General features: G+C 35.7%; 4 protein-coding genes across 4 annotated transcripts in view; 2 read left to right on the top strand and 2 right to left on the bottom strand.

The window, feature by feature from the left end:
* The window catches only part of LOC116124902 (SUPPRESSOR OF GAMMA RESPONSE 1-like), a 5,886-nt gene extending 944 nt beyond the window's left edge, over window positions 1-4,942 (bottom strand). Inside the window, exons 1-4 of the mRNA XM_031410661.1 lie at window positions 4,751-4,942; window positions 3,563-3,704; window positions 775-961; window positions 186-691 (exon numbers count right to left, since the gene is read on the bottom strand). Coding sequence (XP_031266521.1) covers window positions 186-691; window positions 775-961; window positions 3,563-3,704; window positions 4,751-4,758 — 843 coding nt within the window. The 5' untranslated portion in view covers window positions 4,759-4,942. The remainder of the gene's footprint in view (window positions 1-185; window positions 692-774; window positions 962-3,562; window positions 3,705-4,750) is intronic.
* Window positions 4,943-7,825: 2,883 nt separating this feature from the next.
* Window positions 7,826-9,115, top strand: LOC116124896. Its single transcript, XM_031410654.1, has 2 exons — window positions 7,826-8,815; window positions 8,975-9,115. The coding sequence occupies exons 1-2, from the start codon at window positions 7,826-7,828 to the stop codon at window positions 9,113-9,115; spliced, it is 1,131 nt and encodes a 376-aa protein (XP_031266514.1).
* A 32,036-nt stretch (window positions 9,116-41,151) lies between these two features.
* On the top strand, window positions 41,152-44,236 carry LOC116124900 (leucoanthocyanidin reductase-like). The gene is made up of 5 exons (XM_031410658.1): window positions 41,152-41,507; window positions 41,598-41,738; window positions 41,823-42,060; window positions 43,466-43,669; window positions 43,752-44,236. The coding sequence occupies exons 1-5, from the start codon at window positions 41,304-41,306 to the stop codon at window positions 43,994-43,996; spliced, it is 1,032 nt and encodes a 343-aa protein (XP_031266518.1). The 5' UTR covers window positions 41,152-41,303; the 3' UTR covers window positions 43,997-44,236.
* Window positions 44,237-56,670: 12,434 nt separating this feature from the next.
* On the bottom strand, window positions 56,671-66,502 carry LOC116124897. The gene is made up of 14 exons (XM_031410655.1): window positions 66,268-66,502; window positions 65,183-65,273; window positions 64,964-65,048; window positions 64,579-64,648; window positions 64,055-64,124; window positions 62,789-62,858; window positions 61,682-61,727; window positions 61,333-61,585; window positions 59,650-59,855; window positions 59,454-59,528; window positions 57,536-57,596; window positions 57,257-57,337; window positions 57,056-57,135; window positions 56,671-56,835 (listed from the first exon to the last, which is right to left on the bottom strand). The coding sequence occupies exons 1-14, from the start codon at window positions 66,402-66,404 to the stop codon at window positions 56,757-56,759; spliced, it is 1,404 nt and encodes a 467-aa protein (XP_031266515.1). The 5' UTR covers window positions 66,405-66,502; the 3' UTR covers window positions 56,671-56,756.
* Window positions 66,503-72,089: the final 5,587 nt, after the last annotated feature.

Here is a 72,089-nt window from a genome sequence, read left to right as displayed (position 1 = left end):
AGAAATTCCCTGCACCTTCATTTTATCTTTCTAATTTGATCAATTTAAATTGTTTGATTAACAGGCAAAGCACAAGCACATCAATATTATTGCTTTCAGTTTTGAACCCTTCAACCCGAATTAAATAAAGACAAAATAACAGAAAGCAGGTTTCTGCACCACTATTTGGACGAAAGAATCCTTACTTGAGTTAATGGATCTGTGGAAGTACCAGTATTAGTAGACTCTTGTCCCATGTCCAAATCAAAATACTGTCTTTCAGAACGTGGTGGGTCAGGAGTCACTGACTTTGGAGTGACAGGATCTACTTTTGCGATAATGGCATCAGTGCTTTCAGGAAATTCTTGTTCAGTTTTATCACTCTGTTTCGCCTGTTGTTGCTGATAAAGTATTTTAGATACAACATATTCTCCATCATTCTCATCTTCCCCTGTTCCTAGGTGATATTGGTGCATCACCCAATTTGTTTTCTCAGCTTTCCCTCCTCTTACCATGCTCATATAAAGAACCATAATCTTCTTACACCCTCTCTGAACTCCATCCAATGTCACTGGTTTAGTTCTGCCAGTCTTGTGCCAGCGGACATCACCAAAATCATCGCCGTTTATCTTTCGGCGTTTTCGAGTTCCAGTACTGTAAGCCTTGATTGCTCTATGAAAGAAATGGGACACACTTCCATCTTGCTTAACACCTAAAAGTTTTATATTTTTGGAACTAAAATTAACAAATAAACAGGATCAAAAGGAAAAACCAGCTCAAACTCTCATTACCAACCTGGCAAATTCTGAGGATGTGTGTAGCAGATTCCATCATCTTGCTCAAGAGTCGGAATGAACTCATCAATAAATGGATGGGTTTTGAAGCCCTCAACACCAACTTTTGCAAGTAAATGCCATATAATTTCCTGATCAGATGGATCAAATTTCACCCCTCTTGGCAATCCTGGCCACTCTTGAGTAACCTGAAAAATATTGGTTATAGATGCCATTAAGAGAATGAACCATAAGGTGGTAGTACTCTTTAAAGTTCAGGCTGGGTAGAGTTGACATCAAACTTCATCTGCACTAGAAGTGGTGAAATGCAAGTCTCAACCTAAAAAGGAAAACCCAAACTTCTAAGGCTTCGTTTGGTTCACATATTGGGAAAACTTTTCTAGTTTTCCCAAAAAAGTTAACTTTGGTTAACCTATTTTCAAAATATAATTCTAAATTATTTAATCTCCTTTAAACCCCCTAAATTTGTTAATTTAACTAAACAACCCCCAATTTTTTTTTTTTTTAAATTGACAAAAACACCCCAGCAACCCAAATTTACCAGATTCCGGCCACCACTGCCAAAAGTTAGCCGGAATCTGGTGTAATGGCGCACTACCAGCTGAATCTGGCCGGCAGTGCGCCGATCTAGCCTTTTCCGAAAAAGGTCAGATTTATGGCCAAAGATCTAGCCGTGATCTTTGGCCGTAGACAGTCGTCAACGACAGCCAAGATATGGTCGTTGTAGACCATCAACGACGGCCGTATCTTTGGCCGTCAAATGCGGCCAGATCTGGCCGTCAATGGCCAGATCTAGCTGCAGATCTGGCCTTTTCCGGCCAGATCCACGGTGGATTTGGCCGGAAAAGGCCATAGCGGCGCACAACTGGCAAGATCGAGCCGGTCATACGCCGATACAGTAACTCCAGCCACCCTCCAATGGTGGTGGCCATCTGTCCGTATTTATGAGTAGATTGGGAATGTTTTTGTTAATTTTGAATATTTTATTATAGGGGTGTTTAGTAGATAAATAAACATAAAGGGGTATTTATGTTAATTTTCAAAATTCTACATCGTAATACCCACCCAATTTAACTTTTTTTAAAAGATTATTCTAAAAACTACCCAATAATGAACCAAACGGAGCCTAAATCAACACATACACGAACAAAAAAGAATTCAGGTCAAGATTCTTCATGGAGCATAGAAATTTCCTTTCCAAGAAAAATGAAAAAAGATAATCCATTGATCAATACTATACCTCTGATCTTAGCATACTTTATTCTAAATCACAAGTGTAATGAAAAAATATCACCCAGTCCACAAACAGATAAAAGCACTATATCATGAATATTAGAGAATACTCTGCAAGGCTATCATAAGACATCAGAAGATGGAACAAGAAGCATAAGAAAAATAGCATGTAGTAACAAAGATGGGGAAATTAGAAGCATTTAACAATTCTAATTTATACAGAAAATTACATATAAGGGAATGCAGTGAAAATAGAAATTCAATCTAGTTATATTTGATTTTTTGTTAGTTCATGGTGAAGAAAAGAAAACTTGATAAGTAGAATACCACTATATTGCAAATCGTACAGGGAAAGAGAACCACAAATATATGGAATGAACACAAAACTTAAATTTTTGTTGTCCCCACAACTGAAGACCAGTACCAGGGAAGCAGTTTCCTAACCAATATAGGATCTACAGGACACCAAGTATCATTGACAGCACCGCCAGAGCTAAATGGGTAAGCAAAAAAAAACATACATATAAACACAAAAGATGAATAAATAAAAGTGTAATTGTGGTACATCTTTAAAACTGGATTTCTTTCCAGCAGATATTCTTAATTCTATCAGTTATAAACATATTTCCAAATTACTCAATACTTTCATAAGCTGTTGAGCACCATTTTTTCTTCTTTTCTAATTTAATGGCTAGGGCAAAAGTCAAGGAATAGCCCTCCCCCACCCTTAAACCACAAGGCAGGTTTTGAACCAGACTGAAACTACCTCCCTTCATTTGAAAAGCCTAAGTCATTTGACCTCAAGGCCATTGAAATGACACAGCTTGACTCCTGTTTCTTCAAGTGCTTAAAACCTATTTCATCATAGAGTTACGAAAAAACACTCATGAACAACCACTCAGTGGGATTATGGAAATTATGGACACCACTTGTCAGAACACTCATATTTCAATAGAGTTTAGTGAATATTATTTCACTTTTCATTACACACTAGATCAATAAATCATAGACGAACTTGAAGCAGGATATTGGTATGTCACTAAAGGACAAACATAAGAGTACTGTGTCCTTTCTAAAGGTATAATGCAATAATATTGTTTACTAGTTAACTGCACACAACAATATTTCAATTCACTTGAGAAAGATTTTCACTCTAGTACACAAATAATACTGATAGAGATAGAGGACATTTTTTAACACCTTCCTTTTAAAATCACAATATCTAGCCTGCATAACTTTGACCTATGAAAATATCCTAACACTTTAAACATGGAATAGAAAAATCAAAAACTAAAATGATTTGTTGTTGATAGCAATAACACATTTACAAGCTTGAGAAGTAATGCCAAGTCTCTAGATAAACTAATGTTTATAAGTAAAATCAGTTCATAAGACATGAGTACATCAGCTGTGTAAAACAATCAATCAAAATCCCGAAAACTATGCATCATAGGCATTGTACATTACATCAAAATCACTAATAAATTCAAGGAATCATGATTCCGTTTGAGAATAAAACTGATTAAATAGGAGGCAGAAGAAAGTAAGAAACTTACATCAGTGTTATCAATAACAAAATGGCAATTCGGACAAGCTTTACTTGGATTGCTTTTCCATTTAACTCTTTCGGGATCGGATGTCCCAGATGCACTCTTGATTTTTGTTGCAAATCTGTTACCGTCCACCAACCATGATGGTCTGCACAAAGTACAAATTTTTGCACTCAAAACCATATTACATAACACAGGGCATATTTGCATTTTTCTTTTCGAAAACCACACCTCAATTAGTGTATGAGTCACCTCAACTCATGATTAGAAGTTGCAAGAATTTGTAAAATCTTGTCAAAGAAAGAATTTTGTAAACTCCTTTCAACTCTTCGCCCCATGAGCTGAGGTATAAACTTTAAAGCAAGTGTGGACATCCAAACTTATGAACTTTAATGCACAGCATAATCAAACATTAAAGTTACCCACAGTTTTTCTTAATAAAACCCATAAATACCAAATCAAATAAGTCAAGCAGGGAAAGAAAATGATAGCTCCACTCTCAATTAAAAGTGAAATATTCAAAAGCTTTTTTCATTGATAGTTCAGCTCTCAACCCAAAGTACCATGGTCCACAGCTTGACGAATATCCTTCAACCTTGAAAACAAGCAAGTGACAACTAGTTTGTACATATCTATCTGTAGTTATCTCATTATCCACTAACATTCTAAAGAAAATGGTGTGAACTCATAACCGGAACATGATTACATAGCCATTATAACCATGAACAGTGTCACATGATTCAGTGAAAAAACATATTTTTGAAAGTTTGTATCTTATTAGGGTTCTCGAAAATTTAAAAAATAATAAAAAATAAACCTAACTTTCAGTTTAAAGCGAGCAGAGAATCAAAAAGTCTAAAACTTTCTGAAAACAAATTCACAAGCATGTACGATAATGTAATCACTTCCAACTGCATTACAAGTTTTCACTTCCGATTATCAAAACCTATTCACAGAAATCAATGAAATCACCCACTTGATATTCGCTTTAAAAACATCTTAAATAACCCAAATATCAATTTCCATAAATAAACCCATATTAGGTAAAATAAAGCCATGCAAAAACAAGTGATTTATGAGCTTAAGACAAGACAAAGCTCAACCTAACCGTCTTCTATTCTCTATCCTTTTTATCATATCAAACACAGATTAAAGACAGAAATGCTACTTATTGTCTGTGATCAGAATGCTTACCCGGCCATCAAGATTTCTCTGCTTGGCTTATTCGAGTCTGTTTACTGTCAATTCGATGATGAAACAAAAAGGGCATATTTAGAGATAGCAAGTAGGAAAGTTTCTTTTTATATTATTTTATGAAATTAATTTAATATTTTTTTTGTTTTAAAATTTGAAACCGTATTGTCACTGCAGTTCTTTTTAATGGAGAAATGACTTGGAAAGGGCTCATTTTCTGTACTAATATCGACTTGAAAAATAATGACGCTAGTTCTGGCGGGCGGTGAAAGGATTCAGTGTGGTTGACGCAGTTATCCCTCACTTTTACAGGAAGCGGACCATATAATCTTCTCTGATCAACGGCTGCTGATTGTGCTTTTGGTTGGTGACTTGATGTTGACTTGTTAACTCCACTGATATATTGGTTTATACGAGAATATAGCCAGAAATAGAGCGCACGTCGTGTTTCAAAATAGCAAGCTCCCACCACTAGTTTCATAAATTTTAAATTCTCATATTTAAATTTGTTATGCCCGGAAAATCAAGAGCCGACATGGAAAATCACGTAATGGAGTGTGACCTGCTCCCGTCAGAACGGTAAGTGCGCGCCAAACCTGCCAGACGCTGTGGAGATCCCACGTGTCCATTCCCTGCTCCAAATCGCGTGAAATCAGTATGGAAGGTGGGCAATGTGACATAAAGCCGAATTTTGTCCTGACATTCACACTAACCCACGGATTTAATGATGATTACTTGCACTCATCTCACTATAAAAAGGAGAAGACCCTTTCATTGAGGGGATTCGGCCATTTTACACTCTGAATTAGTTGTCTCTCTCTTGTACCTTTGCATTTACTTTTCGCTAATCATTTCTAAGTTAGTCCGCTGTTGCGACCTGACCCACAATATCAATACAACTAGCAATGGACGTAGGACTTGCTACCTTAGCATCCGAACCACTTTAAAAAGCTCTCACTACTACATTTACTACACTTTATCCATATTCATGTGTGTCTCTTGGCCAACCAACGTTGCGCACGTGTCGATTAGTTTGTGTCAAAATCACGCATCAACAGTTTGGCGCTAGAAGGAGGGCCGATTTAGTGTTCATTCTTCATCAGGAGAATCTCTAACCTACTGGTCCTACAGCAACAAATGGCCCGCCAATCTGAACCTGAGCAAGCCAACCAGCACGCTGAGGGAGTTCCCCTAACCCAGGGGGATACCTCTTCCAAGACACTTCCAGTTCCACAAAATGCTGCGGTGGATATCCCAGCAACTTCGCAACTTGACCCCGCCATCAGAAGCTACATGGAGAGGTTCGACAATACTATCCAGACAGTCAACCAAAGGTTAGACCGTCTAGTCCAAGGCGTGCCATCTAGAACAGCTGGGGCGGTGCAACCGCAAAAAACGCCTACAGGTCGCACGAAAGCGCGGCAAAGGGAAATAGCCCATACCGCGAGCACTGCAGCGTATAGACGTAAGGGTAAGCAAGTGGCAAAAATCAAGCCTACGGGCTCCAAAGGGCCAGCAAACACAAACCGTGCCCCAAGCAGGGTGCCGACAAAGCTGAGACTCGGCGAAAAGTAAATCCCGAGCTGTCCCACGCCACGTCGCAGGTGAACCCAAGCAAAAGTGCTGGGGGGCGATTCTTATCACCGCCAGTAGAACGATCCTGATCGCTATCATGCGGGTGGTCTCCACACCTCTCGGGGCGGTTCGTACCACCATGAGGGTCGTGAAAATACTCCACACCATCCATCGCCTTCACACGCATCTAGCCAGCATGTGTCGAGAGCGGCCGGAAGTGCCGGCCAAGGGGAAGAGGAGTCCGACCTCCGGACTTTCCTGAACCGTAATCGCGAGGGCCGGACTCGCATGAGTGAAAGCAATCCCCAATTGGCTTCGTTACCACAAATTGAGGAGCTGTAGTGAGCTCTGGATAGACTGAGAGAGCAGCAAAACGAGCAAGGCCAGGTCACCTCTGCATCCCCCTTCTCTCCCGAAGTGTTAGCTGCTCCACTCCCACCGGGGTTCAGGATGCCCGACATGCGGCTGTTTAATGGGAACCATGACCCACAAGATCATTTGTATGAGTTAAACGACCTGATGGAGCTTCACCAGGTTTCGGATCTTGCAAAATGTCGTTGTTTGGCCATGACTTTAACTTCTCATGCCAAACGGTGGTTAAGGTCACTCCCAGCGGGATCGATCAGTTCGTGGCCTCAGATGAGCAAGACGTTCCTACGGCATTTCCAAGCAAATCGAAAGTTTTCGATGCCTTTGAGCTATCTCAGTAACATAAGGCAAGAAAGGGATGAATCCTTACAATCCTACATTGACCGTTTCCATAGAGAACTCAACAAGGTGGCTCATGCTCCCAAAGAGTCCATCCGAACACTCATAATAGTTGGAGTTCGCCCGCAAACCGACCTGTGGAAAGAATTACAGGCTAAGGACAATGTTTCCCCCACCAGATTCTATAACCTTGCGGAGAAATATCTCCAGATAGAAAACTCGCCAGTGGCACTCCGCCGTCGCGACTCTGGCGCTGCTGGCAGTATGTCTAGTAGGGGGGAAAGCCGAAGGGCTGATCATGGAGGGGCAGCCGACGATCAGCGAAAATGGAAGAAACCTCGCTACGAGCCCAGAAAGTCCTATGCACCCGTTCCTCGTCGCGATCGCGACAGGCACCAATATACTCCACTGAACGCCTCTGTATCTGCCATTCTTGATAAATTCGAAGAAGCCAGTCTGCTCGGATAGCCCGAGCCCATAAAAACCCCTGCGACAGCCAAAAATAATAAAAAGTATTGTCACTATCATCGGGACAATGGGCACCATACTGACGAGTGCCGAGCTCTGAAACAAGCAATCGAAGAGCTTATCAAGAAGGGGCATTTCAAGGAGTACATCGATGACTCTGCTCCCTCGAAAGAGAAAGATCGGGGGGAGCCGAGTAAGAAGTGCCGCGATTAGAAGGGGGTGCTTAGTCTCAATTTGATTGTCGGGGGACCGTACTTCGCTGGAAATTCGCGAGGTGCCCAAGAAAGGTACGCTCGCGAAGCACATCATGACCCCGTTAGAGTGATGAGTGCAGAACATCGACCACAAAAGGTTCACAGGGAGGTGGAAATCTCCTTCTTCGAACAGGATGCGGCTAGGTTGCATCATCCCCACGAAGACGCCCTTGTAATCACTCCCCTGATAGGACGCTATAACACCCAAAGAATGTTAGTGGATAACGGAAATGCTGTGAACATCTTGTTCGCATCCACTTTTGAAAGGATGAATCTGGACGAGACCGACCTGAAGCCTGCCTCGTTCCCGCTATACGGATTCACGAGAGACCATCTACTCCCCAAGGGAACAATCTCACTCCCAGTCACACTGGGCGATTTTGACGAAGTGACCAAGGTAATGGAGTTCTTAGTGGTAGACTGTCCGTCAGCTTTCAATGGGATCCTTGGGCGACCTCTGCTAAGACAGTTCAAGGCGGTCACTTCAATTTACCATCTAAAGATTAAGTTCCCCACCCCGACAGGGATCGGGGAAGTCAGCAGGTCTCAGCGTGCCTCGCGCGACTGCTATGTAAAAGCGGTCCAAATGGCGTACAAAGGAAATGGCATCGCGCGCGGTAATCACGGCCAAGCCATGGCGATCAGCAGGATCGATCCACGACCTGATCCGACCGAGGACAACCTAGACCCTCGCATTCAAGACTGCCCTTCTAGTGGGCCAGTTGAGGACCTGACTGAAGTGCTGGTCGACCAGAAAGAGCCGAGCAGGGTGTTAAGAGTCGGTAAAAACCTCGATCCCCAGCTCGCTACCGAACTAATAGGCTTCCTCAGGGAAAGCATCGATGTGTTCACATGGTCGCATGCAGATATGGTCGGGATCAGCCCGGATGTCATTTGCCACACATTAAATATCGATAGTGAAGCCAAACCAGTTCGCCAGAAGCGAAGGGTGATGGATCCATATCGTTACTCTGCCCTAAAGCTAGAGGTGGACAACCTCCTCAATAACGGATCCATCCGGGAGACACTATACCCGATCTGGGTCGCCAACCCAGTTCTGGTAAAGAAGCCCAATGGCAAGTGGCGAACCTGCGTTGACTTCAACGACCTCAACAAAGCTTGCCCTAAAGATAGCTTCCCCCTACTAAGAATTGACCAGCTCGTGGATGTCACCTTGGGGCTGCTAAGTTTCATGGACGCATACTCGGGGTACAATCAGATTCTGATATATGCGCCGGATGAAGAGCACACATCTTTCATTACAGATCGGGGACTGTATTGCTATAAGGTCATGCCTTTCGACCTCAAAAACACTGGCGTGACCTACCAGCGGCTGGTTAACCGAATGTTCTCTGACTAGATCGGCAAGTCAATGGAGGTCTACGTAGATGACATGCTGGTCAAATCCCATGTCGCTTCAGATCACGTAGCGCATCTCGCAGAGATCTTTGATATCCTCCGACTGTACAAAATGAAAATGAACCCGCTCAAGTGTTCGTTCTGGGTATCCTCGGGTAAGTTCCTAAGTTACATGGTTAACCAGCAGGGAATAGAAATCAACCCCGAAAAAATTCAAGCTCTCCTCGATATGGAAAGCCCGACTAGCAAAAAACAGGTCATGAGTCTTAACGAGCGAATAGCGGCACTCAGTCATTTCATATCGAGGTTAACAGATCGCTGCTTGCCGTTTTTCAATGTTCTGAAGGCCAATAAGAAATTCGAATGGACTCCCAAATGCGAACAGGCGTTCCAAAGTATAAAAGAACACCTCGGGAAGCCACCTCTCCTCTCCAAGCCTCTTCCACAAGAGATCTTGCCCTTGTACCTGTCCGTTTCTCAGTTCGCGGTCAGTGCAGCCCTAGTTCGAGAAGTGGAAAAAGTTCAATGGCCTGTTTACTACGCGAGCAAGAGCCTGTCGGATGCTGAGATGCGGTATCCGGAAATGGAACGATTGGCCTATACCCTGCTGATCGCTTCCAAAAAGCCGCGACCTTACTTTCACGCCCATACGATCCACGTAATAACTAATTATCCCCTCATGCAGGTCCTCCAGAAGCTAGAATCCAGAAGCCTCGAGTAAACTGCTCAAATGGGCTATGGAATTAAGCCAGTTCGACCTGAAGTACAAGCCCAGGTCGACCATTAAAGGGCAAGCTGTTGCTGACTTTATTTCAGAATTCTCTTATCTCCCGAACGAGTCAGAGCAATAGCCCAGTGAAGCCATCCAAGAGAACATTCAGAACCTATCGACCTGGAGCCTTTATGTCGACGGGTCATCGACCAGGAAAAGGGGAGGAGCAGGCCTCCTTCTCTTGAGTCCCGAAGGGGCTCACATTCACAGCATCCTGTGGTTCGAATTCAAGGCGACCAACAATGAAGCTGAGTACGAAGCTCTACTCGCTGGATTACGGTTGGCTAGAGAAATGGGTGCAACCGCGATCAGCGTCCACAGCGACTCTATACTGGTCATCAACCAAATCCTAGGAGAATACCAAGCCAAGAAAGAAAACATGATCCGTTATCTGAAAGAAGCTAAGGTCGCGCTTAAGCCGTTCAAGCACTTCGTGATCACTCAAATCCCTAGAGATAGCAATTCTGTGGCGGATGCCATGGCAAAGATAGCCTCATCGTTGGACTCAGAGGCACCTGATAGCATTCCCGTTCGGTTCATCGAGGCTCCAAGCATCAGCCCGATCGAACAGGCCCTGAATGTAACGCAATCAGATTCCTGGATGACGTCCATTTACAGATATCTCAAGGATGGGATCTCAGACAAGGTCGAGGCGCGGGTCCTGCGAACAAGATTTGCCCGTTACTCTCTCGTTGGAGACCAGCTGTACAGGCGAGCATTCAGTGCCCCTCTCCTCCGATGTGTGACTAGTGAAGAGGCAGATTACATCATAAGGGAAATTCATGAAGGGATCTGCGGTAATCACACTGCCGCACGATCTCTCACGAACAAGGTTGTTCGTCAAGGGTATTATTGGCCCTGGATCCAAGAAGATACCCGTAATTTTGTCAAGAGGTGTGACAAGTGTCAGCGGTTCGCGAACATTCTGCGAGCCCCCTCTCATGAGCTGACAACGATGACTAGCCCCTGGCCATTTTCCATGTGGGGGATTGACCTTATCGGTCCCATGCCAGTCGGAAAAGGGGGAGTTAAGTATGCCGTGGTCACGGTAGACTATTTCACAAAATGGGTGGAAGCTGAACCGCTGGCCGCGATCACGACCAGAAAGTTGAAAGACTTCGTTTTCAAGAATATAGTGTGCCGCTACGGAATTTCTCACACCCTCATATCGGATAATGGAAAGCAATTCGACAACGAGGAGTTCAAGCAGTTCTGCAACGAGCTGGGCATCCATAAAAAATTTGCCTCAGTCGCAAGACCGCAAGCAAATGGCCAAGTTGAAGCTGTCAATAAGACCATCAAGCACACTCTAAAGGCCAAGCTTGGGGTGGCCAAGGGAAATTGGGCCGACGATCTCCCTGAAGTCCTATGGGCGTACAGGACAACTCCGAGAACTTCCACCTTAGAAACGCCCTTTTCGCTAGCCTATGGCTGCGAAGCAATGATTCCTATGGAGGTAGGAACTGGTTCTCTTCCGAGGGACTTATACGATGAGGCTGAAAACGAAACACTTATGAGAGCGAGTCTGGATCTTGTTGAAGAACACCGTAGAAAGGCTTCTCTAAGGATAGCAGCCTACCAGTAGCGTGCAAAGAGGTTCTTCGATTCAAAGGTCAAGCGAAGAGACTTCCAGGTCGGTGACCTTGTACTAAAAGAAATTCTCCTCGGAACCAGGGAGCCAAGTGCAGGGGTACTAGGACCGAACTGGGAAGGTCTGTACCGGGTCGACAAGGTGATCAGACCTGGGACTTACCATCTCAAAAGGCTGAACGGTTCCAAAGTACCCCGAGCTTGGAATGCTGAGCACCTCCGGCCATACTACCAGTAATCCCGAACTCAACTCTCATTGTAAATTAGTTTTTGATTTTGTTAAGGTTTCCTTTTTCCTTGTAAAATATTATTCTGTTCGCTTGTAACAGTTCGCATGTAATATTTCCTATGTAAATAAACTGAATTGTAAATTGCACTCATGTATGATTAAGTGAATAGCAATTGAAAGAAAAATGTATCATTTATGTACAATAAAAATTGACCTTATTGACTCCTATTGGGTCGGCCTTATCACACTAGGCCTGGTCGGTGGGGGGCTTCTTCGAAGCAGAACCCGAACCCCCTGCCTGGTCGGGTCCTCGGGCTGCTGCTGCTTTATCATCTTCCATCGCCAAGGTCTGCAAGGCTTCCTATCAGTCCCCCGGGAGGTCGGACATATCCAGATTTGGATTCTTTGGTCGCAGGGCATAGATGGACCCGATCACCCAGTCGATGACCTTATCCTCGACCTCCTCCGACCAGCTCCACATTTCTTCAGTCAGGGAAGCAACCTTCCCCCGACTCTCTTGGAGCTCGGCCTCAAGAGTTAGCCTTCTCCTTTCGGAGGCCTCCATTTCTTGTTCTGCTCGCTGAGCCCGCATTAAGGTCGTCTGGAGCTCCTGGTCCTTCTCTCTGACCTCCTTGGAGAGTATAGCAGTTGTCCTCTAGAGCTCTTTTACTTCCTCCGCGTGTCGCTCAAGCTCAGTCTTTTGGAAGTCCACTGTACGCATAGCAGCCGTCTTTTGGTTCAAGTATCTGTTCGCTGCCTCTGCGGACAGCGTTCTTTCCGCTTCGACGCCCTCCAGGCTCTGTTTGAGCTTCGCGGTCTCCTCTTTCAGATCGTTTTCCCCCTTCGCGGCTCCCAGCCGAGCCTTCTCCAGGGACATTCTCATGGCGAGCAAAGCCTGCGAACAAGAAATGAGTTAGAATAAAAATGGCGAGCAAACCCTTCAAGAACAATCCATTCACCTTGCTTAGATGCTACACCGACGTGGTCATCAGGTCAACATCGCCTGTATCGGCGAACTCATCTTATGACTCCGATAGTCCACACTTGAGTAGGCAGTAGACTATCGGCTGCAGGTATTCGTGTAGGTTCCCCAGCGCATCCAGCACCGGAGTGCCCTTAGCCCTGTCGGCAGCAACCGTCTTGTCCACGGATTCCTTGCCTGACCTCCTGCCAACTCCCGCCACGACCTCATGGGTTGGTCACCCTCAGATTCGGTCTCTGACTCGTCGACCTGAATATGCTTCCTCTTCTTCGACTGTTGAGCCATTATCTTCCGCCTCGGGCGGGCAGGCGATGGCTGAGCGACCTATTCTAACCTGGTCGTTTCTTCCTCAGGACGGGGCTATGAAGGCTCGACATTTCGCACCGGTTCTACCGTTATGGGGCGAGCAGCTTCGGCCGCCCTGGCCCTCCTCGATCGAGAGAAGTTAAATGGCGCTCGCTGGGGCTGCTCAGACTCTTTCTGAGGTATGGTCGCTGCGTGCAAGTACGTTAGTATCTAAACAAAAAATTATTCTACGACCAGAAAGGAATCAGTCTGCCCAACTTACACTCTAGGGACTCTAAAGACGTGTTACTGCTGAAAAAACCGTACTTCCACAAGTTTGCGGTCGTCACGAGCTTCCTCGCGTCCCGACTTTCTTCGGGGAGAACCCCAAAAGACACAATCCTGTCCAGGTCAGTGAGCAGGTCCAGGCTGGTTGACTTGTTAACTGCAAAGGAATGCAGGTCGTTAGGAAAAAAGAAATGCACAGTTAATGAATCTAGCGAAGAAGAATCTACTTGGATCCTGAAAGAGGCAGTAGCCGTCATAACAGAAGAAGAAAAACTTCGTCTCGTAGGCCCCCGTGTTGCTGGGATAGCTATGTATCCCTCCAGCAATGGTAGGTCGCTGGGACAAGTTATAGGAGTCATTGTCCTTACTCCTTTTGAGGAAATACGCGCAGCCGAGCTCCACCGCTGTTAGCTCGCCCAAGCCGCTCTCGCGGCACGCGATGTACATCGCAACGGCGATGATATACGCGTTTGGCATTAACTGCATTGGTGCGATCCCGAAGTGATCCAGGACCGACCTAATAAAGGGATGAAGAGGAATCATCCCCCCACCCTTGAAGATCTCTTCGGAGATAGCAGCTAAGCCATCAGAGGGATGCCTCGACGATCGAGTGTCGTCGAGGAACACCTTTGCGCGGACGTCAAACTGTCTCTTTACCCTTTCGAGCTCCTCTCGGGTGAGAACCGAGAAGACTCAAGGGATGCGTCCACGAGAACATCCCGCGAAGACAAGCCGGCTCCTTCCTCGGATCTGGATGCTGAGGGTTCCATTCCGCAGTCTGCAACACTGACAGACAGAAGATCATTTTAGCCATCGTACGTTGCCCCATATGGCGGCATGGAACAAATTCCCTAAACCCTAACGGCGACTCGAGCCGCCATTCATGGCCCGAACCCGACTCCGGCATCACGTCTCTAATGAAACATCAGAAAACCCAACGCCATTGCATCACCAAAAAAAAAAACGGAAGAGCAAAAAAAAAGAAGAGAGGCCTTACCTTTTGAGGCACACGATTGTGGACGGTTCTTGCTTTGGGTATCGGAGAGATGCCAATCGGAAAAGAAAAGCTTTCGGTCTGCAAAGAATTTTCGCTCGAGGCAAAAGAGATTCTGGTGGCATCATGTGAAAAATTTGGGCTTTTATATGGTCTATGAACCAATGTTTTCCACCCCTCGGAATCGAAACGAAGCCTTTCTCTCTCTCCGCATTAAGTGCGCCCCACGCCGCATTTCATGCTGTGATAAGAGTTATCGTTTCGAGCGTGTCATGCAATTAATGCTCTGTCAAAGCAATAATGCGTCAGCGCACAACGCATTTAATGCGCCTGGCAGACGCTTAACACGCACAAAGCACCTATCAACGCAGAAACTACTTCATTAAATCTCCATCCCTAAGGTACGACAAGGAACACCTGATGAAGTCAGGTCGCTTGGGCGATGGCTGTCAGGTCGCTTAGGCGAAGGCCATCAGGTCGCTTGAGCGCTGGCTGTCAGGTCGGTTGGACGAGATTCGTGCGAGGTCATGTTAGCAAAAGGTCCTATCCTGAGTTTCTTTCATTCAGGTCGGAATTGTCAGAACCCCCAGAAAACCTCCAATCGCGGCATGGCTTAGTTTCCAAGGTTCGATCCTCAAACCTTAAAAACTAGGGGACTTCTGTTATGCCTGGGAAACCAAGGGCTGACGTGGGAAATCACGTGATGGAGTGTGACCTGCTCCCGTCAGAATGGTAAGCGCGCGCCAGACCTGCCAGACGCTGTAGAGATCCCACGTGTCCATTCCCTGCTCCAAATCGCGTGAAATCAGTATGGAAGGTGGGCAATGTGACATAAAGCCAGATTTTGTCCTGACATTCACACCAACCCATGGATTTAATGATGATTACTTGCACTCATCTCACTATAAAAAGGAGAAGACCCATTGAGGGGATTCGGCCATTTTACACTCTGAATTAGTTCTCTCTCTCTTGTACCTTTGCATTTACTTTTCGCTAATCATTTGTAAGTCAGTCCGTTGTTGCGACCTGATCCACAATATCAATACAACTAGCAGTGGACGTAGGACTTGCTACCTTAGCATCCGAACCACTTTAAAAAGCTCTCACTACTGCATTTACTACACTTTATCCATATTCACGTGTGTCTCTTGGCCAACCAATGTTACGCACGTGTCAATTAGTTGGTGTGAAAATCACGCATCAAAAAAATTAATAAAAACGAAAAATTGTTTAATGTAATGATCAAAAAGTAAGGTGGTGGCATTAAATCTAAAATGAAAATAAAAATTAAAAAAAAAAACCTTCACATCTCAAATTTTTCTTATAGCTATAGCCTCCTATTTCTCCCAACTCACTAGCACTGTCAACGTCGACACCGACCATTGTCCATGGATCCTTGCTAAATTTCTCACCCAAATCAACAAGATTCATCATCTTGGCCCCAAATTAAACACTTTCCTAGCCTAATTGCCTATTTTTGGTTGGAATCCCACCATCCTCACATTCCCACCCGTGCGATTGTTGCTTTTAGGCCAACCGGCCTGATTCTGACATCGTTGGCCTCCCCCAACACCACCACCACCACCACCACCACCAGCATCCTCCTCCCTACACCAAAACCCCTATGATTTCACCTGATTACTCCCACCAATTGTCGGTCGCCGCTGGGTTTAGGGTTTTACCTTTTCAAGCCGGATTTTGGCCTATTCGGACTGCCAAAATCGCACTTGTCACCACCCCTAGCATCATTGGCCCCCTTTCATCAAAACCCTCATCTCATCTAATGGTGGTTGCTTACCCCTGCACCTTACCACCTCCACCGAAAAATGCCACCTCAATCAATAACTGGAGTTAAGTATGTTTGGAGTTGTATTTTGAATTTGGGTTTGCTTTGAAATTGAAGTTCGATGAATCTAGTGACTATTTTTGGAGTTTGTTTTCGTGGATTGGATTTTTGTGCGTGTGTGTGGTGAACTTTTGTGGTTGATTTTTTATGTTGATGTTGACAGCAGTTTGTTGGCTGATGACGGTGATGGATTTTGTTGATTTTTGTTTTTTTCGTTTATTTTAATTTTTTTATAAATAAATTAGGGTAGATTTTTTTTTTTTTTTAAAGTTTGGATGGTGATAGTAGTTGGGTGGCAGTGGTGGTGGCGACACTGGCTAGGTGGTGGTGGTAGTGGCAATGGTTGGGTGGTTAAGATGGGAATGATGTGAAGGTTGAGGAAGAGGGTGTTATTGAAATAAATTTGAAAGTAAAATGGTTATTTCTAATTCTACTAATTTGAGGGTTAAAATGTAATTTAATGATTTATTATGATAATAGCACTCTCTACATCTGTGTCATAATCTAAAAATCGCTAACGGTGTTACTTTAAGGTTGGGAATATGAATTTTATGAAACCAAGAATGGGAACTTGTTATCGGTAAAAGTGGTGGAAAAATGACTCGACCGACCCGACCCGACCCGTGGCGGGGTTATAGGGGTTGGCGGGTAGGGCCTAACCAGGCCCGCCAACAACCCAACCCGCCTCTTGGCCAGAAAGGCTGGCCCAGCCTGGCCCGCCAAACCTAACCCGGCGGGTTATGATGCGGGCTGAGCTGGGTTAGCCCACAATTTTTTTTTTAATTTTTTTCTTTTATGTAATTGTTTTTAGTTAACTTTTCAAATATCAATAATTCAATTCAATTATTTTTTTTTTTTGTTAACATTTCAAATATTAATTCAATTTTAATACAATAAAATTGTAATATAAGAATTAAGAAAAATTAGATTTATTCATTTATCAAAAAATAAAATAAGAAGTTAAAATAATTATTGCCTCGTTAAAAACCTTACCAAGAAAAACCCAATGGGCCAGAAACTTGGTAAGGAAAAAAGAGTGCAATAATTGATAATTAATTTACAAGTTACAATTTACAAAACAACTAATTTGGGGGTTGACTAGGACTTCCCTCGTCCGTATCATCTATATTACAAAATTAAAATGATTCTATTAAAATATCGTCGACAACCTTGTATTGATCCTGATGGCATGACCGTTCCCAATCTCGAAGGCATGTGAGGACTTCAATCATTTTTTTGTGAAAGTTTAGTCTTCCTTTCATTTAAAATTCTTCCACTTGCACTAAATGTTTGTTCGGATGAGACGGTTGAGATAGGAACAGCCAAAACATCCAAGGCAAGTCTTAATAATACCGAAAAAATACATTTTCTGGTTTTCCAATATTCTAAGACATCAAAGTTGGCTCTTTGTTGTGGATCTACTGGTAACACTTCGGGAGTTCCCAAATATTGTTGAAGCTCATTACTTTGTGACTGCATGGAGGACAATATATTCGTTGTTGGTGCTTCTGAAGAGGAGGATGTGCTTCGGGTTCGGGTCCTCTTCAGCCTATTAAGTGCACTCTAGGAGTCGAAGTCTTCATTTGTTTCTTCTTATGCAACTTCCCCGGGTATTTCGCCTCTTTGTTGGTTCCCATACTTGTTTTCATATTGCAAATATACATCTGCAAGACACTCTCTTACCTCTCCTAGTTGATTGGCATATGTTTCGTTTTGTAAGTTTTCAGTTAATGTGTCTAAACCATTTTCTAAACTTGCTACTTTAATTCTAGGATCAAATATAACACCTAAACAATAAAGAAAATGAATGGGTTTCCAATATTTAAAAAAAAAAAAAAATTCATTGTCTTTATTGGTTCCCCTAAAATTTTATTGTTTCTGTTTTTTCTAAATAAATCTGAAATTTTTATAATTGTATGTATTATCAATAGATTAGTAGGATAATACACACTAGAAAGTTATAAAGTAGATTACACACTAGAAAGTTGTAAAGTAGATTGGTAAACAAATTTAAGAAAAGAATGAATTTTTTTAGCTATATGCCAATTATTTTCTACCAAATAATGACGACCTCTATTATTTGCTACAAAATAACTAATTAAATTTGCATAAGGTAAACATGAATCAAACATTAAATAAGTACTATTCCATCTAACAGACATGTCTAATGCAAAAGTTCTAGGAGACATATTTGATTTTATACAAGCATCTTGAAATTGAGCATTTATTTTATTATTACCAGTAATCCAAGCTAAAGAATCCCTAATTTTATAAATATTATCTCTAATTGTTTTCATACCAGTTTTCACAATTAAATTAATAATGTGACATGCACAGCATTGGTGAAAAAACATCAAATTATCATAAAAATGATAATTACTTTTAAAAAAACTTTATAGTTGTACTATTAGAACTTGCATTATCTAAAGTTAAATTTATCACTTTATTAATAACATTGTAATATTTTAAAACTTCAACAATTTTATTATAAATTTGTTAACCACTATGATCCACATTCATTAATCTAAATCCTAATAAAAATTTATTTAATTTACATTCGTTATCAAAATAATGACTAGTCACACAAATATAATATTGTTTAGCTCTACCACTCCAAATATAGACGGTTAGAGCCACACTAACATGACAACTATGTATTTTATTTTTTAATTCTAATTTCATTTTCCTAAACAATTTTATTAAATTATTTCTAGTTGTAGTTTTAGAATAACTGTTAAATCCTGGAAAAAATAATTTTTTAATAAATCTTTCAAAATATTTATCTTCAGCCATATTAATAGGTTGATCAGTTGCAGAAATATATAAAGCTAATTGTTCCCTATATACATCATAATTATAACGCCAAGTATTACCCATATTAGTTATTTGAGTTTGATTGGTTTCTCTATTTCCATATTGAGTAATATGTTTATTAGCATGCCTTTTTAAAGTACTAGTACCATTACCTAAATCAGTTTTATAAATATTTCTAAAATACTTGCATCTTGCTTTCTTCACCTGAACTTCATTTTCTATCTTGTAAAACTTATTGAAATGCACCCAAACGTCTAATGTGTGCCTGTCGTTGGTTTCGACAGCAGTTGATGAACCCGCTTCTACTTGAGATGAAGTTGGACGAGGACGACGATTACGAGAACGACTTCTTGAACCACTAGGAGCTGTAGCAGCATAGGAAGGAATCGAGGGCATATTTTGCGGTGTACCGGATTCTAAGACTGGGAAAGCGGGATTATTTGAATCTACTGCATTTATGTTAGTAAATTCAGGGGGACTAGGATAGTAGTTTCCTTCATCATCGAAATTGATGGGATGAAAATATCTATCCATTATAGTTAAAAAAAAAAATTGATATAGAAGAAATAAAAAATTAAAGAAGGAGAATTGGAATTTGGAAATATGAATTGAAAATTGCAAAAACTAATAAAAATTAAAATGAGAGCAAATTGACAACAAAGAGAATAATTGAGAGATTTCAATAGAGATTAGAAAGAATGAGAGAATTTGGGATGTGAGAATATATGAGAGTTTATGGCCTATTTATAGAAAAAAATAGGAAAAGAAAATGACGAAAATGACTCCTCCAACCATTATAAAACTGCTATATTTCAAGGATAAAATGAGTATTTGCAAAAAAAAAAAATTATTATTTATTTTTTTAATTTTTTTTGGCCGTATAAAAACCCGGCCCTCCCGATGAGGTGCATGCTGGTCGGGTTCAACCCGGCCCGCCTCATATGTGGTCTGGGTTGAGCCCTCCTTAATGCAAGTCGGGTTAGGGTTGACCCGCCTAATTCGGCCCATTTGTTCCAACTCTAGGTAAACCTTGGGTGCGAACATGTGGTTTGCTCCCAAAAATATGGCATTTGTAATCACCTAGGCCCGAACCTGGAAATGGCATGCATATGTATATAAAATACTGATTTCATTCATTGAAAAATTATCATTATTTATTTAAAATTGTTAAATATTCAAATAATTTATGTTTTAAAATTTAGAATTTGTATTTAAAATATTAATTATACACTTAGGTGGTGTTTATTTTTTATCTAAAAACTGAATGAACCTAATTGTTGAATATGTCAAAATATACAAGTTCAATTGATATGTTTGTTTCTCCTTTTTCATTGTATGATTATAAATATTGGATTGTTTGTTTTTATTGATGTTTTGACACATATGTCCTTATGAAGTTAATTTCATATTTTTACATGCATGATAATTATGTTATTACAAATTATGAAAATAAAATAAAATAAAAATTAATGATAACCATTTCATTATATTGTGTTTATATAATAAGTAAAACTTTATTATAACCAAAACAAAACAAAAAACAAAAACAAAAACAGAAAAAAACAAAAACAAAAACAAAAACAAAAAAAACAAAAACAAAAACAAAAAAAAAAAACAATTAAATTAATTAGATCTTTGAAAGAGTTAATTTTCAATTTGGTCTCACAATTGTTGTTTGAACATTTGATCAATTCTTCCAAGCAAGTTGATTGCATTGGATAGTTGATTTCTATTTATGTGGCTAATGATAAATAAAGAAGAAAAAATATATATAATGTAAGAGTTTTGATTAAAATATTATTATATAAAATTGATAGGAATATAATTAACAAATAAAAATGTTATTAATTCAGATGCTCTAGTATTAAGATAAAATGTTTTTCGGCCTTTTGATTTTATTTTATTATCAAATAAAAATTAAAAAATAAACAAACCTAAAATGTGTAACAAACAGCCCTAAAGTTATATAATACACATAATAATATTAAATTCAATTCAATCCAATTCTTTCCTACTCACGAACCACTTCAATCAAGTGAAAGAAAAATTACTGCAATCCAGTGGATTACGCAGCACTCAAAAGTTCCAACGTGAATTTTCTTTTCAAGGCCGAACGACTTACGCATACCCAAGGTTTGTCGAAACGATAAGTTGATATCTAAAAGGTTTTAAAACAACAAATAGGAACCTTCCGTCATGTTATGTTAGTGATTTTCGTTTGATAATAGTGAAAAGACTAAAATGCCCTTGAAAGTTTGATATTTTAGTTTTTTATAAATTTAAAAATTTCTAAAAAACCCCATAGGTTTGCTAATTTAACTAAATACCCAAATATATAAAATTTTTATAAAATAACAAAAACACCCCCGCCACCCGCAGTGCCAGATTCCAACCACCACCGGGATCTGGCCGGAAAATTGCTTTACGACATAGATCCCGTCGGATTTGTGTCATAACACGTCGATCTGGCATTTTCTGATCAGATCCGCGGCGGATTTGGCCGGAAAAGGCCAGATGGAGTTTCGCGGCCTCGACAGCCAGATCTGGACGTAGATATGGCCGGAAAAGGCCATATTGACGCGTTACGACACAGATCCGACGGGTCTGTGTCGTAACGCAATTTTTTGGCCAGATTCCAGTGGTGGTGGCCGAAATCTGGTACTGCGGGTGGCGGGGGTGTTTTTGTTATTTTATAAAAATTTTATATATTGGGATTTTTAGTTAAATTAGCAAATCTATGAGGTTTTTTAGAAATTTATAAATTTATAAAAAACTAAAATATCAAACTTTTAAGGGCATTCTAGTCTTTTCACTATTATCAAATGAAAATCACTAACAAAACATGACGGAAGGTATCTATTTTTTATTTTAAAACTTTTTGGGTACCAACTTATCGTTTCGACAAACCTTGGGTATTTGTAAATCGTTCGGCCTCTTTTCAAAGCCTAAAACTACCAATTTTCAATTGGGCTCCGATTAATTAGTGTAATAGCCCGATCCCTTTGTGCTTATGCAATCTCGTACTAAGTTCTACCTTAAGTTTGTCAGTTTATTTATTATTTATTTCAACGATACTTTTCCAAATTTATCCTTGTCTTTCACAAAAATCATAAAAATAACCCTAACTTCTACCCATTTTTACTTAAAACATGCAACTCTATCCTAAGGTTTTTGTTAAATCAACCGTTATGTTATTGTGTTGTTTTCATGTTTAGGCTTTACACACTGTTTGCTTTTTCATAAGATTAATTTAAGATTTAAGGTTTACGTTAAATATGGATACATTTAATGTGCTTGTTATTGGACTGTGGTGTTGAACGAGTGTTGTGCGGTCGATTCCCAAAACGCGGATTCAAGCCATTTGTTATTCTATTGCCGTTATAACAATATATAAGTTTACTTTTTACCCAAATTAGGAATTTTTTTTTTTTTTTTTTACAAGCTACACTTGTACATGAAAAGGAAAAATAATACAAAAACAGTGAACATATGATTTGCATCGAACATCTGAACCACTTTAAACAAAATTTGTCATTTGTGTTTTTGATTGATTAATTGATTCAACATTGCATTGCGGATTTCATACAAATCCCTATGTAGATTTCATCAAGATATATACGTACTTCTCGGTGGTGCGAATTTTAGTATCAACAATGTGCATGGGCTTGTTTGAAGGGGCTCAACCAGATGAATTTTTACAAGTGAAGTTAGCCGAATTGGATGGTTGAGTTAGATTTTTAATTTATATTAACAAAAAAATAAAAAATTATTCCCTTAATCTTTTTTATTCCCTTTTAAAGTATTATATTTCCTATTTATTTAAAGTGATCCTATTTACCCCTCATATTTTATCTCCTTAGCCCCTAATAATTATTAAATTTTAATTTTAATTTTAATTTTATCTGTTATTAAAATTACTAAAAAGACATAAAAGAGTTACAAACTTATAATATCTATAAAAAAAAAAACCTCTTTAAATCATAAACCACTATTCAATAAACTCAATTCTATTTTCAAACAATGAAGACGAAATTCATGCAATTAAAAGATTTTAATTAAGATCATAGAAATACAATGGACATGGAATTTATGCTTTGCAATTATAGGTTGCTTTATAATTTTTTCTTTACTTTTTTCTTCTTTTGCACTTTTCCAAAATTTATAAGTTACTTTAATGCATTCAAATTTCTTAAATATTATTTCTCCAATCTTGAAAGTAAAAACACATGTAAATGACTGAATATTACATTCAAAACTAGAAGTATAAAAAAAATCAAAAATATAAACAAAAGGGTAATTTTGGAAGTAGGTGGGGGTTTATAAAACATTTGTATATATTAAAAATATTTTAGTGGGATAAACTTAGAAGTCAAGTCTTGAAAGATAAAACGTGGGAAGTCAATAGAATCGCTCATTTATTAAATTGTGAGGAATTTAAAATTGTAATTATAATCAAATTGTATTTTTGCAGGAATCGAATTTTCTTATATTAGGCTTAGGGCTATTAGCCGAGCTGAGCTGCTCACAAGCCGGCTCAGCTTGGCTCGAAAAAAACTCGAAAAAAGCTCGACTCAGCTTGTTATAGTAATCGAGTCGAGTTTGATCAGCATGCGGCTCGGCTTGATGGGCTCGTGATTCTAAAATGGCTCGCATAAGTGGGGTCATTTTAGTAGATGTCAAAAACTATGGAGGACTAAAACATTATTTTGATTACTAAACCTTTGTAAATATAACAATCACCCCTAATGTAACAATTAGTAAAACCTGAAAAAAAGCCCCTACAATCAAATCCCTAAATCAAAATCTCTAAATGCATAAAGCTTGAAAGCCAAAGGCAGAGTTCTTCTTGAGACAAACCCACGACTCCGTTGAGACTGCCATAGTTGAGATTAGCTTTAACAACACTTTCGAAGTAAACCCTGTTCTCATATTTGGCTAAGCATTTCAAGAACGACCTCGACATCCCACTTTCAGAATGTGAATACGACTTCACTTCCTTGGGAAGAAGGCCAGGACGCAACCCTTTTGACCTGAGAAGATCATGGATTGAAGAAGACAAACAAAGAGTTGGGAAAGAGAGAAAAATCAAGAAACAAGAAATAAATAAGGTTATATTTCTAGTGTTAAAGGTAAAGATTGCCATTTTTTCTTTCTTTTTTTATTCTCTCTTTTTGGAGAGAGTTTAAAGAGTTAGTTTTGAAAGAAAGTGAAGAGACTGTTCAAGAAATAAGTGTATTATGATCTGCTTTTTTGGGGCTACTAATGTTTTTGTTTGTGCAGCAGCTTGTTTTGCTGCATTTTCCAGTGAGCTGCAGACCTACTCCTTTTATAAGGCTGCTGTTTTTTTTTTTTTTTTTCTGGCAAGTTGCATACCTGCTCCTCAGATGTGGGTAGGCATGGCAATGTTCCCCGAAATTCCGGGGACCCGTCTTACCCCACCCCATATGGAGGGGGGGAAGCCCCAGTTTTTTCAGGGATAGGGGCAAGGGTGGGGAGCGTTTTAATCCCCATCCTCGAGGATGGGGCGGGTGATGCCTTCCCCCTGCCCCGTATATATATATATAATATATATATTATAGATATAGAGAGAGAGGAGAGAGAGAGAGAGAGATTAAATAAACTTAAAATTTAAAAAAACATTAATTTAATAATCTACAACTTAATAAGACAACCGCACAGAGTCGCACTGAAATCATATTAGAATAGATTAACACTTAACTAGGTAACGGCGGCAGTGCTGCACTGGAACCAGATTAAGTGATGACAAAAATTTCAAGAAACAAATAACACAAATAAAACTTAAATAAACATTACAATAAAAACTTAATAAACATTAACCAAACATGAGAATGTTAATAAAGAACTAGAACTTGAAAGATTAAAGAGAATAATCAAAGAACTTGAAAGATTACATTGAATGATTATTGAAAGAAATTGACTTACATGAAAGCTTTCTTTTTGGAGAGCTTTTGGGAAGTTTACATCAAAGAGAGTAAAAGAGAAAGTTTTAGAATTGGCTTGGTAAAGCTTGGTTCACATTACACGATCCTCCTAATTTATAGAAAACCTTATCTCACTATAGCATCACATGAATACTATTGAGTGAATATTTTAATCTTTTTTTTTTTTTTTTAAAGAGCATTAAATGTCTCTTTTGCAGGGAATCTCTGACTCCTCAATATTATGCCAGATATTCTCTGAAACTGATTTCGGTTTTTAGGCCATTCTTCTTTTTGAGAGAAGCGTATTTCGAACTGTTTGGAATAAGTTAGATGATTCCATAACAGTCATCTTCATTGCTCTGGGCGAGATTAACCGAGGCACTAGAACTTCGGTAAGATTCTTCTCCATCTTCTTCTTCTGCTTCCTCTTCTTCATCTTAGAGTTGTGAAAGAATAGTCTTGAGTGTGTCTTTAAGTTCTTGTTTTGTTTTGGCTCCTGCAAGATACTGATGCCACAGTCTTTTTCTGTAAAAAAATTGGCAATTTCAAGGTAATTGCCTGAGTTTGATGAGGTGAACTTGAGAGACAAAGTTGAATTTTTTCTTTGGATATGTGGGATGCATTAAATTTATCCCACACCTTGACTTTAAATTTCCGGATCAAATTAGGGGATTGCTAATATTTTGGAATTTCATATTCCCATTGTAAAATCCACGAGAGGTGGACTTTGCTGAGAAATGAAGTGATGGAGGGAAGTTTGATCTGCTTCGGAAACTTTGAACTTGAGCTTGAACTCATTGAATCCTTCATGGACAGTTGGAGGTAATATTCGGGAATTAATCCAAAATGATCTCACCATTGGGAAATTTGAATAAGTGTACCTTTTGAAGTAATCATCCAGGAGTGCCTGTGATACTATTTGGAGAAAGAGTGATATGTTTCAGGCTCTTTGATAGTCCCAGTAATTATATCCAGGCGGGTCAAAATTTTGGGAAAATTTTTTGAATGTTTTAGGTTGGATCCCCAATAAGAAGGCTAAGGATTTTCATAATATGAAAGGTTGAATAGTGATAAATCCTGAGTGATAATCCTGGTTGGTTTTTTCCTCATAGTGTTTAAACTCACAAGAGTCAGAATCACCAAGAAGAAATTCATAAAATTTTTGAGTTTTCCTTAAATCTTCAGGGATAAAATGAAAATTTTTTGAAAAATTTGTTGAACTAGTTGTTTAGGGTTTTCAAAATTATATCCTACTTTGAAAACCAAAAGATTAGTTGCAATTCCTTTTTGAATATATTTTTTTCCTGGTTTAAAGCTTTTAATGGTGTAGATGCAGGAACAAGTTCTTTGTTTTTTGAAAGAGCAGATTGAGCTATCTTTGCAATGTGCTTAGGGAAAATTTTCACATTGGGAAAATTCTTGGAATTTTTTGGAAGAGTTTAAGGTTCTTTAAATTTCAAAATCTCATTTTTTGGTAAATTTGGTGTTAACCCAATCATAGCTAAGGCTACTTCTGGACTTTGCTGAAAAAAGCTGATCCAATTCTGGATTTGCTCTGTATTTGTTGGGCTCTGAGAAGAGTTGTTGAGGCTATGCCTTTCCTTTTGATTGTTGGCCCTTTCTTGGGCTTTTTCTTCACATATGAGTTCATACCATGATTTGGTGTTTGTGGGCTTTTGGCATAAGAAGCCTTTGATTGCTTTTGAGTGATTGGAGGGTTGGTCTTTTTGGGAGGCATGATGTTATCTCCCCTAAAGGAATTCCCTGGTGAGGAAGTCAGGCAGGGAATAGCTTCTCTTTTGATGTATTCAATGTCAAAATCAAACACACATAAAATTGTTTGCCATCGTGCAAAAATTTGTTTTGATGCAATATTTGAACATCCTTTTGTAAAACATGTTTAGCAGTTTGACAATCAATACGAAGTAAAAATTTTTGATTGAGTAATCACTTTGAAATTTGGAAATGCATAGGCAATGGATAAAACTCTTTTTTGTTAGTGGAGTATTTTTGTTGAGTTTCATTCAAAATTTGGAAGTAAATTGGATACTTGTTCTTGTTATCTTTTACTTGTTTGAGAATACCTCCATACCCTAAATCTGAGGCATCTGTTTCAACTATTTTGAAGGATAATAGGTCTGCTAAATGCAAACATGGTAAATGGGTGATTTGGGCTTTAATATGTCGGTTGTATTAGTGTGTTGGTTTGTCCACGGTGCTAGATTCCTTCAACCTTTATTATAAAGGTTTGAAAATTTGACTAAGTTTAGGATAAAAGTCCATTACATAATTAAACTTCCTAAGAACTTTTGTAACTGAGTTTTATCAATGATGACAGCAAAGAATTTTTTACCAAATTCATGAATCTTTGAATAGGTATAATTTGAACCATTGTAGATTATTTGTCCTAAAAATCGGATCCTTGTTTGGAAAGGTTTATTTTTGTTTTTGAAACAACTAAACCATTTGTTTTGATAATATGAATAAATGTTTTTAAATGTTTAAAGTGTTGATCTTACATATGAAATATAAAACATCATCGTAGACAATAAGGAATTGAGAGTATGGATTGAATATTTCATTTTTATTCTTTGGAATTCTGATGAGGCTTTTTTAACCCAAAGGGCATTACATTCCATTCATATTGACCAAATGGTACAGTAAATGTGGTTTATACCTATCTTCTGGCTTAATTTGGATTTGCCAAAATCCAATTCATGTCGAATTTGGAAAAGTTTCTTGAATTGGATGGTTTTTGTAATAAATCTTTTGTTTGGGATTGGATATCTTATCCATCTTAGGCTGTATTAAGAGTTATAATTTATGACAAGTCTTGGAACTCCTCTTTCAAGTTCAGCATTTTCTGAACATGGAAGGTCGACAACTCCAAGGAGACTTGCTTTTCCTAATTAGTTTTTTCTGCAGAAGATCATCGATTTCCTTTTTACAATGTTCTTCTAATTTCTTATGCATTTGTATTGTCTAGCTTTGTAGGTATTTCTTTTTCATCAAAATCTTTTTCATAAGGCAGACTGACTATTTTTTTTTCTATCCCAAAAGGCATTAGGTAGGTTAGAGCAAATTTGAGTTTCAATAGTTTTTTGTATTTGTTTTATCTTTGTGCGAATATCTTCTGTTGAAGTTGGATTGATTGTTTTAGTTTAACTTCTTCTTGGAGGAAGTAATATGTTTTTGTTATGTAGGATAAGGTGATTAATTTCGTTCTTTGATGTTGAGTATTCTTGGAGGATATTAGGTTTCTTTGGATGGTTTTGTGTATAAATTTGAAGATAAGAACTTCCCCCATTATTTTTGTGGATATCCCCGAATCATCTACACTAAATGGTTGTTTAAACTAATGAAGGTTGTTCCTAGTATCATACTTCTTCTCAAATTTTTTACTAATAAGAATGAGGTGTCTAAACAATATTTTGATTACAAACTTTAACATATGATAATTTGTAATTGATAAAAGTGTTGGCCATTGGTTGATTTAGCAGATTCTAGTGTTTTTCATAATATTTTGTAGGAACGAATCCTTCTTGGATACAATTGAGTTTGCTCCAGTATCAAATAGACAATTGTTTCTAGGATAAATTCATCATTGATTAAAGTTTTATCTTAATATGCCATTTTTGATAAGTTATTTGGGTTAGCATATTTATGAAATCTTTATTATGATCTTCATCATCTTAGATTTATCTTTTTCTTTGGCAACAAGTTTTCGAATGTTGTTTTTGTTGTTCTTTTAAATCTTTAACTTCTTTTTAGTTGTTGATTTTCTTTGTTAAATCTTCAATTGTTAATTTCCTTTTTTCTTGTTTTGCAAATTTTTCAATATATTTTGAAAACTATAAGCCTTATGGGTTTCTATTTTCCTATCAATTTTTTGAAGGTATTTTTAGTCTCTCTAGATCTCTTTTCTCAAAGGGATCATCAATTTTATTAACGCTTCTAGGAGGAATTCTTGGTCTTTGGTTAAGACATTTATTTCATTTTCACTAGAGGTTTCGATTCATCAATTTAGTTGTCGTCAGCATTTCTTTTTCACTTAATCAAATAAGAGGACTGTATCATTATCATTTCAATTTTATGTATGAGCTCATCATCAAGGCTTAATTCTCTAATTCCTTTACTAATTTTGCAATATCTACGATATGACCCTGTTTACTGCATCTAAAGCATTGAATTGTTTTGTGGGTTTGTCTGTTTTAGAAAACTTGCTTTGTTGAAAAGGTTTTTTCCTATTGTGTTTTTAATGTATGGTTCTAACGATTGTTCATGGTTTTATTACAATTATTCATGGTTTTATCACATTGACCTTTGCAGGTTATTGTTTTCTTGGTTTTCTTTCCTTTAAAGAATTTCTATGATTATTGTCAAATTGTTGACAAAAATTTCCTATTTCTTTTCCTAACTGTTTTCTCTCTTTTGCCTTTGGTAGGCGAGTTTTTCATCTTTGCAAATTTTCATTCCAACTTTCTGGACAAAACTATGTAATTGTCTATAAGTTAATTGTTATATGGTATAGTACCACATATTGTTTCCTAATTTTTTCTCTAACCTTTTCAGCTAAGATGTTGGGTAATCCTGCCAAAAATTTAACCTTCCAATAGGCTTTGTTACATCAGGCATTTCTAACCCTAACAAAAAATGTTTCTTTATACCCTATATCATGAAGCGTTTTGCATTTTAAGTTCATTAGTGCAGCTTGACTTTTGTCTTTTACGTTTGTAGGATCCCTTACAAAGTGGGGAGTTATCGCAAAAATTAAAGTATTGACAGCATCCTGAATTTCATTACCATCTTCATCCAAAATTGTTATTCCATTATCATCAATTTTGATTGCGTTTAGAATTTCACTTTGGTTTTGTTCTTGTAGGTGGCTATCCCACCAGGATTTGAGGGACCAGTGAGCCAGCTACCACAAGTTGGCTATGGCTTAGTCTATTGAACTATGTTTAGCCTTATACATTATTACCATAGTCATTTGTTGTAAGACCATAATAATATTATAATCAGACATGACATCTATGTTCTATTCATGATAGAATTGACATTGTATTTTCTTTGTTGTATTTGAGAGGATTCTTCCAAACTAAATCTAGGTTGAAGCTCTTGGATATACATTTTCGGAGGTTTTTTCCAATTCATGTTATTGATTTGAATAGAATATCACTTGAGGAAGTATTTTGATCATCACTTTTTGATGATTCTGATGAATCTATTTTACCAATAAAATTTATATGTTTAGAAGTTTGGGGGGTGTCTGGTGCGACAACACATAGAATTCTTCTTTTTTCTGGTTGAGTTTTCTATTTATTTCTTGCATAATTCTCTTTTTTGGTTAAAGTTTTAGCGTGTTTTGGAGGGATTTCATGTGGAATGAATAAAGGTTTGTTATCAACAATTTTTAGTGGTTTTGACCTTTCGTCAATAGGTTTTAGGATGGTTTTTGCTACAATGTCTTCAATTCTATTAGTTGTTCGCTTATAGTATTCAAACATTGGTTTGCATAATTATTTTGTTGATAAATATTTTTTATATCATTTCCTGATATTTCACTAAACTTTCTTTGACTTTAAAGGGTGAAGCCTTAATTTCTACTCCTTATAGGGAATCGTTACTTCTATTAAAGGTGGATGAATGGACTCTATTCTTCATTATCTTTTCCTCTTGCGTTTTTCTACTGTTTCGTTTTGTTTGGACATTGATTGTTTTTTCACTATCAAACCATTTGGAAAGAAAGGTATAAGAATTTGGTGTGTTTTCATAAAGTTGTAATAATTTTGTTGAATTAGATCTCTTTCTTTTTTATTAAAGTTTTTGAAGAATGTTTCTCTTAATTATTGATTATCTTTTGAATAAAAATCATTTCTTAAGAAGGTTTTATCAATATCAAATTTTTCAATAATGTTTCATTCTGGCAAATCTGTCATTTGGGAATAGGTTGGAGACATTCTTTGTGATGTCATTTGGCAAATATATATATATATAAACCCATATTTTCCCAATTTCCCTCGCCCTAAACAATTGAACAAGAACAAACCCTAACCCATATTTATGTAAAATTAACTATGTTTAAACAATTAATTTAACTGTTTATCGTGTGAATAAGAATTAACTATTGTGTTTGGTAATGCTCAAACTAATTTATATTTGTATAAAATTAAAGGGGCAAGAACAGGCCTCCAACATTCCTTTTTGGGGCGGGGAAGGGGAATTTTGTCATCCCCGTAATGGGGATGGGACGGGGGTGAGGAGTGATTTTGAGGGTGGGGATGGGTACAGTGAATGAGATCCCTGCCCCACCCTGCCCCATTGCCATGCCTAGATGTGGCTCTTTTTTGGCCTCTTGTTTAGGCACCTTGCCGCTGGTTTCTTTATTGCTTTGGGGTGCTCTGTGACTTCCTTAAGATTGTTTATCCTGGCTAGGTGGTCTTGTACAAAGGATTGTATATCCTTGTTCTTTTGGGTCCTCTTTTTTGGTTGCTCTCTACTATTTTGCTGAATTTGGGTGTTGGAATGGAGCCAAAAAATTAAAAAAAGTTTAGCTAGAATTAAAGAAATTAATGAATTTGGTCAAATGAGCCTTGACCGAGCCGACTCGATATCAGCTCATTAAGCCAGCTCGCAACCCAAGCTAGAATTACCCCTGTCCCTTTGACAAGCTATTCGCAAGTGTACGAAATCGCACAAGTAGTAAAGCTCAAGTAAACGAGTGTCAAATCCCAAGAGAACTATCTACCAAGTACCAAACTAGTCTATTTTATTGCTATTTGATGAAACAAAATTTTAAGAATGAATTTAATGAAAAATAAAACAAACTAAAATCTAAACAAAAGCAGAATTTTATTAATACTTTGGTAAAAAGATCAATATGACTAAACCTATGGCACAAATTTCACACCAATTTAATCATATGCATTGACAATTATTGTTAACCTAATTAAACTTATTCTAAAGGTCAAACTCCCTAATATTCCACTAACTTTCTCTCGAACAATTAGCAAATTAACCCTTAAGCAACAACCCAAAATATCTCTAAGTTGGATTTAGAAGCTAAGAGATCATTAAGTTCTATGGAATTTACCAGAGTCTCACAGATCGCGGTAACCTATCTCTAGCGTTCGCTCAATCTATGGTTTTATTACCTTAGACTAATCAGGTTTCATCTCTCAATCTCAGCCCAACCCGTAAAATCATTCAACTCTCGGGCCCTTAAGAATTGAAAACATTACATACAATAATAAAACTTAGAATTAATGCTCAATTTAAAATCAACAACAATAACGTCAACACATATTCATAAATTGGGCTATATCTTTAGCCATAGAAAAGTAGTTTAGTTCATAATTGCAGTAATAAAAACAACCATTGTATTAACAAATATGTGTTCAAGAAAGAAAAATAGAAAAAATTCTCTAATTGGCAAACGAGAACAGCAGCAATTCCGATCTCCAAAATAGTAGCCGCTCTTTCTCCTTCTCTAATCTCCCTAAAAACTAATTAAAGACCCTTATTTATAGTGCTAGGGTTTGGAGGTTAATTAGGAAAGAATTAAATGCCTTAAACCATTCAGATTCGGACTAGGAGAATACAATAACCCAAACAGGCCTATGATCCATTGCTGCGGCGATCATAAACGGTTGTTGTAGAGATCATTCTTTTTGTCCCACGAGTCTGGAATATTCCAAATTTGGTGAAGTCATCAACATGAACTTTGTAGCTCTCTGAATAAGCTTTCCAACGCTAAAAGAATCATTGAATTCCGATTTCTAAAGCTCAAGTTATGATCGAAACATCGAAGTATACTCATCTTGAAGGATTTCCAAGTTTTACGTCGTATCTTCAACACGTCACAACTTTCTCGTTTCAACTCTGATTCTTGCACCGTTTGCTCCTACTCGTCATGAATTCCATTCACATCATTCTTCTTCATTCAAATATCATTTTTAACCTAAAAATACTCAAAATACACCCGTGATCCCATAAAAGGTATTTATGAAATAATTAACTCAAATTTCACATTAAAAACACATTTTTCCACAAATAATCCAATTAAATCACTAACAAAATATGTATTTTCAAGCTCTTATCACCCTTCAACAAGCCAAGCCGAGCCAGGAAATCATCGGCTCGGCTCATACTCGTTTCCCCCTCCCCTTTCACAAGCCGAGCTTGTTAAGCCAAAAGCTCAACTTGGCTCGGCTCGAAAACAACCCTAATTAGGCCTTTTGTTTTTAATTTGCACTTTGTCGGAGTGGGCCGAAATGAAAGAAGTGTAGGCCCAAACCCAGAAAAAGGAAGGCTATTATTTATTGAAGTGAAGGAATAGTTGGGGTAAAAATGTAATTCCATGAAAATCTATACTGAAGATTTTAAAATCTTATTTGAGTGTGTTTGTTTCTCTATTTTGAGTATGATTTTTAAAATCTTACCCAAAATATATATTTGTTTCCCTATTTTAAAAATTCAATTCAATTATATTCAACTATTTTTAAATCCCCTAGGTTTGTTAATTTAACTAAACACCTCCAACAAAAAAAAAAAAAAAAATTTAGAAATTAACAAAAACACCCCCACCCACCCACATTTGTAAGATTCCAGTCACCACCGCCGGAAGGTGGCCGAAATTTGACGTAATAGTGCACTACCAGCTGGATCTGGTCAGTAGTGCGCTGATCTAGCCTTTTCCGACCAAATCCGCAGTGGATCTGGCTGGAAAAGCCAGATCTACTACCAAGATATGGTCGTTGTTGACCGTCAACGATGGCCATATCTTTGGCTGTCGTTGACGACTAAATATGGCCAGATCTGGTCGTCAACAGTTAGATCTAGTCATATATCTGGCCTTTTTTCGGTCATATCCACGGTAGATCTGACTAGAAAATGCCATATCGGCACACAACCGACCAGATCCAGTCGGTCGTGTGCCACTACAATGATTTCCGACCACCCTCCAACGATGGTGGCCGGTTGCCAACATTTAATAGGTGGGTAAGGGTGTTTTTGTTAATTTTTAATGTTTTATTGTAGGGGTGTTTAGCTAGATTAACAAACTTATGAGGTGTTTTTGTTAATTTTTAAATCCTACCTCGAAATAACCATCTAACTCAACTTTTTCAAAAATCCTACCCAAAATAATAAAACAAACACACCCAAACAATTTTGTTTGCCATCTCACAATTTATATCTTAACTCCACCTTTCAAGATGATATAATGAGAAAGAATTAAATATCTCTCTTGTTTAACATATACATAAACCTTATATGATTTTTGAAATAACTACGAGCATGTTCGTCGTTTGTTAGAGTTAAAATTAGTGAACATCGCTTCCTCCCTCAAAGAGAAATTTAGAAGTTTGATATATTCATACAATAAGTACCCATTATAATTTTCATTTTAAAGAGCTTAGCTCATTTAACTAATCAGTAATCAATTCATTAACATATTTAAAAAAAAAAAAAAAAATCAATAATAGCACAGCTGTTATTATAAAAGGTGAGGAACAATATTCATGCCATACCAGCTAATCAGTATGTGTTGGGTTGTCTGCTCCATGATGGTATCAACAAATTTTAGTATTAAGCTACATATGTACCTATGTAGATCATCATTTCCTCTCTTTAATTGCTTCTATGGCTAAGAATCTCGAGTTTCTTTTCTTTTCTTTTTTTTAACCAAAGGTGTCCGGATCAACTTGCACCCATCTCAATTAATCTCTCAAGGCCCTAAAACTGTCGGCCGAATAAGAGCTCCAATGATCTAGACAATTTATATTTTGGTGGAGAATTTGATTGTTTACGTCTAATTTTTGTAAACAACAATTTATCCCGACTATGTTTCAAAATCCATATCCTACTTAAAAAGAAAAAGAAAATTGTTAAGATGGTGTGTTTGTTTTATTATTTTGAGTAATATTTTTGAAATATTGAGTTAGGTTATTATTACGAGGTAGGATTTGAAAATTAACAAAAAAAATCTCTAGGTTTGTTAATTTAGCTAAACACCCCCAATAAAAAAAAGTTTATAAATTGACCAAAACACTCCCACCCACCCACAGTTGCTAGATTCCGGCCCACCCACTCACAGTTGCTAGATTTTAGCCACCACCACCGGAATCTGGTTGGAATCTAGTGTCATTGCACATGACCAGTCAGATCTGGCCGGTCGTGCGTCGCTATGGCCTTTTCTGGCCAGATCTGTGGTGGATCTGGCCGAAAAAGGCCAGATCTACAACTGGATCTGGTCGTTGACGGCCAAAGATATAATCGTTATTAACGGTCAACGATGGCCATATATTAGCCGTCATTGAAAGCCAGATGTAGCCAAAGATCTGGTTGTCAATGGCCAGATTTTTGGCCGTGGATCTAACCGAAAAATGTCATATTGGTGGACTATTGGCCAGATCCAACTGGTAGTGCGTCATTACGTCAGATTTTGGCTACCTTTCGACGATGGTTGCCGGAATCTGACAAATGTATGTGGGTGGATGTGTTTTTATCAATTTATAAAACTTTTTTTTGTTGGGGGTGTTTATTAAATTAACAAATGTATGGGGGTTTAAAATAGTGGAATATTATAAGATATGATTTTGAGAATATTGAAATAAACACGTATTTTTTTCAAAGTAGGAATAGAATATTTTGAAAACAAGAAAACAAACGCATAGATAAATTATCAACATAAAAATATTATTGTTCAATTTAAGGCAAACAAGAAAGTGGTGGTTAAGCATCTTAATCAATTTAAATTAAAAATAGACGAATACTTTCACGTAAGTCGTATACCATATAATGATAAGAATGAAAAGAAAACAAACTTAAAAAGGCAACTTTTATGTATGGCTTATTCCGTCCCGTTTATCAACCCAACGGCATCACCAACCTTTGAATGCTACTTGTACAGGTTTCTTGTGGGGTTTAATTTGCAAGCGTTCTATATGTCTTGATATAAATGAAAAAGGTTGAGTCACTGATAGAATCCAGATAATGCAAGAAATCCTGAAACCCAAATTCAAAACTTTAATTAAAGCTAAACTCATATTAAAGCGAACGTACGTGGTTACGTATCTTAAAGTTTCATCGAAGGGAAATTCAAAATACAAGAAAATCGTAATCCAATCAAATTTTGATCTTTACCAACTCATCAAGTTTCCAAATCATCTAGACATGGCTATACGTGTATATATATTTGATACGACATGTGATAAAAGTAAAGAGACTGCGTGGCATGAAGGGCAGCAGCCAGCCCTCGTCTAATGTTTATATTCGCTACTTAAAAGCCCTTCACGTGGGATGAAGTTTGGTGCCAAAGCCAAACATTTGACTAATTTGTTAGATGCAACAAGTCGTTGAAGTTTAAGTAATCGAGAGAAAGTGATGATCCATACATCTTACCTACGAAAACTATTATCTTATTCGTCTATTTCACTTTTCAGTAATATTTCTTTAACTCATTTCAATATTCTTTTGTCTATGCTGTTTTAATATTCTAACTTATCAAACAGTGGATATTTACCCAGGAATTTTGGAAAGTCAAACCCATATATGAAGCTTTAGATATTCTTGTCTGTGACGTCATTCAATGGACCAAATGTGTTAACTTTTTCTTTTCGTTTCTTCGTCTACTTTCAAGTTAAAAGTTCAACCCCGACTTTATGTTGCAGCTGCCTCCAACATTGAGGTATAATATTGCAAAAATTAATTTCATTTTAGTTCTTAGAAGGATATATATATATATAACTAGCAAAAATATTCGTCAACAACCACCATTGTGTGACTTGATATAAAAGAGCAAAGGGGGATTTAACATGGTCTCTCAAGTTCGAATCCCCTTGATAGTAAAAGATAAGAGGAAGATCTAACATGATCTCTCAAAAAGAGAATCTAACATAATCTCTCAAGTTCGGATCTTTTTAAAGATAAAAGACCAACGTGAGGATCTAACGTGACCTTTTGAGTTCGAGTTCTCACGGTTGCTAATAGGGGTGACTACTGAAGCTCTTACCAAACCAATAGTTTCAGGGTTTCGGAGACTAATTGAGATATGCCCATCCCCCGCGGGGGTCATAAATAAAAAGTATTCATCAACTTAATAAACATTGAAAGTTGGGACAATTTACGTCTACAAGTTGAAGAAAGAGAAATGTGGCTTGGCAACATGGGCACGGGGCACCAATGTTTTACTACGGTAATTTAATATGGATAAGTTGAATTTTAATTTTTGGAGACCATTTGGGTGAAGTTAGATTGGTGGGGTTAGTTGAGATTTGTTGATAAGATATTTAACATTATTTTAAAAATAAATTTTCTAGTGTTCAAATAGAAGATTTTGATATCAGACAATATAAGTTTGTACCGTCAATTAAGTTGAAGGACGATTTTGTCAGTAAAACATTAAACAGAAGGAGAGCAAGTGTATTTGTGATTTCCTCAAATGACCATAAAACATTGATAGACGTTCTAAGAATTGCATTCTCTTTTGTATAACAAACACTCACTGCCCCTTTTCTTAATTTTTCTTTAAATCATTTTAGATCAGTAGTTATTTAAACATTTAAAAAAAAATGGAATGAATAATTAAAATAATAAATGTAAACCAAATATTACAATATATCTTTAAACTTAAATCCACCCTTTTACTTGTATTAAATAATAGAGTACATGTGCATCAACTACTTAAACAATGTATTTATTAACATATCATATTGGTTTCAATTAAGAAGATGCCAAATTAAGGCTTTAGATGCTGTGTTTACATTTTCATATTAGATCATTATTCACATTTTCTCCTTGGACACTTGAACTCTATCATTAGTTGGTCTAATTTAATTTAAAATTAGATCCAAAAGATTGGAGGTAAACTAGAAGAAGGGGCCCCATTTTACAATAATAATTTTATAAGAAATGAAGTAATTAACACTTGGACCCCAAATGGTTATAGTTTAATTAGGGTATCTCCTTGAAAGTTGGACAAAGTAATACATTAAATCCAATGTGATTATTATAGAATATTTTTATTTATTTTGACAATTTTTTTTAAAAAAATATTATATCAAATATATTTTCAGATCAAAATCGATTCATTGTATCTTAAAAAATTATCTTCAAATCATGAATCAAATGGACTTTAATTTCTTTAATAAAATAAAAATGGTTGAGTAATTAATGTTATAAATTAAATCTGACGTTATTCTCTGATCAAAAAATAAAAATATTTAAATGAATCAGCAGCTGTTTTTGTGTTTTACCGAATAATGATTGGATATGGGTTTAGCTTAAATCAGATTTATGTTATTATTATGAGTAAACGACATTTTCCCACCTAACGTTTGGTGAATCTACAGTTCGCTCCCCTAGTATCATAAATTGCAGATTCCTACAATTAAATTAACATATAATTGTTTAATTTAACAGTCAAAAGGGTAAAATGTTCATTTCAAAGATAAAAATTTTAAAATAACCCTTCACTTCTCTAATTCACTCCACCAACGATTTCAGATCATTCCGACATGTTTTCGACACAATCGACCTCTCCTGACACCACAATTACAATCCCTTCAAACCCCACATCAAAACCCCTAACCTCCCCGCCTAATTGAATCCCCCAATCGCCGACCGTCGCTTTTAGTATCAATCGACATTTCATCTAAATTCTGGCAAGTTCCGACACTGAAAACCACCCCTAAGACCACCAATAGCATCGCCGGCTTCCCCCCACCAAAACCCCCAACATTTCTGATTGTAATTGCCCACCGATCGCCGTCGCCTCTCCCTTATGTTTTTGCATTTTTTCGCCCCTTTCTAACCAAATTCCGGCACCTCGTTGAGATGCAATCAGGTAGAAAAGTTAGGGGTTTTTATGAGGAGGATAAGGGGATGCTGATGGTGATGTTAGGGAGGTCCAATGGTGCTGGAATCAGGCTAGATTCTTGGCTTGGTTGGGAACCTTTGAGGGTTATTTGAGAGATACAGGGGTTATTTTGTGAAAAAAGTAATGGCGTTAATTTGTGGGTGGGAATTGTGATTTATGAAACCAGGCGTGGGCACTGTGGATTCGCCAAATCTTGGGTGGGTACTCTATTATTATTAAAATGTTAAATTGATGGTAAACAATCGTGGCTGGTTGATAGAATACCAATGACTTTATTTTGTCGATTTACTGTTTATTTTAATCGATTATTAAAATATTTATTTACAAATTCACAAAATTAAAGCAATTGATTTGTTACTAAAACACGGTCTAGTTGAAACATTTAAAAGACCAAACATTCTTGTTCCCTCATGTTAACCCATTTTTAATAATATGATTGATTTTTTTTTTTTTTTTTTTTTAAGCTGTTTTATTTCTTATGCGTCTGGCTCTCCATTGGGATTCCTTTGGTTTTGCTGTATTGTAATATTTATATATCTTTTTAGGGGACAACCCAATGAAAGGTAGAACATCTGAATATGACCACGTTCTCTCCAAGCGTCTGGTTTTCTGTGAACCATTTTCAAATTTCAATACTGTTGGAGTTGCAATTAATTTAGTTACTTCATTATAATATTCAGAAATGGTTTGTTTACCAAATTGAATATTATTCTCTGCAACTTCAACTTAATTGCATTGCATGTGCATGAAAATAATGGAAATCTACATGACTGACTACAGCAATTTCATGGATAAAAGAAACGATATTGTCGGCCGTTTCGCAAAATAATAGCGATTCCGAACCAACCAATGACTATTTTATCCATCAACTGATAATTAAATAAAGAAAAATGAAAAACTTGCAACTGTTATTAGTTCTATTTCAGTGTTGAAACAGTAAGAAAAAATCCATGAAATTAACACAATTCCTACTGTTGTCAAGCATCTGGTAGGGGCTGGTGAACTTGATCTATGAAAACCCAATCAATTAACAAACTGAAAACTCTACCTACTAACCAAGCATTAACATAATCCACACAAAAAAAGAAAATGTTTGTAGGCAATTAACTCAATATAATTTTTTGAAAGTAAGTTTAGTCATCAACTGATAATTTCGATGATATGTTTTGTGGTCCAAGTTTGTATTTAAATTTCGATGATTTATTCCTATTTCACTCTTCACGAGGCTCTAGGCTACCAGTCAAGAACATCGAGCTACACTTCAACACTACTTACTTAAATTAATAAGTTAACTACTTTTTCCCACCCAAAAAAATGCTTAATTAGCTTTACACCTTCAAACTTTTAAAATGTCATTTTATTACCTAATTATTATGTTTCTCTCTGGTTTGGGTGGGGAATACAGTGATTTTCATTGTGAAGACGAAAATATACTTCTCTCTTTCTCTAATTAAAACTCAAAAAACCCTAGGGTGAGGAAGCTTTTATCGTCAACAATTGGTGAGCAAATGAGATCAGGAATATTGGGGCTTTTGGAGTGGAAGATATGGGGAGTCGATTGGCCGTGACAGGGACAATTTTTGGTAACAAAATCGACCGGAAAAGAACACCCCAAGTTCATCATGCAACCGAAACCCTAGGAAGAGGATGCGGGCGATTGGCGAGCAAATGGGGTCAAAGTTGTTAGGGGTTTTTGAGAGGAGAGGATGGGGATTCTGCTAGTGGTCTAAAGGTGGATTTTTGACACAGGAAACCAACGAAAGTCAGCTTGGAAGTTGAAAGGTCGTGCGGTGCACGACCGGTAATCGGTGAGCAAAGGACGATGATGGAGGTAAGGTTTTGTAAAGTGGGTTGTGGGGAGTGTGATTGTGGTGTCTCGGTGAATTTCTGGCAAAGAAATCGACCAAAACTTTGACTTGAAGAGTCGGCTATGTGAATGGAGGTTGTGGTGGGAAATGGTGAGTGAGGACGGTAAATGAAGACTTGGGCTTTGTAGAGGAGGTTATAAAGATTTTGTGGGTGGTCTCGGAAGTGATGGAAAATAACAAAAACCGCAGACTTCGACGCTACTAACGTGCACCATTTCTAGCTATGCACGGTCCTTTTCTTTTCTTCTTCTCCTACGGCCAAAATGTTTGTTGATCATTCTGCCGTCACTTATAATAGACTTTTGACTATCTTGTCCTCATCACAATAAAAATTACTAACAACTTTAGGTATTAAAGTGATAATTTAAAAGTTTGAGGGTGAAAAAAATGTCATTAAGCTTTTTTTTTTTTGGGTGGGAAAAAACTAAAGTTCATTGACGAAAGGGTTGTGTGGTAAATAAATGATGAAAATTTTGTGTTGAAGGTTAGTTGGAATATTAGCCACATAGAACTTTTTATTTATATATGTCGCCACTTAAGATGATCTTTCCACCTCGTAAAACTTTTTCCTTAAGCCTCCGCAACTTCTATATATGTCTCAATAACATAGAGCAAATCAACTCGAATCGATCGTATGTTTTCCTTCTCTTAAGCTTTTCTTGAAAAAGAAGTACTTGCCCAAGAAAAAAAAAAAAAAAAAATGACCGTATCACCCACTTTTTCCACGGCCAAGAGCAGCAGGGTTCTGATCATTGGAGCCACCGGCTTCATCGGTCACTTTGTAGCCGACGCCAGCGTCGACTCCGGTCGACCCACCTATGTTCTCGTCCGCTCTAGTGTCACTAGCCCCAGGAAGGCTAAAATAATCCAGCAACTTCAAAACAAGGGCGCTGTAGTATTATATGTATTGATCACTCTCTGCATCTTTGAGTTGTTGTTGCTCATGTCATGTTACTGTTTTTATAATTGCTTACTTTTTTTATTTACGTTGAAGGGATCAATAAGTGATAAGGACATAATGGAGAAAATATTGAAAGAGTACGAGATTGATATCGTGATTTCAAGTGTTGGTGGTGAGAAAATATTGGACCAGCTCCATCTGGTGGAGGCCATTAAAGCGGTTGGTACTGTTAAGGTATGCAATATTTATAAACCTTGGATAATATTTTTCATCGTAAACTATTTATGTTCTTATGAAAGGTGGAAGTGTAAATTGCAGAGATTTTTGCCGTCGGAATTTGGACATGACGTGGACAGAGCTGACCCGGTGGAACCAGGGCTCATCATGTACCAAGAGAAGCGCAAAGTCAGGCGTTTAATTGAAGAACTTGGTGTACCTTACACCTATATTTGTTGCAATTCAATTGCTTCTTGGCCCTATTACAACAATCACCACCCTTCAGAAGTTCTTCCTCCGTTGGATCAGTTTGAAATCTACGGAGATGGCAGCGTCAAAGGTACGCAATTAAGACCTATATACAAAATATAGTGATGTAATCAACTGAGGTAATTTTAACCAAAAATTTTAAAGGAACGTTGCCTTAATGATTAAGGTTGAATCGCATAAAGATAAAAAAGTGTTTGTCCAATATTTGTATTTATATAAGTATACAAAATTGGGTTTGAAATGTCAAAGAATATGGTTGAATTTGTGTATTTCGTGAAAACACTAATTTCAAAGCGTCGGTTTCAGGACTCGATAGTGGATGCCTTTTCCTACCCTGTCTTTTTTACTTCTCTACTTTAATTAAGGGTGGTCAATTATATATGATTTGTATTTTCTTATTTTATGACATACTTTTCCTTATTTTGCATAAACAAAAATATTTAAATAATTCAATTTAAACTTAATGGAAAATTGATAAAACTATGGTTGTTCTGTTCTGTAGACTAGTAGTTCAATGTATGTTCACTTTGTTGTATGAAAACCAATATTCTTTTTGTTGTTATGTTTAGCCTGTCAAAGTCCTTATTTTGTTTCTTACTTTCTTTATCTGTCACTATATTTTTACTGGGCCAAGAGCTGGAGTCCATGTTAGAGTCCCTCTCACTGTTTGGTAGAGCCCAATTCTTTTTAAGTAACAAATGACAAGTGACAACTGTTAAAAATACTGAAATATTTCAGCAGCGACAACTTTTCATAATAAATTATCAGATGCTTTTGTTTTTCAAGAAAAAGTTAAAGATGTGTTAATTACGCCTTACATGGTCCCCTAGGTTATTAACTTACATAGAAAAAAAGGGAATTATTTACTCTAATTAAATAATTGATTTAATAGTTAACACTTAACAGTGTTTGAGTAACATTACATTTAGAGTATTTTTAATCTTCCTCTTTATTTTAAAGAGTATTTTTCATATAAATAAAAAACATCTACATTAATTTATAAATATAAAGAATAAAATATTTATTTAAATTCAATACTCTTTAGATTTTAGGAGAGAGAATATATTTTTTCAAGAAAAAAAAACCTAATAGGGGAGATAAATCATAAATAAAATATATAAAAACTTATAATTTATTATTTAAAATTATGATAGAGATTTAAATTTGATTCTCTAAATGTGGAGAGTCAAACTCACTCTTTAATTTATATTTAAAGGATAAAGAACCTTTTAAACTCTTATTTTTATGGATAAACTCTTTATAATAAAGAGTTTAAGATCATATAAAAATTCTTTTTAAAATATTTTAATAATTTAATCTCATAAATTTTTCCTCTAAGTTTCGTATGTGGAATAATGAGTTTCACCTGTCGGGTCGAGATTTATAAAATTAGACTGTGGACAGTATTTATTGTTAATTGTTTGGTAGAGAAAAGGAGGAATTAATTAGAATAGTAAAATGGTTTTGTATTGTAGCTTACTTTGTTGCCGGCACTGATATTGGAAAATTCACAATGAAAATTGCTGATGACATCCGAACTGTAAACAAGTCGGTTCATTTTCGACCACAACCCAATTGTTATAACATTAACGAGCTTGCATGTTTATGGGAAAAGAAAATTGGAAGAACTTTACCAAGAGTCACTGTTTCTGAGGATGATCTCCTAGCTGCAGCTGCAGGTTCCTTCATTCTAAACCTATTACTTTAAAATTGAATTTTACTGTAAAATTTAAGTTACTAATTTCTTATTTTTTGGTGCAGAGAATATCATACCACAAAGTGTTGTTGCATCGTTCACACATGATATTTTCATTAAGGGCTGTCAAGTTAATTTTTCAGTTGATGGTCATGATGAGATTGAAGTGAAGGATCTCTATCCTGATGAGCAATTTCGTAGCTTGGATGATTGCTTCACTGACTTCGCCCACCTGTTAAAGGAAAAATCTATGGAGGCTGATGAGAAGTCACTGCCATCAACTCAACTACCCACTCCGATTTGTGCTTGATAGGAGTAATATTGGAGTTACAAACATCTCTAGCTAACTTTTCTTTCGTAAACGTTACGTGTCAGTTTATAATTGGTTAGTTTATATGAGTCTCACCTGTCCAACAATAAGTTCCGTCTAATCAAACTAATTACAAACTGTCACATAAGGTTAGTGAGAGGTGTTAGTGAGAGAGATTTATGAGACTAGTAATATTGTCTTGATAATAATTTATTTTACTATTTTCCTTGTTATTTTTAATTTATGGCATTATGCGTTAAAGACAAATACTTCCCCATTATGTCGCAATGTATGTTGTAAATTTGTTTTCCATGATCGCTTATTTATCTAAGTTGAAATATTATTATTGGTTGATAATTCTTGTGGTAAACACGCATGCAGCCGACAAGGACAACAAAAAGTAAGGTGAATACTGAATAGACTGATGGTATTAGCATTTAGCAGCCACCTATTTTGAAAATACTTTAATAACAAAATTAAACAATTCATTAGTTTCTAATTACATCAATATATTTCCTTATTCTCCTCAATCCACAACTCATGTATGCCATAAAAGAAAAAACCAACTCATCCTATTAAAAGAAAAATAATAAAATCCTAAAAGTGATTGAGAGAGTAACCTCTCCCTTATGTCCGGATGAAAAAACCTTTAAACTACTGATATTAATTATATCTAAAAAGTCTTATATTCCAATTAGATTGCATCAGAGTTACTTATTAGCTTCTAATTATTTATAACAGTTCAAACTGATGTTACTCAATGTTTTAAAAACTAACCTGGTCAGTGACCAGGGTAGGTGATCGGATTCCCAGTTAACCGGTTGAACCGGTTTGACCGAATAATCAAACCATCTTCCTGATCTCATCGCCCAATCAATGTTTTCTCATTTCTGTACTTCTCTTTCTTTATCTCATTAGCTCATAAATGATAAATCCCTCACTTCTCCATCAACAAACCACTTTTTATTTGTTTTTTTATTAAATGCATTACAGTACACTCTTCATCTTTTTTCAAGGATATTTAATATTTGTTTTTTCTTTTGGATGAAAGCTCATTAAATGCAAAATAAGTACACCTTCTTTAACTATTAAATTAAATTATTTATTTCCAAATCTATGCCACCTTAAGATTGCAGTAGGTGTCCGCATGGGGATTAGGTAGAACCAGAACTTCAAAGTAGAATCAGAATCGACAATGTGCGGATAAATTTCAGTTTTTTTTTTTTTTTGGGAATCGACACAAACTGGAATTAAAATATGAAAAAAAAGGACTTACAATGGGTACTTGTTTTAGAACTTACTTGAAATTTGTATTGGGTACTTGGTTTATAATATATTTTAAAACCTAGGTCAAAATAAAATATCTATAAAGAATGGAGGGATTATATAATTTTACATGTAAAAAAATTTAAAATATAAAAAAATTAAATTTTTATAATAACCTAATTAAATAAATATATAATTATACTTATTACATATAAACTACATTATATAAACTTTAATATATCATAATATATTAATATTAAATTTTTTATTAATTAAGTATATAATTAGAATTATGATCAATTAAAAGTATTTTAATGGTATTAAAATAGTTATTTCTGAATAAAATAATATATTTGATTAAATAATAATATAATATTTATTTATTTATTTCAATTATCAAGTTCTAATTATATATGTAATAAATTAATAATTAATTAATTTTTATGATAAATTGATAAACATTAATACATTACTAGTTGAATGATTACTTAATCAATTATAACATTACATTATAATTAAATGATTACTTAATTAATTATAAATTTATAACATTACATTAGTAATTTAGTATATCACTTAATTAAATAATTAGAAATTTAATTAATGATAACATTATATTAGAGATTTATAGTATAATTACTTAATTAATTATTACATTATAAACAAATGATTACTTAACTAATTATAATATTCAATTATAAATATTAGTACAATACTTAATTAAATTATTAGAAATTTAATTAATTATAATATTATATTAAAAATTTATAGTATAATTACTTAATTAATTATAACATTACATTATAGTATGATCATATAATTAATTATAACATTACATAATAAAATGATTACTTAATTAATTATAAAATTATATTATAAACATTAGTTATTTATTATATTAGCACAATACTTAATTAAATAATTAGAAATTTAATTAATTATAACATTACATTATAAATTTATAGTATGATTACTTAATTAATTATAAAATTACGTTATAAACAAATGATTACTTAATTAATTATAACATTTTATTATAAACATTAGTACAATACTTAATTAAATGATTAGAAATTTAATTAATTATAATATTATATTAAAGATTTATAGTATGATTACTTAATTCATTATAACATTATATTATAGTATAATCACATAATTAATTATAACATTACATAATTAAATGATTATTTAATTAACTATGACATTATATTATAAACATTAGTAATTTACTACATTACCACAGTACTTAATTAAATGATTAAAAGTTTAATTAATTATAACATTACATCATAAATTTATAGTATAATTACTTAATTAATTATAACATTACGATATAAACAAATGGTTACTTAATTAATTATAACATTCTATTATAAATATTAGTACAATATTTAATTAAATTATTAGAAATTTAATCAATTAAAACATTATATTATAATTAAATAATTACTTAATTAATTATAACATTACGTAGTTAAATGATTACTTAATTGATTATAAATTTATAACATTACATTATAAACATTAATAATTTACTACATTAGTATATCACTTAATTAAATGATTAGAAATTTAATTAATTATAATATTATATTATAGATTTATAATATGATTACTTAATTAATTATAATATTCTATTATAAACATTTAGAGGTGGGCAGGGACCAGTCCCAAGCAGGCTCAGGCTGGGACTAGTACCAGGCCCATGAGCAAAATGAGGACCCGGACTGGTCCTATGGGCCTAGACAATTCACCCCCCCCCCCTCCCCCCCCGATCTTTTTTTATATTTTGGGGCGAAACAAAATTTTGTAGGGGGATTTTAGTATTTTTCAGGGGCAGATTAGTAAGTTTCTAAAAATTTAATTAATTAATAGTTAATTTTAATTTTTAACATAAATTCACGTTTCACACATTCACGCTTCACAAATAAACAATTAAATAATTTTTTAATTAAATTATTCATTTTCATCGCCAACAATATTTACATCATTCAAATCTATATTCCTAAAGAGTTCGAGTAGTTTGGGATCTTCAGGGTGATGTTGTAGTCTTCTTTCTGCTTGAGTCCAACTCGTAAACACGTTATGACTTCAATCATCTCATCGGTTAAAGAACATCTTTTGTCTTCAATAATCCGACCATTCGTTGAAAATGTTGACTCGGATGCAATTATAGAAACCGGCACAGATAAAATGTTACGTGCCATTTGGGCTACAATGGGGAACCGACTTTCATGTTGGTTCCATCACTGAAGAATATTCATATCATGTTTCTCCTTTATCGTCATAAAGGATAGGTTCACTTGTAGGTAACGATTCAGCTCATTTGGTCCATGTATGTATGAGCTGGAGCTGCTACTTCCACCGCATTCCACATACGTCCACTTGCTCGATCCTTGACGAAAGGCTGCATTAAGGTCCGGATCCTTTCTCCTAAACGTTCCACTTCTACTTCCATTGTACCTATTCTCATATAAAGAAAAAAGGCTATCCAATTTTTGTTTAAAGTCAGTCGAATAAGACGTATAATCATGTCCTAAATGCTGGCATATCTCAGTAATTATACAGTTAACTACGTGTAATTTAAACCTAGGATCTAGAATAAGGCCTAATCCATATAAGAATTGAATATCTAACCAATATCTCTTATATTTTTCTTCCATCTTTAAAACAATTTCACTTAAAATGTTATTATATCTATATTGAGCAAAAGTTTTAGCAATTTGAAGTAAAATATCTAACACTATATTAGTAGTTGGATAATAAATACCACTTAATGTATTAGTAGCATCATCAAAAATTTGAAAAAATGAATAAAAAAGTTCACAAACCGCCCCATCATCATAGCTGACAACTTCCTCTGGACGGTTCTTCTGGTTGACAAAATCTGTAATTTGTTTCGCGGTTGGCAAAGCTTTTTCTAACATCAAGTAGGTGGAGTCCCAACGGATAGGCATGTCTGTACATAACTTCAAAGGTAGAACTGGTGGGTCCTCTTCTTACTTACAATATTTGACGTAATCCTGCCATCTTTTATTACTATCGCCAACGATAAATCCGATAGCTCTGCGCACCCTCTCCATCTTCGAATGTATAGCATCTAAACCTGCTTTAACTATCAAATTGATGATGTGGCAAGCACATCTCTAGTGAAAAAATTTGTCTTCACCACGCGGATCCAATCTCTTTTCAAATAAAGAGATTGTCGCAGTGTTAGCAGCTGCATTATAAAACGTTAGCGCTACAACTCTATTAGTTAATAAATATTCTTGCAAAACTTCAAGAATTATAAAATAAATAGTTTCAACACTATGTTTTTCATATAATAGTTTAAAACCTATCAATTTTTGTTATAAACCCCAATTATGATCTAAGAAATGTACCATGACAGTTAAAAAATTGGTTTTTGATCTACAAGCCCATATGTCTGATGTAAGTGCAATAGATATATTCTGTGAAGAAATATTTTCTTGTATTTTCATAATGAGATGTATAATGAATTTATAGCAAAAACAAAAAACTAATCTAAGAAGAAAATAATTACATTCCTAATATAATTGATTTGATTCCTAACCTAATATAGAGAATAATCTTATTTCCTAACTTCATCACCTATTTTACACTTCAACACTCCCCCTCAAGCTGAAGCATATAAGTCATATGCACCAAGCTTGGTACAAATAAAATCAACACAAGAACCCTTGAGAGACTTAATGAGGATGTCTGCTAACTGGTCGTTGGAACTGACATAACTAGTTGAAATATCCCCTAATAGAACTTTCTCTCGAACAAAGTGACAATCTATCTCTATGTGTTTAGTCCTCTCATGAAACACTGGATTTGAAGTAATATGAAGGGTAGCCTGGTTATCACAGAGTAATTTCATTTGTGATACTTCGACAAATCTCAACTCTTGAATTAGTTGTTTTAACCAAACAAGCTCACAAGTGGCCACGACCATTGCACGATACTCTACTTCAGCACTTGACCTTGCAACAACTGCTTGTTTCTTACTTTTCCATGAAACTAGGTTTCCTCCAACAAGGACACAAAAGCCTGAGGTAGAACGTCTATCAGATGGAGATCCTGCCCAATCAGCATCTGAATATCCGATAATATGTGAATGACCCTTATTTTCATACAGTAAGCCTCTACCTGGTGCTCCCTTGATATACCTTAAAATCCGAACAACTGCATCCCAATGACTATCACATGGAGTTTGAAGGAACTGACTTACAAAACTGACAGAAAAGGAAATATTAGGTCGGGTGATAGTAAGATAGTTAAGTTTTTCAGCAAGTCTTCGATACCTTCCAGGATCAGCAAGAGGTTCCCCCATCCAGGTGAGAGTTTCAAATTAGGATCCATAGGAGAATCTATTGGTTTGCAATCTGACATCCCTATTGCCTCTAGAATATCTAGTGCATACTTCCTCTGAGATATAACAATACCAGATTTGGACTAAGCGACTTCTATGCCAATAAAGTATTTGAGTAGCCCTAAGTCTTTCGTCTAAAAGTGTTTGAACAAGTGTTGCTTCAACTGTCCAATGCCATCTTGATCACTCCCTGTAATGACAATATCATCGACATAGACAACCAGATAGATACATTGCCATAGTGAAGTATGTCTATAGAAAACAGAGTGATCAGGCTCACATTGAATCATACCAAACTCTTGAATAACTATACTAAATCGTCCAAACCAAGCACGAGGAGACTGTTTGAGGCCATATAGAGAATGACGAAGTTTACATACCAAACCAGACTCCCCCTGAGCAACAAAACCAGGAGGTTACTCCATTTAAATATCTTCTTGAAATTCACCATGAAGAAAAGCATTCTTAATATCCAATTGATGCATAGGCCAGTGTCGAATGACAGCCATAGCAAAGAACAACCGAACGAAGACATCTTAGCAACAGGGGAAAAAGTGTCAAAATAATATGTCCCATGATCTGAGTGTATCCTTTGGCCACTAAACGAGCTTTTAGCCGATCAACCTTACAATTTAGACCAACCTTGACAGTATAAATCCACCAACAACCAACAGTCGAATGGCCAGGAGGTAAGAAAACTAACTCCCAAGTATGATTATGATGCAAAGCCGACATTTCATCAACCATTGCCTGACGTCACTCATGGTGAGAAAGTGCCTCATGAACAGTGTAAGGAACAGAAACCGAAGATAGGGTGGATACAAAGGCATAATATGAAGGATATAAATGATGATAACTCAAAAAATTGTAGATGGTATGAGGGTTGCGTATAGACCTCATACCTTTACAAATAACAATGGGAAACTGATCAGCTGGAGACCGGACCTTGACATTGGAGGAATCGAGCACAGGACCTGTAGTGACAGGGATCTCAGGAATGGCAGCAGAAACATCAGGATCACTTGTAAAAGGAACAAGACTATTGTCGACAGGAAGAGTGGTATTAGTAGTAGACTGAGGTATCGAAACAAACAAAGGTGGGAAAGCAACGTATGGAATTGGTAGAACATCTACTATCGGATCAGACTCCACTGGAGGATGAGGAAAAAATGGAGAAGATTCAAAGAACGTAACATCAGCAGAGATGAAGTAGCGATGTGTGGCGGGAGAATAACACTTATAGCCCTTTTGAAGACGTGAATACCCTAAGAAAATACATTTCGTAGACTTGGCTGACAGTTTATCCTGACTAGAAGAGAAAATATGAACAAAACAGGTGCTCCCAAAGACACACAGGGGAAGAGAAAATAATGGAGTATTAGGGAATAATATGGAGTGTGGAACCTGGTCTTGTAAGACAGAAGAAGGCATGCGATTTATTAAGTAACAAGCGGTTAGAACCGCATCAGCCCAAAACTGGAAAGGGACGTGGCTATGTAAAAGAAGAGTGCGAGCAGTTTCAATGAGGTGTCTATTTTTACGCTCAGCAATGCCATTATGTTAGGGACTATAAGCACAAGAAGACTGATGAAGAATTCCTTGAGATGTCATGAATTTAGTAAAGGCATCAGAGAAATATTCACGAGCATTATCACTTCGTAATATACGAATGGTAGTATTATGTTGAGTCTTAATTTCAGCACAAAATAATGAAAATATGGAAAATAAGTCAGAACGAGAGCGCATAAGAAATAACCAAGTGCAACAGGAATATTCATCAATAAATGTAACAAAATATTTAAATCCCAAAGTAGAGTTAACACGACAAGGACCCTACACATCTGAATGCACTAATCAAATGGGGACGCAGCCCATTTATTGACACGCTTTGGAAAAGAACTACGAGTATGCTTTCCAAGCTGACACGACTCACAACTCAAAGACAATAATTTAGATAGACCTAGGATCATTTTCTAAAGTTTGGAAAGACTAGGATGGCCCAAACGATTATGAAGGAGATTTGGAGACTCGGAGACAATGCATGCTGTAGATGGGATATGGAGATGATAGAGACCCTGTGACTCACGTCCTGTGCCAATCATCTGTCCCGTGTTACGATCCTGTATAACAACAAAGTCAGTATCAAAACGAATAGAGCAATTTAAAGAGCGGGTAAGTTTACTGACAGACACAAGATTAAATGGACATTTGGGAATATAAAGCACAGAGTCTAATGCTAAGGAACGGAGGGGTTTTGCACATCCAATAGCTTGAACATCGGCTTTAAACCCATTGGCTAAAGTAACAGGAGGTAAAGATACAGTATTTGTAATCTGAGTAAGTAAATGAAGGTTACCAGAAATATGATCCGAGGCACCTGAATCTAGGACCCAAGGTCCTAAAGTGGAAGATTGAGAAAGGCAGGCAACTGAATTACCCATTTGAGCGACGGAGGCAATGGATGAAGAAGACTGCATACTGGCCTGATACTGTAAGTATTCATCATAATCAGTACCTGTGAGAGTTAATGAGGGTTGAGCTAACATTGTAGAGGACTCAGAATGAAGATCAAAGTGATCAGCTTGAGCAATATTAGCAGCTCGGGTAGGTCGACCATGTAACTTAAAACATTTCTCTCTGATATGCCCCCACTGATGACAGTAACTACACTTGGGCCGATTTCCCCTGCCACTTCGATCGCCCTGTTCTCGAAAAGTGTGAGACTGAGAAACAAGGACTGAAGAGTCACCTGGGGAATGCACAGTAGTAGGGGAGGAAACCCGAAGTAATCTGGCAAACACTTCATCAAGGGAAGGCATGGTGGATCCAGAAAGAATTTGATCTCGAACAGGTGTAAGATCTGGACCTAGAGCTGCAAGTGTCAGGACCATAAAGAAATTGTCCCGTTGAGCTAAATCTTCTGCCGCAGATTTACCAACTGGTAATAGCAGATTGAATTCTGTCTTAAGGGAAGCCATCTTACCAAGGAAGTCCGACATATTCATATCCTGTTGTTTGAGATGAACTAGGTTGGACACAACAGAATATAAACGTTGAATGTCATTTGTATAGAGAAGTTTAGCCTGACTTTAAATATCAACACAAGAGCGGTAAGATTTGTAAATAGGGTGAAGAAGGGGATCAATAGTTCGCCATAACATACTACACAGCATAGCATCAATTTTAGTCTAGGAAGACTTATCTAACGTAATATCATCAGCTTTGGTGGTCAAGTGATCCTTCAAACCTTGACCCATACACCAAAATTCGATAAAGGCAGCCCATGATGAATAATTAGCAGTCCCAATTAATCTCTCAGTGGTGATGGGAGGAATAGATACAAAAGAAAAACCACTTGGATGCGAAGGAGAGGTTGTTTTTGAAGAATCCATGAAGTCTTGAAACTGACAGAAACACAGAAACTTACGCTTGCTAGAAAAACTGAACACTCATCGGAAAACAGATCGGAGCAAAAGCTGACGGAAACACCTTGAAATGGTTTGCCGATGAGGTGGAGAGGAACAAGATGCTGGTGGTGGTGAGAACTCACGCTCGCCTGAAAAACAGATCGGAGGAGGGGCTGCCAAAAAAACGATCGGCGCGTGCAGCGGTGGCCTACAACAAAACCACTCGAGTTAGGACGACAAGCAGAAGACGATCAGTCCAGTGTGATTGGACCAGATTCTGATCGTTGCCGGAGAACAGTCGTCGAAAAAAAATCCGAGAAAGAGAGAAATTTTTTTGAAATTTCAGACACCAAGCTCTAATACCATGTGAAGAAATATTTTCTTGTATTTTCATAATGAGATGTACAATGAATTTATAGCAAAAACAAAAAACTAATCTAGGAAGAAAATAATTACATTCCTAATATAATTGATCTGATTCCTAACCTAATATAGAGAATAATCTTATTTCCTAACTTCATCACCTATTTTACACTTCAACATATTCCTAAAATTTTGAAATTCGTTTTTAAGTTTATTATTTATTTTGTTATAAGGTTTTATTATATCTTTTCTACTTGTACTTCTATTAACAGGGGTATATGCTGGACAAAATGCAGTTTTAACCATATGAATAAAAAAAGGATTTTCAGATAAACAAATGGGAGAGTCTGTAGCAACAATATATCTTGTTATTTCCTCTCGTGCAACATGTGTATTGTATTACCATGTTAAGAGAGTTGAGGATTGTGAATTAAAATTAAGTTGAGTTTGAATTTGTCTACTTGATCCGCTTGAAGATGCATCGAGCAACTGTATTATTTGGGGGTGCTTCTTCTCCACGTGTTGTCGCATCATTGAAGTCCCTTCTCAACGCCAATAATGGTTCCATAGAAATTACATATCCCACACGATTCTTCCCCCTCCCCATTTGTCTTTGGGCGTTTTGATTTGGTGAAGTATTACCATACATCGGACACAACCCTCTTTGACGGTCGGGGGGTTGGGCTATGCCCGTGCCTGTTAACTCGCAGCTCGCATGTGTTCGGCTACACCTCTGTTAGGATCCCACATTGAAAGGGAAAAGGGTGGGTATGTGGGTTATAAAGGCTTGGGCACCCTCCCTTGGCAAGCCGGTTTTTCAATGAGAGTTCTACCTAAGCCCATGAAAGACCCATGGCCCAGCCCAAATTGTTGAGTTATTGGAGTGGGTTCCTATCAATTGGTATCAGAGCATGATCATGCGCCTATGTGGCAACGCACTTGTGGCAGGCTGACCTTGGGCCCAGGCTGCTACCCCGAGAAAGGGCATGAAGGCCCGAGGGAAAGGGGATCCACGTAGTCACCCAAGGGGTAAAGAGACCGACGAGGGTAAAGAGACCGACGTGGACGTCGGTTGCGGAAGCGTGGTGGAATGTTAGGATCCCACATTGAAAGGGAAAAGGGTGGGTATGTGGGTTATAAAGGCTTCGGCACCCTCCCTTGGCAAGCCGGTTTTCCAATGAGAGTTCTACCCAAGCCCATGAAAGACACATGGCCCAGCCCAAATTATTGAGTTATTGGAGTGGGTTCCTATCAACCTCATCCCGACCGAATGTGGTTGTGGAATTGTAGCTGCTTCCTCTGGAGGAAATGGTGAAAATAGATTGAAGCCTTCCATTTCTTCGGTGGATGGAACATAAAACTCATTTAGGGAAGTCATTATAAATTTATGATAAAATAATAAATAATTAAAATGAAAAGAAATGAAATAATAATATGAAATTATGATGATATTGAAAAATAGAAAAAAATTGAATAATATAAAATTATAAATAAATTATATGAATAAATTAAAAATATAAATATAAATTGAATGAGAAATTGATTGGAGATTTGGAGTAGAGAGATTGAGAGAGTGAGAGATTGATTGGTGTGGAAAAAATGAAAGATTTTAAAGTTATTTATAGTTGGGGGGTAGGGGGGAGAGTGAAAAAAAAAAAAGTTATAATTTATATTATAACTGTTGGCTGGCACGTGACCGTTGCCAGCCAACGATTAGTAAATTTTTTTTTTTTTTTAATTTTATAAAATTTTATTTTAGCCCTCGTAATTTATGTTTATTTTAAATTGATAGGGGTTTTATGTAATTGTGTAGGAGACTACATTGAAAAAATCCAAAAAAAATTGGGCTCAGGCCTGGGACCGGTCCCAGGCTCATGCCCGGGCCCTCCTCCTTATGCCTGGTCCTGTTTTGGGGCCATACCTCCTAGGATCGGTCCTTGAGGTTGGGCTTTTGGGCCCAGTCCCAAATGCCCACCTCTATAAACATTAGTACAATATTTAATTAAATGATTAGAAATTTAATTAATTATAATATTAAATTATAGATTTATAGTATGATTGTTTAATTAATTGTTTGTGTTTTGGTTTTAATAGAGGAATTTTATGTGAATTATGACGAATTGATTGAATTCAAGTGTTGCCTAGAAATTAGAGGATTTATGAGTCATATTGGACACAAATGAATGAGTAATCAAAATTTATTAGGAGTGTATTTGTAAACTTTTAAGGTATTTTTGTCATTTTTTTAACTAATAAGGGAGTAATTGATTTTTTATAGGGTACCTAGGAAAAGAACCAGAACCTGCATTTTAGGTTCCCACTTCCTTGAATTTAAGAACTTGCACTGTGCGATTCTGGTTCCTTTTTTTGGGAACCTGCACTGTGTAATTTTAGTTCCCGTTCTCCAAAAAAATTCAAGGTATTGGGAACCGCTCACTCCTAGATTGTAGGAATGAAGATAAGTAGAGTAGATAGAGAAAGCTTCAAAAACTTCTTTCTCCAACTCTCTTTGTTGTTCTTTACTCTTTCATTTCTTCTGTTTAATTTTTAAAGCTCTTCCGATTCTTCAGCGTTCCTCTAATCAAAAGGTACACGCCTTCTACACCAAAACACACACACATTTACTCTTCTTTTTTGACAAAATCCTCATTTTCTTCTCTCTTATTAGCTGTGTGCCCCACTATTATATGCACCTCCACGACCATCACCACCGCAACAATGACCTAGGGTTTGAACTCCTCTCACTTGTTTTTTCTCCTCTTCTTCGAGTTGGATTCTCTCTCTTCTTCAAGTGGCTTCGTTGATTAGTGTTATTTTTTGGGGTTGATTAGCCTCGTGTCTTTGATTGAAAACTGTAAAAGGGATTTGAATCTTAGAATTTAGGAATTTGAGTTAACCTAGTTTTGTCACAAAACTGGTTGGACCGGTGGTTGCTACAGTAGCACCAGCCCAACCGCAAGTCGAAATGGGTTAATTCTTATTCCCGGTTTTCTACCTTGACCGGCCCGGCTAAGCCACCGGTTCCTGGTCGAGTCGGTCCGGGTTTTAAGACCTTGACGCTACCGTAATGATAAGAAAAGGGCTTTAATTGAATTGTACAACAGCACATATATACAAATATAAAATTGATGTTACACAATGTCCCAACACAATTAAGAGACCCAATTACAGTTTCTGATTACTTGCTTCAACTAAAATCACAAGCAATAACTTCAACTATAGTTTTCCCTTTTTCTTAAGAGGAAGGCTTTTGTTCACTTTTTTTTTTTTTTTTTTTTTTTTTTTGTTTGGGGTAATGGTTGAAAATGCCGTTAATTCTGAAGTTTCCGCACATAAGTTGAAGCTAAACATCGTATATAGACAGTCTTTCTTCAATAAAGACACGGCAGATGGGGCACTTCTTACATTTCTCACTGCACGTGCTGCCATAAAAAACACGACTGTCAATTCTCTAAATTCAGATTATCCAGAAATTGAACAACTAGGTGTAATATCAGGGATTTTACATCCAAGAAAACAACAGTATTCTAAAGGTATTCTTCTTTAGAAGACAACGTTTAATATTCAAGAATGGCTTCAATCATATACATCTTCAGATTACCTTAAGCCATATGCAGTGTAAATTAAAGAGGAAGAATGTACCTGCATAGGATGTGATGCCTGCATGGAAGCAGGACTATGCTAATCTGTTCTTCAAAACAAACTCTACATAGGATCTTCTCCTGATACATTCAACAATAAAAATGTGAGCCCTCCTTATAACTTACCTTGAAAAAGAGAACCTGAACCAAACACTGCAAATGACTTTTTTGAAGGTCACAAGTTTGCTCTTAAATACAGTACATTTTGAAGTCTTTCGTACTCTTGCTGACTAAACTTCGTGATTTCAGTTTGTTCACTGAGAGCACCCTGTAATCTCCAAATCTGCAACAAAAGATAATAATAAATATAAAAATTAAAGGTACTACCAAAGATAATAAAACAGTACATAGACATTTTAATTAACTTGGATATCAATAAATGCGCGCTCAGATAAAAACAGTAGCTAAAACAGGAAGAGCACTAGGAGAAAGAGTACAACTTAATCATTCAATACCGAAACATTGATTATGCAGTATTTACCTCTTCAACAAGTTCCTTTTTGGGCATTTTTTTCACAACATCGGGTGAGAAAGTGTTGTATCTGAACAATAACGATCAAAGGAATGATTAGGCAAAAAAAAAAAAAAAAACACTTTCAATTACCTCTCAACAACTGCGTAATAGTACATCGATACATTATTAATTAAAGCTTCAAATCAAACATATTACAAAAACTATCAGCCAGCTTGAAGAAAACAATCCTTAAACTGATAGGCTCAGATGTACAAGCAGTCAAAAGCAAGCACACACCATTTGTCAAAGCAAATTATCAATTAATTTGTTAAATCCACCATGGTAATACTAAGGTACCATTTTTCCTTAACAGATCACTAGAAATTTAAAGCCTCAAATAATACAGATCCGTAAGGACACAAGAAAAATCGGTTTCATCATCACTAACTCTCCACACTAAACATGAGAGACTAGAAAAAATAATTAAAATACCCCTAATCCATACCACTTTTTCCACTGTTCTTGGCATTTGACAACCTGGTGACAGTTAAATATGCAATAAGTGATAATGTTAAGCTTGTCGTCAATGCCTCAGTTACACAACTGCAACGAAAATGTTTTCACATTCTATATAGATTCAAATATAACAGAAGTCAGAACCAGAATCCTTGATATTTTATGTATGCATGCATGCGCATGTAATAACGTTCATTTGCATATATACACTGGCTGAGCTCTTATCACTTGGGGGAGGGGGTTCATAGTGCAAAAAGAAATAATTGGGACGGCTGAAACATAATTAGGACAAAGATTTTTATGTAAATACAAATTATTTTAAAATGTAATTGAGACTAGGAGTTGACTTAGCTCTGCCACAGAATCTATATATGCATATTTATGTTTGTATTATGAGTATTACCATGTTAAGTGAATTTTTAATAAAATCTTCAATGACAGAACTCAGGGCACGAAAGTTTAATTTCAATTTTCAATTTTATGGAACATAGTATATGGAAAAGAAACTACTAGTTAAATCAGTGACGCATTCAAGCACTGGACTTTGCATGCATCATATCAGCATCAAGCATCTACCACAAAGTAATAATGCACTTGCTTAAAGTGTCAACAGTTTAGAGAACCAAATTAGGTTCTTAAAATCCGATCAACTACGAGGCCTCACCCAGATTGAGACAATGAAAAAACCAAGGAAGCACATATCGAGATTGTTCACATTAATGATAATTAAATTATCAAACATGAAGACACTGAGATAGCGTTTGATTTTCTATCAAAAAGTTAAATGAATCTGAATTTGTCTAAATGAATCTAGTTGTCCAAGTATGACTGATATGTTCTGTTACTATTTTTCTATTCTCATTTCGAAATAAAGAGTTAAATGTGTTTGCTTTTTACAATAATAGAAATTTGAAAACCAACATTTTGGCATATATTTCCTTATACTGAATTGTTGTTTATATTTCACATGTTACGAAAAACAATGAAATCAAAATAAGAACGATAATGGTAACAGTGGCGAGAATGGTGGTATTATGGCATTGATGAAGCTAACGAATGATGATGATGGTTGAGAGAAAGACATTTTGATGAAGTTAAAGGTTATCATTGTTGTTGTTTGTATGGAGGCATTAGTAAGTAATAGCGGTAATGGTGGTGGCGAGCAAGATACAAGGTTTTGAACAAAAAAAGAAGAAGAGGAGGGTGTGTCCTAGAAATAACCTTTTTTTTTTTCTAAGACAAAAAATTCAGATGTTTTTTATTCATAAAAAAGCCATAATTAATGCCTTTTTCTAGTCAGATAAAAATATCTAAAATTCACCATTTAGTCAAAAGGATAACCCAAAACATCTTAATGACCCACATTAAGATACATTAGACTTCTGTCAAAAAAATAAACAACTCCTAAAATGTAGTATATGAAACAAACCCAGAAGCCTCGGCACAATAGAGTCGAGCCTGTTCTTCTCGGCTTCCTTCATCAATTGACCACCAACCCAGCAACCTGTAAACAGGAATGAACCACAAGCAATAGACATTAGAAAATGTCTTACTGTTGTCCCTTATCTGTCCAGCAGGGATCTAAGGCCATTGAAATTTTGGGTCACATTATAATAAACCATTACCTTGAGCCATGATGCAAGAACTCCAAGCAATCGCGAGCTTTTGACACAACAGTCAAGCATCTTCCAAAAGCATCTCTGCCACGTAATAAAAGAGCAATCTTCTCAATCACTCTATATGCAGCATACAAAACCCCAGCTCCTTGTATCAAAAAAAGAGGAGCAAAAATAACCCGGAATGAGATATGTCTAGCACCAGATGGTGTTGCCTGAGAGGACAGAGAAGCACTTTAACTTTAGAACTCATCAAAAGCTACTAAACTTATCCACAGATAGGCACTTCTGAAATCTATAATACCTCTAAATGCATAAAAAGTAGAATCTGGAAACAGATGAATGGGATTTTCATAATATGTCCACCAATGTCTTGTAGCTTGCATATTCTACTGCTCTGATGCCGGTCATCATCAGCAGAAACTACTAAGCCTCTATTATGGTCAAAATATGTTATAGACAATGAAGACAAACTGGATTCTCCAATGGAAGAGTGCCTGTGAATTGCCGGATTGTACCACCTTGTGCAAACAAGAAAAGCAAAGCACTCTGCAATACTGTCAAAGTATATACATTATCCTTCTAATACTCATATAGACACAAAAAAGATAACTCCAATCATCAAACATTGCTATAAAGACCACTAAATTTTACCCAAAATTTATAAACAAATCCCACCAACCTAGGGCAGCAACATCACCTGCATGTGGTTAATGAAAAAAGTTAGGGAGAGAAAGATAATCCACCGTGAGGATAAGCTTCACACAAGTCAACCAGTAGTCCAGTACCAAATGATATCGTGAAAAAATATGTTAGTCCAATANAACGATGATGATGGTTGAGAGAAAGACATTTTGATGAAGTTAAAGGTTATCATTGTTGTTGTTTGTATGGAGGCATTAGTAAGTAATAGCGGTAATGGTGGTGGCGAGCAAGATACAAGGTTTTGACCAAAAAAAGAAGAAGAGGAGGGTGTGTCCTAGAAATAACCTTTTTTTTTTTTTCCTAAGACAAAAAATTCAGATGTTTTTTATTCATAAAAAAGCCATAATTAATGCCTTTTTCTAGTCAGATAAAAATATCTAAAATTCACCATTTAGTCAAAAGGATAACCCAAAACATCTTAATGACCCACATTAAGATACATTAGACTTCTGTCAAAAAAATAAACAACTCCTAAAATGTAGTATATGAAACAAACCCAGAAGCCTCGGCACAATAGAGTCGAGCCTGTTCTTCTCGGCTTCCTTCATCAATTGACCACCAACCCAGCAACCTGTAAACAGGAATGAACCACAAGCAATAGACATTAGAAAATGTCTTACTGTTGTCCCTTATCTGTCCAGCAGGGATCTAAGGCCATTGAAATTTTGGGTCACATTATAATAAACCATTACCTTGAGCCATGATGCAAGAACTCCAAGCAATCGCGAGCTTTTGACACAACAGTCAAGCATCTTCCAAAAGCATCTCTGCCACGTAATAAAAGAGCAATCTTCTCAATCACTCTATATGCAGCATACAAAACCCCAGCTCCTTGTATCTAAAAAAGAGGAGCAAAAATAACCCGGAATGAGATATGTCTAGCACCAGATGGTGTTGCCTGAGAGGACAGAGAAGCACTTTAACTTTAGAACTCATCAAAAGCTACTAAACTTATCCACAGATAGGCACTTCTGAAATCTATAATACCTCTAAATGCATAAAAAGTAGAATCTGGAAACAGATGAATGGGATTTTCATAATATGTCCACCAATGTCTTGTAGCTTGCATATTCTACTGCTCTGATGCCGGTCATCATCAGCAGAAACTACTAAGCCTCTATTATGGTCAAAATATGTTATAGACAATGAAGACAAACTGGATTCTCCAATGGAAGAGTGCCTGTGAATTGCCGGATTGTACCACCTTGTGCAAACAAGAAAAGCAAAGCACTCTGCAATACTGTCAAAGTATATACATTATCCTTCTAATACTCATATTGACACGAAAAGATAACTCCAATCATCAAACATTGCTATAAAGACCACTAAATTTTACCCAAAATTTATAAACAAATCCCACCAACCTAGGGCAGCAACATCACCTGCATGTGGTTAATGAAAAAAGTTAGGGAGAGAAAGATAATCCACCGTGAGGATAAGCTTCACACAAGTCAACCAGTAGTCCAGTACCAAATGATATCGTGAAAAAAATATGTTAGCCAAATAAATACATGCACTTGAAAAGAGTTACTAAGATAAAATTTAATGAACAAGATGTTAATGTGAATAGAAACTTTGCAAGCATATGAACAATCACCAGGCCTAGCAGATGAAGACTTCATATGACATGTTATTAGGCAGGTAAATGCCTTAAAATTGAGTTTTTTTTCTTTTAAAAAATTAATTATTAGACTGCTTCATCCCTGGTTAGAACAAACTAACATTTGACAATGATGACCAGAACTTAAAATCCATCAATTGAGAATATTTTGCAATCAAAATAAAAACAATATTATAATGCTTGTAATGAGAGGGTGCTTGCCTTTTTGTCTCTATATATGAAGGAGAAATTCTTAAAGACTAACTTCTTTGGAGCAATGCTTGGCACACTAAGCTTTCATAAGATATACCAAGATTCCGTATATCGTAAAACACAAACCAGAGAATGTATAGCTCCATTATTTGATTATAAAATAACAATAAGACCCGAGAAAAACATGATAAAAAATCTAGATAGGGCTGCCAACATGGTGTTTGAACAAAAACATGGCCCGTTTTAAAGAAGAACAAGAACAGCAACTACTTATGACCTAGGAGCTTTGCCAATCAGAAAATTCGTCTATGACAACTGATAATCAAGCAGATTAACTTGCATCACGCAGGATATTCTTCCTCTGAAGAGAAGAATAAAAATTCTTAACTTAATTTATGAGTATGCAAAGCACCAAATAGAATGCCTATAGTAGAAGATTAACAGAATACAAAAATGTATTAACTAGAGGAGGCATCAACAAATCAACATTCGTATAATCAGAAATCAAGAAATTATAAATCTAATTGGTTCCACAGCAAATTATGTCAGAATGAATATGAACAGAGATATAAGGATCGAAAGAGTGCCATAATACATGCAATTTTCGTTCTTTGCAGATAAACAACTTACCACATAACTTCAGAAGAGTGAATATTGTTGCAGCAAGGAAGAAGATCATAGATATTGCAACCCAGAAGTGCTAGAAACCAAAGGTAAATAATTTAACATCAAAACTTTAGAGAGAAATCCAGAATATAAATTCTTAAAAGTTATAGCATCATGTAATATATACAAGTCAAGCCTTACACCAAACAAATATATATCATTATTGTTCCTGTACTTTCCCAAGGTAATAGTACTGCTTGCAAGAATAACTCAAAACTTAAGCTGCACAACATGTTATCAGAAAAAAAAGGATGGTCTTAGACATTGAATATCATCCTCTTTATTGCTTTCTCTTTGCATGAAAATTTTATTATGAGGTAAAAATCTTTTTCTCCTTTCTCAACTTCTGAATCAAGATATTGTTTAAAATGAAATTACACAAGAGAAAGCACAATTACATAAGAGAGTAACATCTGAATTCAGGGTTCGATAAAAACGGAAACGCCAGGCAAACTATGTGTGCCTGATCCAAATGTCCCATGGACATAATGAGCTTAACATCAATGAATGTTATAAATGAATTGTCAAGGGTATAATGTAATAGCAATGACAACTTATAAGCAGTTTGAAAAGGCAGACTTTAACACGTTACTAGTTTCCCAAGAACCTAATTTTAACATATTCTTATATTGTGGTGGAAGTACTACACAGATAGCTTACTAATAGCATACAAGGAAAAAAGAATACTATACATGTCACCAATATCATACAGTCAACTACAGCATGATAGTCTTATAATGCACAAAGTTGGTCATGTCAAGCTTCTTATCAGATATAGAGTACAACATAATATAGAATGTCATCCACAGTTCTGAACTTCAATTCAGGGTACATTATGGTCGGTACAAAAGATCGTCCAATAAGACTGCTGATAGATTGCCAATGATCTTATCTATATACAAGAAACCATCTAAGATGATAAGCCTTGCGATCCTTTGACCTTGGCACAAACAATCATGTCAGTTGATGCAAGGCAATAAGAGGATAAACAGGTTTCTATCATCTGTAAATATTTTTCTTGACACTATATGGCTAGTCATTTATTGGCAATGCAAAGATCAAAGCCATAAATTGTTTAGTCCACATATGCCATCAGGAAAGAAAAAGTTGTTTTTCCTAACTTCATGTGAGCAATGATGCCAACCTAGATTAGCATTTGTTCAAGCATTTCCAAAAGAATATAGTATCTACTGACAAATGTTTTAATTCATAAAACAACTAATGACTTACAGGAAGAGTTTCCCATATCGCTTCATCACTCAAGCTTTCTTCATCTCCAGGCATTAAAGCCCTACACATCCTATAATAAAACAAATACTTGGTTACCAAAGCAAGAGAAGAATTATTAAATAAATCAAGACCGGGTTTACTTTTGGTCAAAATGAAAAAGAAAGAGAAATAAAAATAAAGAAAGGTTGTTCGCTACAAGTCTCAAAATTCATTATTCAATTCCATAACAAGATTTCCAACTAACTCAAAATCTCAAAGGTTCAGGTTTGACAAGAATGTTAAGCCACTGAAAATTTATTTTCAATTTTTGGAGTATGTGAACAAAAGATATATAATCCTGAACAGAAATGGTAAAAATCACGTGGTTATTACTACAGTCAAATATTACACAACAGGTGTGTTGGAGTCAAAGTTGTGAAAATATTTAACTATGTATCAGCACAACGATTATATAAATGCTTGTCAAAGAAAATATTCAAAACACACAAACTAATGATAAACTTACTGGTTTAAAAATAATATACCTGATATTATCAACCAAAATAGCTGTTTCAAATGCCAGCAAAGGCACAAACACAATCTTCAAGTTTACAACTGCAGTACATTCACAGTGATAGAAGAAGTAAATTTATTTGATCATAACATTTGCAAAATGATTAAGACAGGTATTCTAACCAATAAACATTCATTGCATACATTGATTGAGGTCAATAAACATGTTTATTTGTGAACGGAAAAATTAACCAATGTAACAACTAATTCAAATAATCAGAATCCATCAGTGGTAACTAGCATCAGCAAATAACAAATAACAAAAAGACAAGAGATTTCTTTAAAAAGTAAAAGTTGAAGTTTGTCCCCCTGCAGTATCTCTAGAAGAATATGTTGTCAATGAAGTTGACCAAGTACCATAACTGCTCTCCAGATGTATACAAAGAAGTAACTCGAAAGCAACAAGCAATGGCGTTGCCATGACAGCATGATATGGGGCCCACTGTCCAAGAAAAAACAAGTACTTAACTTTTTGCCACTATACTTATTTAAAGAACAAATTAAATTTGCGAAAGCCTGATTAATTGCGACACAAGAAACACAACATACAAATAAGATTGAGATATTATGTCATACATGTCGATCATGAGGCATTGATGGAGCTGGTAAGGAAAACCTGCCTCGTGCTACAATTATGTGAAATAGCCATAAAGGAGAAAATGTAATCCTGCAGGATAAGAAAAATATTGAACACTATTGAATAAATCATCAAAAAGAAAAACGAAATCCTCTTCTGTGAACAACTACATGCAGGTACTGGCTATGCATCTATACATCCTCCGCCGCCAAAGAAAAAATAAACGCCTCCCGAAATAGAATTCTGGATAGAAGCAAAACTGCAATAGTCTTCTTAGTCTGCCAATATCTTCCATGACATAGACACATCATCTTTTTTTCTACATTGTAGGCCTACACCACATGTAATAGTGTGTTTACATCAAACTACAGACATGATGTCTTCATCTCTAAAACTTATCAGACTTCAAAGTTGAAATGCTAAACCACAAAGCACATCACCTTGTTAGAGTCCATATTTGGTTCCAATCTCATATTTACCAACAGTTTCTAAACAAACGTGGATAGGATCAACTGAAAACTTGGAGCACAAATGCAAGACAAAGCAGTGGTACTCAATGTGATTAGGTGCTCAGCGTTTCGAAACTTGCAATACAACCACATGAAACTAATCGAATTATGGAAGGCAAATTGCCGGAGGGACAACAGAATAATCTCATAATAGAGTGAATTGACTGAGTGCTTAATAGTACACAGAACTTCACTCCACATTTGATAAATTAAACATTAAATCAGCTTAATCTTGAAACGCGACAGAACCACAAGCAAAAGTTATGAATTGAAATATTGGCTGACATATCTGAAACACGAACTACAGGAAAATCTCAAACGAACTTGCTATTTGTAAAAGAGCAAGCAAGTAAATGCAACTACACCACAAACATTTTTATATGCGTATAAAAGTTTAGACAAAACCTACCAATTCAGACATTATATCATCAATTAGGTGAATTTCTAAGAATTCCACACCTCAAGGCCGCTTGTAAACGGAGTTTAATCCCACATAATTTACGAACACATAAAATTAACAACATAAAAAACAGAAAAGACTAAAATAATAAAATAAAGGAAGAAAAAGAACGAACCACCAAGAGTAAGGAAGTATGTGGTCAAGCTTGAGAACAAGCAGAAGCGTGAAGCAGAAGAGCAAAGCATGAGCTGTAAGTGCTTGAAGAGATTTAAAGACTCTCCTCCAGCTCATAACTCTCCTCTGAATCAACATATTAGAACTGTACAGAGATGAATTGCGGTAACTACAGAGGAGTGAAAATGAACTGCTAATTATCAGACGGAAATATCAAGAGAGCGACGTTTAAAAGCACAATATGGACAGAGATGTTTTTAGTTCATAACTTTGCTTTCACGCAGAAGAAACGTCTTTTTTTTTTTTTTTTTTTTTAAAAAAGGAAAATGAATAGACGAGAGTATCCATGTTAGTTAACTTTGATAATTGGATAATCATGGATAATTTGGTCCTCAGGAATAAAGTAGAACCCCTGGTGGAACCCACATGCGCATTTATATTATGAATTTTTGCTTCTAAAGATATTGCGGGTTTGGACTTTGGATAGGGTGAGCTGGAGGTGAAAATACACGTAGGTTGAAGGGGTAGTTATGTAAATGGACATCATGTCGGGACTTGGGAGCATCTGCTTCTGAAACGAAAGTGGAGTTGTATGTGGAATCTGTGGGCAATGGGCTCACACGTTTTTGCTTTCCACTAAATCACATTAAGATTTTAGTCAAATTAGTTAATTCCTTCCCTAAAATTATCCGGCTGTTACATTGGATAATTATTTATAGAGTAAACGACTCTTTTCCCACCCAAATAATAGTTTAATGATACTTTCTCTTACATACTTTTAAAATATCATTTTATTATCCAAATTTATATTCTATTTTTAATTTTGGCATCGTTGCGACCCCACGTCACCATAATTTTTTTTTTCCAATCATTACTCACCAAAACCCCTCAAACCCTACTCCTGTCGACCCTGCTAATTACTGACAATTAAGCAATTAGGATTTGCGCAACCGCCTCTTTCAAGTCAAATTCTGATCAATCTCAACTACCAAAATCTAACATTCTATCATTAAAAGACTTATCGGCCTCTCTTTTTTAAAAGTCTAACAGCTTAAACCGAATTTGCTTTTTATTCGCTGTTAGAATATAAATTTAAGTAATAAAGTGATATATTAAAAATCTGTGGGTGAAAAAGTATTATTAAGCCATTATTTGGGTAAAAAAAAGTCTGTCAACTCTTATTTATGTTATATTCTATGCCTATGGATGCTAACTGTAGTATGGTTTTTTCAATTAAAATTTGCAACTTATTATAGAATTCAAAAGTTAATTGCCTGATATAATTCGGAAGGATTTAATTATATTCTTCCAACTATGTGATATATTGCACCCACTCTTTCATGAAATATTTATTTGTAAAAGAGTCAAAATATTAAACTAAATAAAAAAAGAATTTATCACTCGACGATACACCATAATATTTTCTTTTTTCTTTTTCTAAAAGTTGTATTAAAACAAATTCTACGTTGTTGTTGTGATATTCTGACTCACTATTCTAGTTGGTTCTTTGTAAAAATGTATCTTTTTGAAGAGAAATATAATTGTGACAAAAGATGTGAATCACATAAAAAAAAAAATAGTCTTAACAGGAATCAAACAATATTACTATTAGAAGTCGAATATTTTACATATTATTCTTGGTTCTTCAAGGTTACGAGAGAATGATATGTCAAACATGGTATGTGATTTAGAAGTTAATTAAATACTATGTGATTGTGATTGTTTATTGGGTTCTGAGTGTTAAAAAAAAAAAAATTAAGTACTTTTATGTGAAGCACTAGGTTTATAGAGTATATATTCCTGTTGACATTACTATATTTACATCTCCTTTGTGAATATAGACAAATTATGTCAAAATCATATTATATATCACTTTTTTTTATAGTGATTTTATCTTCTTATATAGTAGTCTCAATATTTTTTGTTAGAAATCTTCTAATATACATGAACACATAATTAAATTTAGTGATATTTCACTTCTTAAAATTTTGTCCTAAATGATACCGATTTAAATATATGGTATTATTTTATGACACATAAATTTAGTGTAATTATATGCCTCAGATTGCAGCAAAATTAAGAGGATGACGTTCTGTTTTTGAAGATCCTGTAATAATGATAAATGGTTCTAATAATTGACCCTAACCGAAACTTGCAACCGAAAATTATACAAAAAATGGTTGAAAATAAGGAGGTGTTTGTCTAAGCTTATAAACTGGTCAAACTTGCTTATAAACTCTAAAATTAAGCTGACCCGTTTGTTTATAATCTTTTTGAGCTTATAAGCCAAAAAAAATAAGTTGGGGGAGGTATTTATTTTTTTTTTGGCTTATAAGCACTCTGCTTATAAGCTAGTTTGACCAAGTATATTACCACATTATCCTTATTTAATTTTAAAATTTCATAGTATACCCTTGTTTAATGTAGTATCCCTTTTAGTCATTTTATAATAAAATGTATTTATAAGCCATATTTTACCAAACACGTCAACTACTTATCAGTCACTTATAAATACTTTAACCAAACATGTAATTGCTTAAAATTTTAAATGCTTATAAGCTAAAATTACTTGTTGCTTATAAGCTAATTTTTATAAGCTTAGACAAACACCCCCTAAAATATACGAAGATAGTGAGGCCTAGAAAAGGAAGTGGGTGCAGACACAGGATGTGGCAAATTTTGGCGCCACAAACAAAATGTTACTAAAACACAAATTGTGTCATTGTTATGGATTCACGAAAGGGAGAGGCAGATGGTGCCTTATGCTCTGTCGCATTGTTATCATAATTGGATTTCCCCTGTTAAAATTGTCAATAATAATTGAAATTATTAAAATTAATCATTAGATTATTTAGTAATTTTGATAATTAGTGTAAACTTAACAATTTCTAAATTATTATCAATGATCAATAACTTACATATAAATTCAGGTTATAATATTACTGACAGTTATTCGATCAAGAATTAGGTAAGTAATATTATATCATATGTTGTACAAAAACATTATTGCATTTTACTCAACCGCTTACCTGTAGAAACTTCTTATAATATAGTATGTTATTGGTTTATCAACCTTCATTAATCTAATGTATAATGATAACATTGGTATGGTAATATTATTAGATTGATAACATAACCAATTATCCTTATATATATACATATAGAAACACTCCATTAATGAAGTTATTACTATCATAGATCGTCCACAAATATTTAAGTTAATGAGATGACAAGCGTGTTTGTATTATAAAATTTAATAAATTTTTATAACAAAAATAAGAGGCTGTAAAGATAAATTCATACCAGTCTTATTTATACCTGTTGCATTAATAACAATATATTCCGTGTAATAAATATGAAAAGTACTGTTTAAAAGAATGCATTCAAATAAGGTTATCCCTGTATATGTCAGCAAAATGGCATTAAAAAGGAGTTGAATTTAAATAAGTGAAAGTGGTTTTGATACTTTGTTAGGCATGTGGCCGATTTTGCAATATTTTTTACTTTGACATTATTATCTTTCAGGCAGTTTTAATCCTATCCCTTAGCCTATTCTGGAACTGTGGGTCCAAAAGGAAGCTTCGGAGCCAGCAAATGGATCACCGCACAGCTAAGCACCAAATTTTGATGTATTGTTGTAAACATTTTACATGTGAAAAAAGATATAATTTGTAGATTTGAATCACAATTTTTATTAAAGCTTTAACTTGATGATTTATATAAAATTATACTCTGTATATGCATGAGAACCACATTCAAATAGAGCGCCAATCATAATAAGGTAACAACATAAAATTTTGACTTATACCAATACAGAGAATTTATTATGCATACATTAAATGTAGAATATATATATATACACTTTAATAACTCTTAAATGATTAGATTGTAATAAATTGATTGATAGAAATTATGGCTTCGTTTGGTTCAAAATTTGGGGGTTTTGGGAAAAGTTTTTGAAAAAAGTTAAAAAAAAGTTAAAAAAAGTTGAATTGGGCAGGTATTACAATATAGGATTTATAAATTATAGAATGTCTCTTATGTTTGTTTTTTTACAAAATACCCCCTATAATAGAACATTAAAAGTTAACAAAAACATCCATAATCTACCCTCAAATACCCCCAACCGGCCACCACCATCGGAGGTGGCTGGAGTCACCTTATCGGCGTATGAAAGGCCAGATCTGGCCGTATTTGTTCTCAATGACGGCTAACAAACGTCGTGACCGACTGTTACGGCCAAAGATCTGGCCGTCAACGGCCATATCTTTGGCCTTAGATCTGGCCTTTTCCGGCCAAAGATCTGGCCGTCAACGGCCATATCTTTGGCCTTAGATCTGGCCTTTTCCGGCCAGATCCACCGTAGATCTGGCCAGAAAAGGCTAGATTGGCGCACTACCGGCCAGATTCAGCCAGTAGTGCGCCATCTTACCAGATTATGGCCATTTTTCGACGGTGGTGATCGGAATCTGGTAAATATGGATTGTTGGGGTGTTTTTGTAATTTAAAAAAAATATTTAAGGGTATTTAATTAAATTAACAAATTTAGAGGGTTTAAAAAAAATTGAATAATATTGAAAGTAATATTCCAAAAAATGAGGGCTCCGTTTGGTTCACAATTTTGTGTTTTTGAGAAAAGTTTTTTGAAAAAAGTTAAAAAAAAAGTTGAATTGGGTGGGTATTACGATGTAGGATTTACAAATTGATAAAATACCCCCTATATTTGTTTTTTTACAAAACACCCCTTATAATAAAACATTAAAAGTTAACAAAAACACCCCCAATCCACCCTCAAATACGGACAGCCGGCCACCACCGCCGGAGGGTGGCCGGAGTCGCCGTAACAAAAACATTAAAAATATTTAGGGGTATTTAATTGAATTAACAAATTTAGGGGGTTTAAAAAATGTTGAATAAAGTTGAATAATATTGTGAGTTTTTGGGTATTTTACTGTTTAACTTTTTTGAAAATACTAAAAGTAGTATTCCCAAAATCCAACCAAACGAAGCCTGTATTATTAAGAATGTTATATTAATGGAAAGATAAATTATCTTAAAGATACTGAAAATGTTTAGAGAAATGTGTTTGGTTGGTTGAAATAAATTGGTAAGTATGTTATATTAATATGTTTGGTTGGGAGAAATAAATTATTGGGTATATTATATAATTTATTAAATTATTCTCTTTTTTAAATATTAATCTAATGTTATTTTTTGAATAATTTTTTTAATCCCTTATGTTTGAGATATTGTTAAAACACCTTAGCAATCAAAACAGTTTAAAACTTAATAAAAATACTCCCATCCACTGTCACCACTCTTGGGTAATTTTTTAAAGTTCAGGGGTATTTATGTCTTAAAATTTTTGTATATAAGAATAAAATAATCTATTAATATTTTTGTAAATTGTTTTTAAAACAAGGACATTATTGTTAAAAAATTCCAATAATTAAGGATAAAATTATAAAAAAAATCAACTAATCTTAAAGTATTTAAAAAAATAGAGGTAATCATATTACCTTCTATATTACCAATAATAATTATTATTAATTTTAAAAGATTATCAGATAACTAAATGTGATAGATCAAATAATATAAGATGATATGACCTCTATAACCTTATATAACCCTCAACTATATAGAGTAATCTTAACGGTGATGATAGGGTCTGCATGGTAGTTTCTGATGGTTTTAGGGCCTACACATATTATTGATTGCAGAGGTCTGGTTGTTATTAACCATAGTTTAAAACGAGTGGCGGTGAGAGAGGGTGAGAGCGAAGGCGAAATGTGCCCGGAAAATGAAAGCGAGACGCTGGTAGAA

Source organism: Pistacia vera, unplaced genomic scaffold (assembly GCF_008641045.1).
Source record: "Pistacia vera cultivar Batoury unplaced genomic scaffold, PisVer_v2 Contig1579, whole genome shotgun sequence".
In the NCBI taxonomy this organism is placed as follows: domain Eukaryota; kingdom Viridiplantae; phylum Streptophyta; class Magnoliopsida; order Sapindales; family Anacardiaceae; genus Pistacia; species Pistacia vera.
This window is presented reverse-complemented; position numbering and strand designations above follow the sequence as displayed.

Coding starts and splice junctions, on each gene's coding strand:
- LOC116124896 (XM_031410654.1), top strand. CDS start 7,826: ATGAGTGCAGAACATCGACCACAAAAGGTTCACAGGGAGGTGGAAATC. Junction 8,816..8,974: donor GGGTCGCCAACCCAGTTCTG/GTAAAGAAGCCC, acceptor GGGTACAATCAG/ATTCTGATATATGCGCCGGA.
- LOC116124900 (XM_031410658.1), top strand. CDS start 41,304: ATGACCGTATCACCCACTTTTTCCACGGCCAAGAGCAGCAGGGTTCTG. Junction 41,739..41,822: donor AAGCGGTTGGTACTGTTAAG/GTATGCAATATT, acceptor TGTAAATTGCAG/AGATTTTTGCCGTCGGAATT. Junction 42,061..43,465: donor CGGAGATGGCAGCGTCAAAG/GTACGCAATTAA, acceptor TTTGTATTGTAG/CTTACTTTGTTGCCGGCACT.
- LOC116124897 (XM_031410655.1), bottom strand. CDS start 66,404: ATGTTGATTCAGAGGAGAGTTATGAGCTGGAGGAGAGTCTTTAAATCT. Junction 65,274..66,267: donor ATACTTCCTTACTCTTGGTG/GTTCGTTCTTTT, acceptor CTTATCCTGCAG/GATTACATTTTCTCCTTTAT. Junction 57,338..57,535: donor AAAAGGAACTTGTTGAAGAG/GTAAATACTGCA, acceptor CTTTTGTTGCAG/ATTTGGAGATTACAGGGTGC.